Consider the following 62,207-nt stretch of genomic DNA (forward strand, 5'->3'; position numbering starts at 1 on the left):
ACGTGTGCCGTCATGGTGGTGCTCATTGTCATTGTGGTACGATTTGAGGGATCGATTTGGAAGATAAAGAGGAAAGGAAAGATTCTCGTCGCGGAGGAATCACTAACTCGTATTTACCACGAACAAGGGTGCTAGTAAACTACGAAGTAAATCAAACGCAAAAAGATGCGTCTCACACTACGCCACGTCGCGTCGCGCGTTCTTTAGCCTGCTCGTTATACCGATGCGTGTTATATATCGCGCCGATTTTTTTTATCTCGAACGAACGCTTATCATTGTACCCAGAAAAGTGTCTGATACCATCCGCGTGTCATTGGTACCACCTGTGACTGCGTTTTAAGGATTTCACTTTATCTGTCGCGTGAAAGATGCCCGCTTAATGTTAGTACTACTTATGACTCATAAGATCGGGCTCAAGGATGCGAAATTGTGAGATAAATCGCAAAGGATGCTTTCTTAATTGAATCCGGTGTTAAGCTTTGTTTCTCTTGCAGTCTTTGTGTGTACGGCATTTAAACGTATTTATTCTAGTAAACATATTTATTTTAAGCAGCAGTTATCTTTTGTATGAATTTTATGGCTCCGTTGTTCAGCTTCGGAGTAATAATGGGAAAAAATTTTATTTTACATTTTAGAATTATACATATTTTTATGATTTATTATTGTCATTTTTATATTTTTTCGAAAGTGTTCGTTTTTTGTATGAATGTATATATAGGTTGTCTTCAAATTAGTAATATAGTTGAAAAGAGTGGTTCTTAATGAAAAAATTAATCAAAAATAAAGTAAAAGAATTTTACGCTATCAGAATTATTTCAAGTTAAAAATATATTCCTGTTTAACTTAAATCGTTTTGAGTCTTGGGAAAATGTTTGCGCGCGGGGATAGAAGTGAAATTAGAGACATTCCTTACCCGCGAGAGGTCAAAAGAGAAACATGTGAGTGAAAAACAAATCTCACTTGTCTAGAAAGTCACTGTTCAAGAGTTTAAAGAGCTCTATTGTTTCTTTCGAGTTTTCGTTTCGTTAAATTAGAGTATGAAGTTTACGAGAGGGGATATTTCACGTTCCTCGTATTATATTAAATTTTGTTTGTCCGCCGTTATACATATATTTGGTTCGTAGAATTTTTTATCTCTATATTCGTAAATGTCGGACTGACACACGCGAAGTGTATTTGTTATCTTGCATATTTAGCGACAAACAAATACATGTTATACGCGCGAAGCAATAAATAAGCCGAAAGCTAAATATGGAGACGCAGACATTTAGGAATCGCGACAGTCCGCTTTCGCAAAACAAAGCTTTGCTAAAGAAAACGAAGATGTATGTACATTATTCTTGCGAGTATTGTCAGTATTGATCGTGTTTTAACTACATACATACTCCGTTTGGCGTTTTATCTTAACACAAAAAAAGTACAGCAATATTTATGCTTTAATATTAACTTTAGCATTATACATTATTTATATATTCATAAAATGCCTTTTTTTTAAGCTTTACCAAATTAGTAGTAAAAGAGAATACGAATGTTATTTGCAAGAAGATAATCTACACTAGATAATAAAAAATTGCGTTTATTACTGCAATAATATACTTTATCCAACAAAATTCATTGACGTAATTTTTTATCTCATTTATCAGCTTCATAATTAAGTTTTATTGTACATGTATTTCCGCAGTTCTTTTTTATCATATTACCGTGTTGCAAGGTAGAGTAAAAGTGCTTAGTGCGAAGGAAAATTCACAAGGTAAGCGTAAAGGTGTACGCAACAAGAATAAGTCTCTCTATGTGTTGTGCCAATGTATGTAATAACAAATGTGTCGATATATACTTCTGATGGGCGTTGTCGGCGATGAGATATCGCATCATTATCTCATTACATTATAGACGGTCCATATTTGTCGCCATTGACGCACAGACTGGCGGTATGCAAATGATGCAATAGCGTACTTACATCTCGCGCGTTAAAAATAGAAATCGTTATTCAATTATCCTTTGTCCATCAATCCTGTCTCCATATGCGGCGTCCCAGTATTTCTGAGAAATGTAAGCTTGGAATCAATTTAGGCAACTGTATTGAGACACATACTCAGTTTTCGAGCTGTGGTAAAATAAAATAAAAAAAGAATTTTTTGAGGTTTTAAAGTAAAAAACAGAAATGTCATTACCGTTTAATTCGAAGAAGATCTACTTTGATAGCATATCAGTTTGAATCTTAGTGATTAAAATTGCCAAGAGAAATTTAACGAAAGGAGAAATTAATGAGACTTGGCATTTAATGATTGACGGGATTTATTCTCGTTGCGTAAACATTTACGCTTATCTCATGAATTTTTCTTCGTGAAATGGTAATGTATGATAAAAAGAACAATGGGAGTACAACCATGCATTCATATGTAAAACATAGTTATTATGTGAAAAACGAATATTACACATTCGTTTTTCACGTCAATTCTGAGATTGTGTTATAAAAATGCATGTTTCTTTTGTATGTTTCGAGAGTATATTGTTCAGAGTGTCAAGGCTGCACAAACACATCCCGTTGTTCTTATCTATCTTTAAGTTAACACACCTCGTTGCTTACTCACGTATTCAGTTGTAACCGTCTGAAACCACCGAAAATCGGAATTTATTGAGCTTATCATTTAACGTGAAAGAACAAAGGTTGAATTATGGAGAAAAACCGATTACAAATATGCGTTGCAGTATATAAAGCAGAGTTTACTACAATCTGAAGTTCATAATCTTCATTAAGATAAATGCTATTACTTAAACCGAGTTTATTACTCGATGATGTCTTCGACAGAAAAGTCAACTTATATTATTCCTTTATTTTTCCTCAAAATGATTTTTTGTAATAAATCAAAGAAACGTAAAAAGTTTCGTGATGTACATAATATAGATTGCATTTAGATATATTTAAAAATGTCATTATGTTTGTAGGAATAAACAAGCAGGGATAATATTGGTGGATAGTCATAGAAAAATATTTAACGGAACAATGAAGTATCACACGTTTGAAGTATCAAATAGCGCATATAACTATCATCAAAAAGTTAGAAAAGAGATTATAATAAATCTATCATACAAATTCATTTAAGAAAAATATGGATCGTAAAATAAGGGACAAGATCAGACATATCGTATGAAAATCTACAATCAAGTGTACATCAATCGTGTGACTGATTACTATAGACGTTATCAACAAACGTAGAGTAGGCTACGTGCAGAATGATTAAAATGATACAGTTTATGATAGTCGCCATTCGTGTTCTCGTTAGATTGCAAACATTAAGTAGCAAGAAAAATGACGTATATCAATATGGATTTAAATCTGTGAGGTTTTCACACTTCAAGCTCCTTGACGATAACGCTACCACTTCATTTAATTAATTATTTAACGTTTGTTACAAAAGAATTTGTTGATGTTATTAACATATAATTTGGCTGCGTTATTAATCCAACTTATCACTACATGAATAATTGATGCCAGGAAATCCGAAAAGTGCTCATCTAAAACGACAAACCGTATTTTTTTTCTAAGTTGAACGAAGAGAAAGCTAAAGTTAAAAATTGAATCGGGCTCAAAGTTGACATTTTCGGTAGTTTCAGTTCCGGAGGAAGCACTTTGTCTGCATTCCTCGTGTACGCAGAATTCAATACGCGCGTCCTTTAACAGTGCATCCGGTGCAACTGATATTAATGCGGTGTGAGAAGTGTGATGACCTCATTAATCGAGAATCAAGGTAAACACAATCTTTTGTCTCGCGTAAAAGGCCTTCGAAGATATCTAAGCTGTGAAAGAGATAAATAGAAGAGAGGAGAGTGCGAGAGAAGAAGATAATTATTTATAGCATAAAAAAATAATTTTCAAGATACAGAAAATAATATACAAACTTTATATGTATGCAAAAGAGGATATTGCTTTTGCGATATTCCCGGATATTCCGCTGTATACATAGGACAATAATTTCAAAGGGCGCAAGTTTAATTTTTAGATAAATGCAGTATATCTTAAACGCTTTAAGGCTCAGAATATGCGTATTATCAGAAACGCAGCTTTTGCCTTTACCGTGTCTTCTGATAATAAGAAGTCACTGAAATAATATTTGCTGCGGAATATCGCGTGGGAACTGCGCGTTGCACGTTGAAGCGAACGAAGAGCTAGGCAGAGATTATCCGGCCGTGAAACTCAATTTGCCAACCGGCGCGGGCGGCGGGACTTATGCCGAGTAGTGTTCGCGGACTCTTTCCGCGTTACGGAAGCGCGACGTACATACGTGCCGTGTGTGGGGCTTCGCGCGATCGATCGATCGAACGTCATGCGGCCGGGTCGCGGAGGAAATCACGGGAGAATTCTGAACGCGTTGTCGATCTGGCCGGAGTGCTGCGTGTCGATAAGCCATGAACCGCCCCCGTGGCACATGGCGCATCGCGATGAGTAACGCCATGGGCTTTCGTGTAAACGCGTCGGCGGCGGCGGCGGCGACGGTGGTTTAGTGATTTGTCGCGCATTGTTCGAGGGCATTGTTCGAACATTCGCCGCTCCCGGGCGTAGTTTTCACGTGAATTCATTAATTATCCTCGATCGCGAGGCGATCGCGAATCCGCACAGAATCCTCCGGCGCGCGATCGAACCTTACGCAATCAGTAACGAGTGCTATTTTAATACATGGATAATTGGTCCTCGATGGTGATTGTCATTTCGTCGACGTTGCATTCGAGTAAAGTCCGCTCGCGCGGTACATCGAGTCAATATGAAGATCTTCCGCAGGATCTTTCGAGGTAAAAAGAAGAAGCACATTGTGAACAAGAAGAGACGAGCCACGTCGAAGGCGAGGAATACGAGCAGGACGCGCGACGCGCACTTGCTGAAAGACGATTTCCTCTTCGGCGCCGGTACGCGCCGCTCGAAACTGCATCGACGTAAACACAAGGCAAGTATGTGCGAAGAATCGAGGACCGAGAGTATCGGTGTCAGGCGCTCAAGTCAGCGCATAAGTCAGCACGTTAGTTACGCCGGCGGTATGTAAACGACGTTTATCCGGTCTTAAGACATTGCGAGCTGCTGAGAGAGGGATATGCATTTCCTCGACGAGATAAAAGCATTTCCTCGGACTGGATTCAAGCACCGCTCTCTCGAAACACTATAGGGCGCGTGTTGTATCCCCTCGCGAACAGGCGTTGAAACTGGCCCGGCGGTTTTAAAATTCCTCCGTGTAAAATCTATTACACGTCTTTGCGGTAAACCGAAACGTCCGAGAAACGGTCGCGGTTTTGCGCGACAACGTCGACGCATCTATGTCGCAATGTATGTGGCGTGCGTAGCGTTGCGTGAACCGGGGATTGTCCAGCTATTTATCCGGCGTTCCCTATTCTCTTCCGTTATTTCCGCCGTTCGCGCTGCCGTTATTGAGAGTAACGTGCCTTCTCCATTGATACGCAGTATACTCACCCGCTTGCGATACATTTATTAATCATATTCTTAATACGCAGTTCAAAGTTGACCCTCTCCAAGGGTCAACCATTATACATTCTGTTTAGCGGCGCGCGTTTTCAACTAAATACGATAATCCGTTAGCTTCGCAACACGAAGAGAATATTTATCGCGAAAACGAGATGTGGCGAGGATGAGACAGCTACATACGTTTAATGTTAAATGTGCGGCGAAAATACGAGTCGCGCTGTGTTTGCGCGTGTCAGAGTGGACTCGCGGCTATATAATTTCACGGGAAGTGACCGCATAAACTGACACACACGAGTACTTAGACATGCGTATTCGCATGTTGGATTGCACGGTGCAATTATCATTCGCTGGTTTTATTCGCCCTTTTTTTTATAGAACGTAGTCCAAAACATGTTGCAGGTATATATTTGCATAAAGAGGGCAGGAAATCCAAAAAAGAGCACACATGTTTAATTACGGTGATCTGCTCTGTTCGTTTCCGTTATGGGATTCATTGCGTAAGTCCGAGTTTAAATGAGCGCCTTACTTGCTTTAACGTGTCTTTTTAATCAGGGACCTTTGTTTCTACATATTTTTAAATATGAAAAATTGACAAAAGGGAGTATCGCAAAAAAATGTTAAAAACAACAAGAGAGCTACCGCGTTTTAACGAACGCGGCGTAAATAGACCTGAATAGAATCGCACTCCGTGTTGGATTTTGGTTTAATTATGTAGGTATAATTTCATAAAAGCAGTTGAAAAAGAAGGTGAAAGAATGAAAGTGTAATGTCGTAGGCAGAATGTTTCTAACAAGTTTCGACGAGTGTCGACAGGTGTGAAATATGCATTCTATATCTCGCGACTTTCCAACGACGCCGCAATAATTATTGCGCTTTTACTTTACCTTGTTAACACTTTCAACGCCGCTTCTTTTCACTATCAAAAATTTGTATATTTGATGTCGAAAAGAAATTCTTGGCAGTGTTCATTAAAGTGAGTAAGAAACGTTTGATTGAAGATCGAAAAATCTGTCTCAAATCCTGTAATTAAATCTGTAATTAAATCTATAAATAATTATGTATCAGGAAAAAGGTATCTGCATATATTTGTTTTGAGTGCGGTATGCCTGTTGGCAGTTATGCCTATGAGAAAATCTCAAATAATTTTCTAGTCTCACGTACGCTTTCGGAAGTTTCAAAATCAGGGTTGGGTAGTGTCTAGTTAAAAAGATAAAAGTTAAGTTAAAAAGTTAAAAAGTTAAATATTTTTAACTTAACTTAACTAGACTCTTAACTTTTAACTTAACTTAGTTACATTTTATCGGTAACTATTAACTTTTAATTTAACGTTTTTAATACGTCTCTGTGATTAATTCATAACATCTTAAATATAAGATCCGACTGTAAATACCGGTCTTAAGCCCGGTGTCCACGATGCAAGAACTGTGTCCAAGTTTCGATTTAAGCCAATCAACTTGGAGCTCTTACAGAAAAGTAGCAGTTTCATTGGCTTATTAAACCGAAATATGGACAGTTCTAGTATCGTGGACACCGGACTTAACAGTATAGGGCCTTGATTCTCGAACTCAACTGTGAATTTGTTTACATATAAAACGAGCCATATTCCGTGTAGTTTGATTGGTTGTATGCTTCTAGAAGAATTGACCACGTACAAAGCTCAGAATGGCCCATTTCGTATACGCTAGTCGCAGCACTATTATTTCCGTGAACGCACTAAACGCAGTATAGTCGATCTGGCTCCCATCTCTTTACAGTTTACACCAAACGCTGATCGTGAAATTCACGCAATTTACGCGTGGTCGCAGTCATTACGAGTTACGAGCGATCGCGAGTCTCTGAGATTTTGTGTAAAAACACTAAAAACTAAAAACGCACGTACTGCAATGAATGATGATGAATCTAATTCGTCTACGTCAAACGGAAAAGATTTCGATATTTCCGATTCGGGTGATTTGCCGCAATCCACAGTCGATCGCGAAAGCATGCTATGTACGTGGTCTCACCTTCGCCGCGATCTTTTTGAGTTCGACATCCAAGATAAAAAACCGGAAAATTACCGGACAGCTCATTTCAGTGCTTGTTATGTATACCCAAGAAAAAATACATATCGGCATCAGTGTCTCCAAACTCGAATTTGAGAACGCACATCAAAGTAAATTATTAATTATAATAATATGTAACATATGTTTTTTCACTTTTTTCTTTCTTCAAATAAAGTGTATAATAAATAAAGTGACGTTTGTCATTTCCGTTATTTGTAAGACTGTGAAACCCAGAAATTACGAAATTAAAAAATTTAACTTTTAACTTTTTAATTACTTTTTATTATTAACTTAACTTTTAATTTAATTAATTTTATTATGGATTAACTTGTATCTTAACTAAGTTAAATTTTGAAGGCTGTTAACTTTAACTTAACTTAGTTAAAAAAAAATTAACTTACCCAACCCTGTTCAAAATAGATCGAAATAAAAATATATCAAGAATAAGGTATGAGAGGGATTCCATTGACGTGTCATCCCTACTTATCTTGTAGCACAATGGCCGCGGCCGTGTTGGCTAGCATACGCTGCCAATCGCATTAAATGCACAGGTAAACGAACGGACAAGTGAAAATGCGGGGAGGTCAACGTGACAGCTATACAACGTGTCCTAGAATCTCCGATCTCGAGGAAAACTCGACATCGTTTAGAAAGAACCAACTCAATGCTAAGCTGCAGCTTTGATTTAAATGCTACTTTATGGTTAGCCCGATTTTATTCTCGAGAAATGCTATATGGTTATTTCATTAGTTGGATGGAATCCTAAGACTGCCTAAGATCGAGTTTACAAACTATTTACAACGATCTTAAATACGAAATCCGACTGTGAATATCGTTCTACGAATATCATTATAATTTTATTATTTCTTCTAGAAAACAAGATGAAGAACATATAACATAATACTAATATATGGGAGGGAATACACTTCTTTCGATTTTTTTTTTCAGAAAATATATAAATTACTATCTCGTTATTACAATTCGGTCTTTTCTGTTAAAAGTGTGGTAACTAGATTGATTTAATTTTGTCACACATTTTGCAGTTTGTCATCGTTAAGATTTTTCCACAATAATTGTTCCAATAAGTTTCGATATTTTTTTTTACATCATTTACAGAGAGAGTAGGATTTATGTAATTCGTGTTTAGATTACTCAGCAAGTAGAACTCTAATCTAATATGTGCGAACATAGCAGACGCAAGGCGCGAAATTGCGCGTTTAATTACAAGTCAAGATGCAATCAGCGGTTTATTATCTCCCCCCCCCTTCTGTGTTTCTTCACATTATTAGAATATAATAATCCAGTAGAGGCCGAACACCCGGTATAAGACGAGAGATCTTCAAATACGCACCACGCCCTCGTGTCGCCTTATCTTCCGTCCGGCTGCTAAGGTTGAAGCCGGCTACCTGCCGCCTGCCTGCGGCAGGTACCTAGATCTACCTGAATCGCGCATTCCACAGGAAATGTCCTCAAGATTGGCCGGGGGCCGAAGTTGGCGATAGGTTTTTGCCCGCAAAGGGAGTTGACGAAAGATTTTCTTTCTTGCTCTTGTGAATGACGTTGCTCCTTGGCAAATCGAGCGTGCCCGGTCGTCTCGCCGCGACTTTCATCGCTCCTTCGCATTTCACGCGCTCTCGCGTGTATGCGTTGTTCGCTCGCGAGCGGAATGCCGCAATAGATTAATGCTGCTAGATAGTCACCGATTTTCGAATTACGTCGCGCGTTACGTTACGTCGGCATTTTTACGTCTCTTGCATCAGCGTACAGCGGAATTGACGGTGATTGGACGACACGACGCGACGTCGGCATAATATCTAGATTTATTAACGTTAAAATCGTGCGCCCACGCGACGTCGTCGGTCGATCCCCGTCAACGTTGACGCTTTACGCAAACGATTATTCTAAAGCGATCGGTATAACGATTCTGGGATCCGGTTTTCCTTCTGCGGCACGACGCGCGGCAGAATTTTTCTGGATGCTTGAATCATGCGCTGGTCGTGTATACGTATCCACGAACGTTTTACATTCCTAAACATTTGCTCGGCGCGACTGCAAGGTTGCTTGCCTGCACGCTTACGTTACGTGTACTTCATATATTTAATCCCATAATTCAAGGTCTACACTCGCAAGTTACCACTTTAAAGATCTTCATTGTCCAGATAACTGAGTTATCTTTTGTGTTGCGATTTTATACAGAATAATCCACTTAACGTTATCATCGCGATCATTTTTCGATACGACTTCGGAGAAGAGAGTTTCTTTGTCAAATTTTGCGCGCGTTATATGTATAAAAATTCTTAGTTTCGTGTAATCTTCTTTTGTGCGCTTCTGCTTTCGGTGGAAATGCATTGTGAGATGATGGATATTTCATGAGAAAAATCTGCTGTTTCATCGGAAATTCTTTCGGAACGGCTTGAATCGCGGCGCAAAAAAGACGCACAAACAAGAGTGGTAACGTCTTCGCATTCCTCGTTTCACGCGGCGCGATTCATATTCTCGTCGACACGGTCGAAAAGTAGTACGGGCAGCCCCCTCGTCGGATTTTCCCTTTCAAATCCGTTATCCGTGTTCGTCCGGATTCAGCGCGATGGTTAATCAGATTCATACGTAATGAGGCACGCAGTGTGGGAAGCGAGCGCGATTTTTCTCATCGGTATATAAAGCGCGCGAGGGTAATCTACACCGATCGCGACGGAACGATACCCGCCGCGATTTGTTTCACCGCGTGATCTCGCTCTGAGAGCGTTGTTGTACGAGTTTACGAAAGTTTATGAATCATCGGGCAGCAGCCGTCGTTTCCGATCGCGCCGAATGGGAGCTGCATTAGAACGACTTTCTTTCTGGCAAACGCGCGCCGGAAACCCGCGGCTTTCCGCTTCGGCGGAGAGAACGAGAGTGAATTCAAGATATAACATTTAATAGCGAAGTATATTGCAAGTTTACGCATATACGCATACACATTCACACGCTCGCATACGTGCACACATATGCAAATGTGCTCCACAAATCTGACCTGTAGAAGGATAGAAGAAAATGTTACGAGCGGCGTATTACGAAGAATTTATCGGCGCGAGTCTTTAAAAATTCTGATGTTTCGAGATTACGACAGTTTTATCAGACCTTGAACAGTAGTTTCTTGCGTGGATGATATATCGTAGGAAAGTAAATAGCGACACACAGTCCCGATCTCTCACGCGGTATGGAAATAACGTTATTAATCTTGTAAATCTATCGGTCCCAGTGTGCTTAGCATCTTGCACTTGCCGGTCTTTGAACCGGCCATATGGCGTCAGAACACACATTTCTTCCATCATACGTTTTTCTGACCGTTCAAGGTCAACTTTCATTCCGTTTATGGAATCATAAGGTCCGCTCTTTTCAGCTGCACCTCTTTAGGCTTTCTATATTTAATGAAGCGGCTAAGTATTCAGATACCGCTAGCCAAAGAGGAGAAACAAGAGGAAAAAGAAAAGAGATAGCAGTAAGATATAGAAAGTCCAAAGTAATTTCTTGCGAATTACTGCTCCAGTTTAATGCAAAAATATTCATTAGAGAATTCCTTGAAAAAATAATTCGATGATCTAATACGAAATAACGTTCGAAAGTGAAGTACCAGTAATGAGATCTCTATATCGTTAATGAATTCGAAATGCATTTTTATTATAACGAGATTTTAATTGGCGATTCTTTGAAGTAAGATTTTCTCGAACATATCAATAGCGTTCTAATTCCTCGAGGGCTAAATATTTTTATACGTTTGATCCATCGGTCTGCTATCGGGCAAAAGATTCAGATGGAACGGGTCTGTGTCGTCTGTGGGTCTTTTCAGCTGCATTTCCCATTCCACCTCCGCGCCGTTCTCCCTTCCGTCAAATCCCGAATGTATATACGTGTCCGTTTTAATTGAAACGCGGAAAGCGCAATTAAATACGGCCGAAACGTGACGGCGCGCGGCGGGTTTCATGTCTCGTATCGCGGCTCGTCTGGAACTCGGCGGCGATTTTGCCCGGATGATCCCGCCCGGTTTCGCGATGGCTCGAGGACAAAGAATAGAGAAACGGAAAGCGGATACCTAGGCCGCGACAAGCAGAATTCCAGCTGGTGTAAGGTGTGTCATATTCCAGTTAATGTCTCATAGCCGGGGCCCCGCGTGCGTACACGCTCGTACACACGCGCCCACACGCTCACCCACGGGCGCACAACGCTCGTATCCACACAATACCCACAAACACACGCGTACGCGCATACCCACACACACACACACACACACACACACACACACACACACACAAAAGGGTAAGATGTTGAAGCCGACCTCTACCTGTAGTCTTGCCAACTAAGCGAACCGACCAGGCAAAACCGGTGTCGGCACGCTCTCGAACCCAATCCTCCTCTCTTCGCCCTTCTCTCCTCTCTCTTTCCACCCTCCTCTTCCATCTCCCCCTTTTTCCCACTCTCTTTCTCTCTCCATCTCTCGCACCACTCTTGTGTGTTAAACACCGCCGTCTCTCCTCCGTCACCGCTCCGTCCTTCTGCGTCCCTGCAGTCCTCGGCCGATTCTACCTCGGCCAGTCGACCTGGCGATAGAGAAACCGAACGCGTTCGTCGCCAGGACTCTCTTTCTCTTTCTTTTCCTTTTTCGCACCTGGCAAAAGGACCCCCGTGTCCATCGGTTCTAGTTCCCGAAAATCCGATCTCTCAGTCGAGATCTCAGACAGTAGCGAGAGGTAAAGGACGATCTTGGGAGGGTTCGCAGAGGCGGCTACCGCCGCGTTGGATCGTCGTGTACGCACGCGAAGGCCGTGTGCACGCGCGTGCGGCACACGAGAACGTGCATCTGCATCCGTGGAACGTGATGCAGTGGTGAAGCGTGTATACGTGCGTGCGTGCAATTGCGCGGTGTGGACAGTGTGCCAGATATGTATATATCGGTATCGCGGACGTGAAATCAATGAAGGATCACCGGAGCACGTTACTCGTCGTGATCGATTCAGCATGCATTTTCGTCACGGTCGGCCTGTCGCGTACTTGATTCACAGGAGGAGAACGGTACGCGATCCGCGCTCTAAACGCGAAACGCTGGATGAGGTGCGAAACCGATTTGCGATCTCGAGAGAGCTAGAATCGTGGGTCTCGAGAGGAGCCGAGAGTGTCTTGCAACTCCGGATTCGAGTTTCGCATCTTCGTGTGATTTTCGACGAATTCGGACGGCGAATTTGAGTCGCGCCTTTCCAAGGCTGGCGACATATCGGGCGCGTCTCGACGGTGATGCGATCGCGTCGATCGCGACGGGATAAAAGGTGGATCGCGATCGAGCAGATCGGCGAGCCTAGGCGAGGACGAGCCGAGAGATCGTCGCGGTTCGGCATCGGCGATTTAAATCGCGGTCCGGTTTAGGCGGTTTCGTTTCGGGCAACCGTGGGGCGCGGGTATAGCCGTTCGGCCGGGAACCTGTTTTTGTGTCGACGGCCTTCAGCGAGTTTTTGGAAATGCGCTTCCGGTCGGCAGTGGCGACGGCGGCGGTGACGGCGGCGGCGCGGGGCGCGGTGTATTTCTGTGCCGCGTGAGGGAGAAGCGAAAGAGAGAAGTTCCTCGAGACGAGGGATTCCTCGGGAAAGGGCCGTCGTCGTCATAATTATATATACGCCGTTCGAAGCCGCTCTCGTTACCGAAATCGAATTTCCTTGCGTTATTTTGACGTATCAACAATCAGGATGGATGTTCGTCGATACGATTTTATTTAGTTATTTACATCGAAACGTCGATTTTTCTCTCTGTCTCTCTCTTTTACACGAAATTATTTCTGCCGTTTCGTAATATCGGCAAGAATTCGCAGCACAAAGAAGAAGAATTCCATAATTATACGAAATTCGCAGAACTATTTTCGGCACGACGCCGACGCACCGTGTGTCTCTCCATAATTACGCCAAGTAGAGGAGTACATTCTTCAGCCAAACAATCGTTTTCGATCGATAAGATTCTTCTTCGAAAAAGAAATCTCCGTGAATAAAGAAAGGAACGTTATTCCGAATCGTGGGAATAGAGGCGAAATAATTGACTTGAGGAGCGTCTTGCGATTGGAATGTGCATTCAATGCGGTTGATGGTTTCCTTCCTTCGATTGAGGACAAGAATGATCAATGAAATAAAGGACGGAAAGCATTCTGAATCTTAAAGAGCTAGAAAAAGCAACAAGTCACTGTCAAAATGTCACGTGAAGTAAATTTTTATTAAAATTATATAGAAAGAAACGTGAGGAAAATACGTAGCTCAGAATATTCCTGTATAATCAAAATATTCGGAAAATACTTTGATTTGTCCAAACGTTCTTTGTTGCTTATGGGATTCCACAATTTTCTTTTTCTTTATTTCAGAGTCACTCTTTAAGCGGGAAAATTGTTAATAGAGAACACATAATTTTTCCGAGATAAATTTACACGCCGCGTGTATTTGTACGTTTCGTCGATTAAGACCGAAGCGAATCTGTGAGAGAAAATCGCAATTCCAGTTCGCGGAAGGGCTAGAAATATCAGTGGGAGCGGCAGGAAATTTAGCTTCGAATTTAGCTCCGAATTCGCTGGAAGTAAATCTCACTTGGGGCAGCAACGGAGTCTCCGGGATTCGATTCTCTCGAGATCGGGGCGTACGTACGAGGGGCCGCGTGGTCTCTCCCGAACGAAATCGAGCGCTTCACGCTACGTCGCGTCCGAAGCCCGGCGTGCGAGGGAAGAAAAAGAGGCGTGCACGAACGAGAAACGAACGAGGCTACTGCTGCTGCCGTGTCGTGAAGCCGTGGCTGCGTGACCGAGCAAGGCGAACGGGAGCGAGTGTCGAGTCTCGCGCGCGGAGAACGGCGCGAACGAGGAAGGGAAAATCGCGACGAGCGACGAGAGAAAAACGGGTCAGTCGCGAATCTCGGACCACGAGGTTCTCCGCCGTCCGCGAGATTCGTCCCGATCGTGATTCGCGAGCGAGGGCCTCTCCGATCCGTAATTCGCCAAATGCGTGTCTTCTCGACGGGAGACGCGAGTGCAAGTGCGCGACTTCGCGTCGAGGATAAGCCGCGCGTTTCTTCGATTTCTTCGATCGGAATCGAGGTGATCTCAAATGAAGCCTGAGAAAGAGAGAGGCGTGCATGGCATTCGGAGAAATCGCCCAAGTATTTGCATATCCATAAGTTGCGGAGTCAGTTCTAAAAATTAACGTCTGCTGGAATACCTCGGCTCGAAGCGATACGCATTAAGGGCGTTTTCTCTCGCGAGCCAAGACTTGGTCTATTTAGTCCACGTATTTTAAAACGCCTTTGCTGGTTTGCTTTGCGAGTTTTGCGGATTGTGTATAATAAAGCGGGATTCTTCTCCTCTACGCGCTACACACTTGACACTCGTGCGTCATCGTGGGGTCTTGTCAATATTGCGAAACGGTGCAAATAATCGCGTTGAGAAGAAGAGGCGGAGGGAAAGTCGATGTTTCTTAAGAGACGAAGCTCGAACAATAACGAAATCTAGAAGACGGCGAACATCTATTTTGATTGTTGGTCATTAGTGATTGCACAACGTCGAACGCAGCGCGCAAATTGATCTCTACAGATTCCGGAGCAACGATCCTTCGAGATTACTTTCTACAAAGATATATAGAGAGACGTCAAGAGGCATCGCTATTCACATCGAATATTCGAGCGTCAAACGTGGTCTCTCCTTTCCAACGGAAAACCATCGATGACGAAAGGACCGTAACGTTGATGATCGCCGCACAATTACATTTTTCTGTTTAACGTGCAGAAAAACGCGCAGCGGCCGCCTTTGCGCAAGAGTCGTGCCAGCCGCAGTCGATCGGCGATCGCGTCGTGCGCAACGATGCGATCGCGACGGAGTTGTCCGCGACGCGAATACCATTCCACATCGATCCCACGTGGTTCCACGTGAAAGCGCGAAACGTCCGAGGGAGGAGATGCTTGAGGGATCGCGAATGATCGGCGGAAGTGCGCGAGGGAGCGGCCCGTGAGAGAATCGTCCTGGTGGTTCGCGAGGAGGATAGGGAACGTCTTTTACGCAAGAGGATGGACAGGGGCGATAACAACGTCGTCGGGGTCGTCGGCGGCGGAAGTGGCGGAAGTGGCAGCGGAGGAGGAGGCGGCGGCGGCGGCGGTGGTGGCGGCGGCAGCGTGGGCTGTCACGTGGGAAATTCCGGATCCCCGCCGAATTCGACCTCGTCGACCCACGGCACGATGCAGAACTCCTCCGGCGGGTTCGACGGCCAGGTAGCGCATCCCCCGAGATCTTTAAACCCGATACGGAAGGGCTGTGTAAACACTTGCGCGGTCGTCCTCGAATTATTCTTGGCGAAATCGAATGAGATTCTGCCCCGCGATCCCCGAAGTCGCTCGATTTTATCGCGATGTCCATCTCGTCGCGCGACATGTGTGCCGAGAGCAAATTAACGTTTGGGCTCGAAATTTTGGAGCGATCGGGCGTCGCGGATCGATCTTCTCTGAGGATTCGATTTGCATCGGTAACCATTTGTATCTTTACATGCAAATTTATGAACGAGGGAGAATCGAGGTATGCCTGAAAGTCGTGAGTGATCGACGCAGTGCATCGCGATTTGATTTTATTGGTGTCACGATATTGCGATGCATAACGGGAATGTTTATTAAGATCTGTTCTCTCTCTCTCTCTTTTTCTTTCTCTCTTTTTCCCATTATTACTTCCATTCAAGCCTATCCTGCACGAGATACCGTGTCTGATCGAATACGGGATTAGAAATATCTTCGCTATATACGTGTCGCGATAAGTCCACGAGGGCGATAACTCTGCCATTTGATACGTAGTATTGGATTATCCCGTCGATCGCTTTCCCGCGCAGGAGAAGATCTCCCTGTAACACGTGCTTCGTCGAGTGATTCATATGTCTGTCCCAGGGCTAAATTTATCGCGGCGAATTGCGGGACTCGGGCCGTAGTTTTAACGGCGCGAAACGCGCCGGTCACGCACGACTCATTGTTACCGCCTCGCCGAAATAATTAATCTAATTATCGTGCCTCGCAGCTCGATGCCCGATGATGGTTATCGTTTAATTTAGCCGGCCGCGTAATTTCGACGAAAACACGCCGCGGAGCTAGGAATATACACGCGGGCCCCCGCGGTATGCGTATAATTGCACCATTGTATTCGCTTCCACGTGCGTGGAAAATGAATTATGGCCTTCAATTAGGCGATCCTGTCGTCTTCTAACCGCTGGTTAAACGTTATCTCATTGTGTGCACAGAAAGAAAATGTTAATTTATTTAATATATTATAATTATGGAATACCGTTAAATTTTGTAACTTTTATCTTTATTTCGACGCAATTAAGAGAGGCTCGGTGAATGTAATTTTGTAAAATTTAGCGATTTTTCAGACTTTTCGTTAATATTCTTGCTTGTGGCGCAGAAATAAAAAGATTTTACGCTATGATATATCTTCACGTACAGTTATCGGGACACGATGATTTAAGGTGCCGCGTGACACGACAGTGTCTTGGTATTTGCACGATATTATCTTATTTAAATATGCGATTCATAACTGTGCTTATCTCTATTTGGCATTGTTAAAAGATGATGTAAGACCGTGAAAGCATGCCTTTCGGCATAATATTGTTGTGATCATTTAATGATAGTATGTCAACTGACCATAGCGATCATATCACTAGACGTATCTGCAAAGAAGATGTTTATATGACAGCGTTAGCGAGGAACACGTTGTCGGTAGTGTAATATATGTATAATACTGACCGCTTCAAGTTTATATCTCCCCAGTTTTATCGCGCATACGTAAATAAAACATCAGTAAAATACAAAGAGTATATAAGAATTAGTCAGAGAAATATTCGATCAGTTTTGAATGAATTAAAGCAATTAGATACTAGTCGCTTATTTGAAATTATTATAAAAGAATATATATATATATAATGATAGCTTTTAACACGTTTAATATTCTACATCTACATAATAAAATAAAAGTAAGACATTGTTTAGGGGAGATTGGGGGGGGGGGAGATAGGAAAGATAGGGAAGATTATATTCTAAGATCACCAAACAACTTTTTTTATTATTGGCAATTTTTTAATATTATGTTTTTTTTTTTTAATTTTAGACTGGTGACAGAGGATGGGAAATTCACCACGTTAAGGTGACCAGAGTTCCCGGTTATGGCTTTGGGATAGCTGTGTCAGGAGGTCGCGATAATCCTCATTTCAATAATGGCGATACAGCAATCGCGATCTCCGATGTGCTCAAACCCGGTCCAGCTGAAGGAAAATTACAGTAAGTTCACTGATAATTTACCACAGTAAATGGCAGTCAATTCTTATTAATACATTTTAAATTTTTGTATGTATGGAAATGTTTCTCTTTTAGTCCATAAAGTTTATTATATAGTCTCTTATTTTTAATATCTTATAACATCCATATTTATTGATATTTACTTATTGCCACATTAATAATTAATTTATATAAAAACTTTTTAATTGTAATTGCCTATAAAATGAAAATAGATTTACTGCAAAGTGGCTCAAGAATACATCCTTAGTCTTTGGGCCACTTTTTAAGTAAAATTTCATATTCGCCGGTTTTAATTTTAATTTGGTATAATCCCCACGCTTAACAAGATCATTATTTGAGGGTGTATATATCGTTTATAGAGTGAACGACCGTATCATCTCCGCCAATGGAATATCGTTAGAAGGCGCCGATTACGGGGCAGCCGTGCGGATTCTGCGGGAATCCGGTTCTACCGTTTTATTGGTTGTTAAACGAAGAGCTTCCTCGAATTCACCCGGTTGTTTAGGGAGCGGAGTACCCCAGAGTCATCGGCTCACACTCACGCGAAATAATAAAAAGGATGGTACGTAATTAGACGGTGTGTAACAATCGCGCGATGACTCCAGGATCTCAGAACAATATTGTATACGTCTGGCAATCGAATCTTTGTCAACTTTCCAATCAAAGCAATTAATATAATCTAATTTTATTTAATTTTCCGAGCTAATGTTCGACCCAATTTCTCACTTAATTTTCAAGCTTTTCATTGAGCTCTTTATTGTAATCTTTATCTTCGTTTGTCTTCGCAATGTGTGTGAGGCAAGACGTAGTAATTTGCCGTCTCGATTTCTAGACTTCGGCATAGTACTGGGATGCCGATTATACGTAAAGGAGGTTACGCGAGAGAATATCGGAGTGAAAACCGGGGACGTGTTAACCCGAATAGGCAGCGTCGCCGCCGACAATATGAGTCTGAAGGAAGCTAGAAAGCTGATGGACCAGTGCAAAGACAGACTCTCGATCGTAATTACGCGGGATAGCTCGTGTTGCCATGTACAGCAGCAAGGTAAAGGGGATAGCGGTGAATACCTGTCGGGCGCGAGTTACAGTAGTCAGAACTTATACGTTCCGCCACCCACGAGGCAGCCCTTGGAGGACAAGAGTAACCTCGTGCCGAGAGGTCGCTCGCGGGGTCCGCTGATGGACGTGTCTCTGAGCCAGCTAGATCTGCCAGCTACGCCTACCGTAGATCCACCCAGACCACCTCCGCCGAGACCGGAAGGTATATGCGTTGTGATACAAACATATCTCAATCATTTCCTATTCGAATATGGTTCTAAATAAAGTTTTAATAAATACAGATTTATATTATTATTTTTTTATCAATCTCAAATTTATTTATTTTTTAGCGAAAATTTTTAGACATCTGATGTCAATATTTTTTTAAACTATTTTAATAATGAAATACATATCTTGAATTGTGATTTTCTCTGAGATATATATAGTCTGCTTGAAATTGCATAAATAAAATGCTTCCGAAATTGACGTCATATTAATATAATGAGGATTATAATTTTTTTAAATTTTATTTTATCAAGTGTATTCGGCGAAGTTTTACTAACATGCTATTTTTCTTCTTATAGATTATTATAGTACACGTAGACAATTGTACGATGAAGACTCGGTTTCGCCTCGGACGAAACAACTCATGTAAGTAGATAAAGTTTTATTCAGTCTCTTGTACGGCCAATCAACACAAACGTTCATTTTGTTATTACGTACATATAGGCCAGATCCTCGATTTATCACATTCCAAAAGGAAGGATCCGTCGGCGTGCGATTAAGCGGCGGCAATGAAACCGGAGTCTTTGTCACTGCAGTTCAAGCGGGAAGTCCTGCGTCGCTTCAGGGTCTTCAGCCGGGGGATAAAATTCTAAAGGTCAGTTACATAATATATACATATCACCACTTATTTTACATTTAAACAAAATAGATCCATATTTTCAAGATCCTAAAGATCTCTAAAGATGACGAAATGAATAAAAAGAAAGTCAATACTAACAACTACCAACAATAGATCTAACAATATTCTTTTATCTCGAAAGAATTTTTTGTTGGGATAGTAATTCTAATCTTAAATTTTATTGAAACAAAGTGTAGAGAATATACATTTGGATAACATTTTGCTCTAAAGACTCTACAAAGACCTTTTAAAGATCTTTAAAAAAGATTAAGATTTTCGAATAAATTCTATATGTGAGTAATAAAAATTTGCAAAAGAAAAATTTTTGCGTCAGATAAATGATATGGATATGAAGGAGGTAACGAGGGAAGAAGCCGTACTGTTTCTTCTTAGCTTGCAAGAACAAATCGATCTTATCGTGCAACATCGACGTCAGGAATACGACCAAATCGTTGCGTCCGGAAGAGGCGACTCTTTTCACATAAAGTAAGTGACATATAAGTGTATAACAAGTTCGATAATCTTGTTATGTTAATAAAGATGAAAATTATCTCAAGATAAATGTATACAAAGTGAATATTAAATTATTCTGGAATAGGATCACCGACTTTTGTGGGAAATAATTATCAATTTATTCTTTTATGATTTTTTTTATATAATGTAAAAAACGAGGTTTAAAATGCACAAGTAAATAAAACAAAGACGTATTATTGATCGTCAATAATTAAATTATGTAATTTTATTTTTATATTTATCATTCTATTTTATATTCTTAACTATATAATGAATATGATGATAACAATATAAAAATAGAAAAAATTTTTAATTGCAATCAAAACAATATTATTAATATAATTCCAGTTCGAGTTCTAAATTTAATTTTATTAGTCGATCGAAGATGATTACAGCTGATGGTATATTTTTGTGAAATCCGTAGAACTCACTTTCACTATGAGCAACCGCAAAAAGGAGAGATGAGTTTTCGCAGCGGCGACGTTTTTCACGTGGTAGACACCCTTCACAATGGCGTCGTAGGATCTTGGCAGGTTTTCCGAATTGGGCGAAACAATCAAGAAGTACAGAAAGGAATCATACCTAATAAGGCTCGAGCTGAGGAGCTAGCAACCGCTCAATTCAACGCGACGAAGAAAGAGATGAGCGCCAGCGAGAGCAGAGGTAGCTTCTTCAGGAGAAGAAGAAACAGTCACAGACGCTCGAAATCGTTAGGGAGGGTACGAATGCAACAAATTCTTTTTCTATTTATATGTATACATTTTATAGTCTAATATATGTTTCTTGTATTATATATTTTGTTTGTTAGTTCGTTTTTTGATGTCATAAGCATTAGACCGAAAAGATTAAATTGCCTTGTACGTATATTAATATTTGATTTAGATTAATTTTCATGCTCCTATATTTTTTAGGATCATTGGGACGATGTAGTGTTTTCCGATAGCGTCAGCAAATTTCCCGCTTACGAACGCGTGATTTTAAGACATCCCGGATTTGTCAGACCCGTCGTTCTTTTTGGGCCCGTGGCCGATCTTGCCAGGGAAAAACTTCTAAAGGATTTCCCTGATAAGTTTACTTCTCCACGTAAGTAAAGGATATATTCTGTATTAGTTTTTTTATTGAACAAATTTTCACGTGAATATGATACTTTCGAAGTAGTTTGCTGAAGATCGAATATTTTGTAGAAATGGAAAGTCAAATGGAGGATGGTAGTGGAAAGAATACCAAAACATCCGGCATTATTCGCCTAAGTGCCATCAGAGAAGTGATGGACCGGGGCAAGCATGCGTTGCTCGACATTACTCCGAATGCTGTGGATCGCTTAAATTACGCCCAATTTTATCCGATTGTCATTTTCCTGAAGGCCGAGACGAAGCAAATCATCAAAGAGATGAGAGCCGGCATACCAAAGTAAGAAAGACAGCGAGATGAGATCTCTGTTTCGTCATTCGTCAAATTCTATATGCCACGTATGATTACAGATCAGCTCACAAAAGCAGTAAAAAGCTTTTGGAGCAGTGTCAAAAACTCGACAAGATCTGGGGACACGTATTTAGCGCGGTAATCACTCTCAATGCACCGGAAGCTTGGTACCGGAAACTGAGAGAACTTATCGATCGCCAGCAGCAAGGTTCACTATGGATGAGTCAAACTAAGGTAAAGCAACTCGATTCAAGGTACAAATTGTGTTGCAGAATGCGTGTGATGTTTTCGTTTTACTTCAAGTAAAATGTCAGAACAAAGAACTGCCAGAGAGAGATACAGCTATATGTTGGGGTGGTTTTTGACTTCTCTTTTTCTCTTCTCGTTCTCTGTTTTCACTTTTCTCATGGATATCGGATATCACGATCTTTCTTCGTTGCTCATATAGATACTCCACGGCGATCTTTGTCATAATTTGGGTCTGTTTATTATAGCCAATATATAGCCGATACACGGTGTGGGACCTATCGCATCCGTCTATACACGCTCATACTCCACTTCCTGCTCTCCCACCTCCTCCGCTTCCTAATGATAACGTGTATTATGACGAGAATAAGAATCACGATGTGTCTCTGTTGCATCATCAGTCATCAATATTATCTTTTATGGAAAAATTCCCGCCACTTCCGCAGCCACCTTCGAACTCGGGCGTCATCCGTGAGCAATTTTTCGGCTATATATAAATCCTGCTTGCTTTAACCCTTTAACTGTGACATTCAGAATATTTTGTTAATATATATGTGGAATATTGTAATATCTTAGCACTCAACGCGCTTTTTGTCTTCAAGGTAAATCAGTGTCGCAATATTTTATATAGATATGCGATATATGTCAATTAATCACTAAAGAAGCAATTAAATTAATTAGATTATGCAAACACATGTCGATGGCAGTAACAATTAAGTCAATAGGTGAGTATATTCGTTTGGAACAGTTAAAGGGTTAATCCTGCATGCTTTTTGTATGCATTTCTCCATTCTGCATGACTGTATCTATTATAATGATCTATTTTCTTTTTTTTTAATTATCAACTTATTGAAACTCTCAATATTAGTCGTTGAGAGAAGTCGCTCGAGAAAATAAAGTATTTTCGCAGTTTTAATTATAAAGCAGTTGAAAAAGCAAAAATTTAATAATTTAATTTAAAGATGAGCCCAAAGTTATTTTGTTAATTAATTTTCTATTTAACAACATAACTTTAAAAAGTTATTTATAAAATTGCCATTATTTTTCCTTTTTTCTCTTCATCGTGATTAACATTTATAAATACTTTATTTTTTTATGCAAGTTTGTTGAAAAAGATACAATCTTTTCTACATATGTTTTGCATGCCTGAGAATGCGCGCTTTATCATGCTATTATTTTTCTACTTTACTACTGTTTTACGTTCCAACTGTTGCTTCTAAGAAAGCATACTACAAATTTAATTTCAATGCGATACTCATACAAAATACTCATACAAATATAATAATTCATTCACTGTACTTTATTGACCGTAATATATCTGAACAACTTCAGTGTGTCATCTGATTATTAATACACGTACCGTTTGCCTAACGTGATGTCCTGTGGTCTGCGATCGTAGCCGGAAGAAGCCCTCTCGGATGACTTCCTATTCCCGATGACTTCTCGCCTCTCCTACGCTTCCTCTCCGGAGAGCGATCTGGAGCTGAGCCCAGCGCCCGTTATCCCCGGCACTTTGGGCCCACCGTCGCGGCTAAAAAGTAGTTCCGATCCGAGCATTGCTACTCAAGATGATACCACTGCGCCGCCACCGTACTCGACAAATTATCAGGTAATCTGTAAGATTCTCGGTAAATTTCTAAACGAGATCCAAGCTACAAGCTTTTCGGAAAATTAAAATTTAGCGAGTCAATGTATAATTAATTTTGTACGAGTAAACGATTTTGATCGTCCACAATTAATGAATATGTTCGTTCCTAGCAATCATTCGAGCAGCAGAAGAGAAGGTCCCAAGGCGGAATGGGGGACAGCAAGTACGGCTTCTCTTTGTCCGGTCAAAGGAGCAATCAGTCCGGTTCGCCGGAATATCTGGGCAGCTCCTTCGAGCCTAGATCTCCTCATCATAGTCCACCGGATCTTCCACCCCGAGTTGATCGAAATGCGAAGCCGATTATTAATCATACGCCACGGGGAACGATAGGGCGATCCGCTCAGGAACGTCTAGGAGTGAATAAAACCGACTCAATTCTAGATATGGGGAATTACATCAATGCAACCCCCCACAAAGCAAATGCCACATCATCCCTCGAACGAGCACAGCCAAAAGCGGTAAGCGATATTTCTTTCTTGAGATGGCGTAATTCAAAGGCACGCTGTTTGACCATAAGATATATTTATGCTTTCTTACATAGGGAAGTTACGACAGCATGTCTTCATACGATTCGTACAACAATACTAATGGGAACGCGAACTATGGAATGGCGAATTTGAACGCGTCGACAGGTCGTTTGGGTCCGAATGTACCTGATGATCTCAAAAGCAGTAATATACCGAGCGCAACGAGAGCGCACGATCCGTATAGATTTACTAGATCTACAGCTCAACCCATTTCCACGCATGACGCTCAAACGCGAACCGATTATGCCAAATACAGGTGTGTATTTAATACACTTAACAAATTAAAATATATTTCCTGTTTACATCTTTTTCTTTTTGAACTACTTAATACATGTATATCTTTCTTTATAAAATAAGGATATTTTAATGAATTTTTTTTCCTTGTAATCATCTTTTATTGATATAATTTATTTCAAATCTTTTTTTTTTCCATCAAACTTTTGTGTGTGATCAGTGTGTCTAAATGAGAGCTAAACGAGATTATCACTTCTTTCTGTTACACAGCCGATCTACTGACTACAAGTCGATACCAATTTCACAAAATAAACCAGCAGGCACCTATAAACCGATACCGCCTCCGAAGCCGAAGAATTACAGACCACCACAAACGTCACTTGGACAAACGGAGAACAACGGAAATGATGCGAGTAATTCGTACCAACACTCGAAGAGTTATTCCATCGCTACGTCGCATGTGCATAATGGGGTAATTATTTTATAAATTGTAATAATTCTGCAAAGATGATTATTTTTTCTTTATATTATTATTCTTATCATTATTATCAATGTCTGCGATGATTCATAATTTAATGAGGATCAAAACGCGATAATATCGATCAGTCGCGATATCTTTGTGAAATCTTACGCGAATTTTTATCTTCATTTAGGTAGAAAGCAACAGCAACGTTCAGCGCAACAGCGGTCAATATTACTACAACATCCCGCCGCCCGGCCGTCACAATGAGGGCAATATCGTGAATTCGCATCACAATCTAAGTCATCTCACGTCGCCGACGCACAGCCACAGCCTCAGTCACACACATTCTCATTCGAGCCCGCCAGTGACTACCACGCATTCCCATAGCAATAGCACCGGCCAAATCAGTCTCGGTCTAACGCATAACCGGAACAGCACGAATCACAATGGATATATGCACAGTAATAACCACGCTCCCGCAAGCTCGCTCTATCCCTCCGCTAATCCTGGACACAATAGGGAACCCAGCGGTCTGGACCTGGCTGGTAGTCGAGAGCAAAGAGGAAGCGCTTTCGAGCTCTACCGAAAGCCGGTTCATCATTACAATATGAGGTGAGTAGAGGCGAAGAATTCGTCTAGAAGAGAGAACCGAAGGATCCAGCGGTGACCTAACTCGTATTTTAAGAACGTGAGACGATTAATCTTGTCCCTTGCACACGGGCATTGATATTTTTAAAAGCACAAAATGGATCTTGGAACATGGAGAAACTAAACGAAATTCTCCTGTTAATTAAAAATACAATATGTTAATTATAAATCGTTCTTTTTTACTTTTGTAATATCTTGAGTGTACGTCGAATGTCCCTTTTCTCAATCCCAACGAAAGTAGCTCAGTAGGAATGTTGTTGTATGTTGCAGTTAACGTGTATCCTGATGCAAGACTTAATATATTAGGATGAATTAACGAATCTATCGGAGTTGCGCAGAGGAATGAATCGTGCAATGTCGTAGACGTAGATAAAAAAAAAAAACAATTACGTTAGCTAATATCACAAAAGATACTGTGCCTTTTTCAAATCGATAAAAAAATGTAACCTTCGATTTGTGTAGAAATCCTGGAGATACCAATGGACGAAGCGTTTTTTAACCCTATATGAAGAAGTACTTAAATATTTTATACACAAACAAACAATTTTGTATCACGAAATAGACCATTTTTTTATTGTATGACAAAAAAAATAATGTTGAAGATTATCTTTTTCGATATGTACGTAAGAAATCTTACCATATCTTTATGTATCATCTTTCGTGATACATAAATTACGTGTACGTTTGATAAAAATAATGTTAGTTAAGAACGATTCTTAAAGACAGATAAGTTGTAAGTGCAATGTAACGTAACAATACTCAGTCGACTATACACCTGATAAAATTTGTACAGTTATTAATTATATTTTCGCGCTTTTGCTGCAAATATGAATAACACCATGATGAGTAGGAGAGCAATTTTATAAAGTTGTTGCGAAAAACGTTAACATAAATATCATAGCGAGTATTCAACAGTTTACAATACTTACCGCTTATTTTTTAAGCAGATAATAGAAAACGCTTTTAATTTGTGCGATAATTATATCTACATCATTGACGTATGTGATAATGATTAATAAAATTTTTATTGTTATTATACAAGTGCATGGGGTGTGCCTGACTTCAAATTTTTTTAGGAAATGTTTATTATACAAGAAATTAATAATTATAATATACTTGATAATATCTGGTTTTATTATGTTACATGTAATAATAACACAATTATTATCATTAATATTATTATTTTTATAAAAATATAGTCAATATAAATGAAATATTTAAGAAACTACAATTCTTACTATACCCCATAAATAATCAGAAATTCTAAAGAAAGGAAATTTTAAGAGAAATATTCTTTTTTTTTTAGTCAGGCACGCCCATGATTATTTATTATGAACTGTATTATGCGTCATTAGTAGTAAACCAAATGGTCTTTTTAGAATTAGGGTGAGCATCATAAAGAGCTTATATTAATAATTAGCGTTGTTAGATCACAAACAATCTGTGTCATCGTGTACCAACACACCCTTATATCACAAATTAAAGCGTAAACAAATTATATTGTTGTTAACAAAGTACGACAGAGAGTAACGTTACATATACTAGATATACGTTAAACGAAATTAGTATAAGTTTAATTGCTATTGACGCGATCATTATGCATGAGTGTTAAATTTAAACGTATGCGATTCACCTCGCGCTACCGTAGCGAGGTTGTAGGATTTATTAATAAGGACCAATGTGATGTCCGTATGACAGTTATGAGAAACTCGAGCAAATAATAGACATTTGAACACAAATCTTGCTTTTTTATCAAAGAATGAACGAAATGTACGATTGAGGCAAAACATGTATGATAATTCTTACATGATTAATGAACGTTTGAAACTTAATAATTTATTTTAATTTGTACCTTTTACATCTCATTATGTATATTTTCCTCAATAACGAACACACATAAATTTTTGCTATTACTATATTTTTAACCCTTCCCAACAGGGAACAGGCTTTTCTTGAATATGTGAAAGTAAGAGATGAAAAATAGAAATGAATTGTTTTCTATGGAATATAATATTAAAGAGCAGATATATTTTATATGTTGATCTTAATGCGCCTGCATTTATTTCAATAATTACTTTTTATAAATCACATAATGTAGTAGCTCGAAAAAAATTGCCGCAACCCAGGATGAAAGAACGATGTCAAAAAGTGAAAAAATAAAGGGATAAAAGAAATAAATGAAAAGAAGCACATCAGCTGCAGTTGCTTAAAAGATTCTGTAATTTGCTGTTTATATTACATATGTGACCATAAAGTGTTTTTCTTGACATAAGATAAAAATTAAGAAAACTAGGTAACGAATGTGAGCTTTAACAAAATATTATGCCAAAATATTCTATTACGTCTAACGAAAAACGTCTGTTTAAAAAATATCACGTTGAATCTGCTTAATGTCTTTAATGTACATGTATAATTGACACTATAATTATGGCTAGTCTGGTAGATATAACAACGAAGATCCCGATATACATCTATTAACGAGCATAATTCGTGGGCAGGATCTCGCATATAATTTAGAGTCTATAAAGTAGGGGGAAGAGATGAAGAAGCGCTATTATTACATGGAAAAATGCATGACCTAAATATTGAATAACATGTAATTGGTACGGCTGCGAAATATTTGTAATTCCATATGTTTTCCTAATGATTCGATGTTTCGATACATCAACGCAGCGATATAATTTTATGAGTACGTCACAAGAACGCAATATGTTAGTAGACGAACGTATATTGATTCCGTTGTTTGATTAGTAATTTTAATGCACTTTGCGAATATGGACTTAAAAGATAGGGATATATTTCATTCAATTATATATGGATTCGTTATAATTCGCGACCTGCGGGAATTACGATAGTTCCAATTACGTATTCTTTCTTACTTTCTTTTACATATTAGCGATTCCGTTTAAATAACATTCTTATTGCGACGACGGAGAGCAAAATTCTCAAGCAAAAATACAACTACATTCTACAACGATTATTATTGTCGGTTTCCCAGAGCATTTGAACGGCACGAATCGGCGATATGGCGATTTCACTTCAATCCCAGCAGCCACTCAGCTACGCCGAGATAATAGACGGTTTGTGCAATTCCGAATAACGGCGCTATGACTATCATTCGGCAAGCGCCGCCTTTGAAGAACGCCGTAGGTCCCTCGTTTTTAAATGTCTTCCTACAAGCCGGAAATAATTATTATAAAGCCTTTGTATTATCCTTACTCTGATTTGAGATCTAAGCGCGCATGAATTCATAGATTTATATGTAATTTCGTGTATAAACTTATTGCTATAGTAATGACTGAACGATGACTGAATAAGCGAATATTCAAGAGATGACTCACAGTATACAGTCTAACACTCCGTTGTACGTTGGATCACCAGGTGCTTTTTTGATAACTTGCAGTCTAGTTTTGATTACGTCGAATGGATTCACCATTAATGCGGCCGTCGAGCCGGCGGCGCATCCGGCAAGGAATGAACACCAGAATACAGCTAATATGAAGCGATATTGTTACCGTTAATATAATCTTCGTTTAGGATCGTGTATAACAGCGCAATTATATACTGGTACTTACAGGAACCGTCTTCTCGCTTTGGCCCGAGATCATTCAGTCTGGCGAACAGCGGGAAGTAAATGACGGAAAACGTGACGTCTCTGAGTGCCGTGGCGCCGGTTCCTTGGTACAGCCCCAGTATACCTCGCTTCCTAAGTAGATCTACCGTTAATGACCAAGCGGATACCTTTGGCACTGCTTTACCCGCTGCAACAGTAATGCGTTATGCAATTTATTGTTATAGACACGGACAGGCGTAATAATTCTAAAACGGATACAGTTGTACACATTTCCACGTTTTAGAAACTGTTCCAATATGCGTTACATTTCTATATCGTATAAACATGTGTAAAACTTCAAATTTTACAAAATATGTAGTCGTCCATGGCAATTAATCAACATCATAAAAGATACAACAAATAAGAAGCGTCTGTTGTTCGAAATTGCGAAATTATTAACAATGTAACAGTAATGAGAAACTTAGAGATATGTGAACAGCGCGCGATACCCGCGAATAATCTCGCTGCAAAATTCGACGAGACGCAAAAGGAATATCTTGAGAAGTTTATTGATTGCTTTTATCACCTTCCTTAGCTGCCATGGCGACTCTGCCAGCGTCTTGCATTTGTATTTTAAGCAGTTCCATCGGAGTGGTAACGACTATTTGGCATGCTCCCGCCAAGCCGCCGGCGAGCATTTCACGTTCTATTGGCAATTGTTGTCTGGACAACAGATTAAAAGAGTCCTGGGATCACGGCACATATTGCAAAAAATCTTAATACATGAAGACTGGCACACGACTGATCTTCGAAAAAAAATATTTTACGTTCTCGAAAAATCGCTTTTCGCGATTGACTAGTATGTTTAGCAACAGGTAAATTTTACCGAGCTCAACTTTTCCAATTAAAAGTAAGGCCAATCCATTGTCTTAAAACCGATTTTCGATTATCATTTAATGGCTATGCGATTCAATTGTGTATTAATTAAATATTCAAGGATTAATTTTAAAAAATCAGTTTCTCGAATTTATCAAAGTTTTTTGAGGATATAAAACGTGATTGTCTAAAATTCCAATTGATTTTCTTTCGGAAATAATTGTCAGGGTGCCAGTCTTGGTGTAAGGGAGATCATTCAACGCTAGTGGCATGATAAACAATATATCAAACATCTTAATAGACCACAGAGCATCAAAATACATTGGCAAAAACGTAAACGAAGCAAACTGTTAACTTTATGATTTGCAATTTATTTGTAATTCCAATAGCATGACGTGACACTAATGAGAGCTCTTTATGAATAGACGAAATTATTCGGTATATCAAAAAGCAACTTTTAATGAAGCAAATGAGACGAGTTACAATTTATAATTGTAAGCTAAAATAAAAACTTGACAGTTACATTGCGTTATAGTGCTATCTGACATTTAACAAATTCTCAGCAACTCTATCAGACTATTTCTGACTAAAGTTTGTATAATTTCTGGTATGTCATTACTCTTGGATTTTGGATTGTTCTGAAGAAAGTATTTCGTAAGGAAGAAAGGGGGAAAGCAAAAATTACCCTGCTCTCGTCGATTGCTTGCGACTTGGTTAGCTATTATGGTTGCTCGCACCGTTTGCCAGGTCATTTAACTCGGAAATTACATTCAAACAGGTAGCTTCAGTTGTCTAGAATTACAGAATAATATACTTCAATATATTTTATGACAATATAAGATTCTGGCATAATAGCACGAGCCCAACTTTGTTTTTTGCCTTTCTCGAAAAGTAAAGAATGAGCCATGTTCGTAATCTTAAAATTTAATAACGCTTTAACCAATTTAGAATAGAACTAAAGAGTTACAATATCTATAAAAAGAATAAATGGGAACTGAAAATAGTCTGTCAATTTTTACTAAGAAAATTAATTCCAGAAGTATATATGTATATCGTATAGAATATGCAATAATTCTGCAAATTTATTCAGCAAAAATCGGACACTATAAATTCTAAATTAATATGTTCTTGAACATTAAATCATTCTCATTAAATAATTTGTTGTTTTCAAGTATCGCTGGACCCACAGTTATAATAAAACGATTTTTTTCTAGTTACTAATAATTTGTTGACATTAAATAGATATACACTTTGTGTGTAATTTACTTGGAAGGTAGTGTCGATGTTAAGTGCAAGCAGTTATTGAAGAAATTAATAACAGTGGTTAGCAACAAGAATAAATATACTCTAAGGTATTCTAAATGCTATGATGCTCTAATGACAAAATGCTATGATGCTCTATGATGCTCTGCTGATCAAACGATACAGCACTACATTACTAATTTTTGAGGCTTTCCAATTATGCTTTTTTTTTTAAGAAATAAACTGTTATATTTTCCGAAGTAAACTAAACAATATAAATAAGTATTATATTAACTAATGTCTTTGATGGTAGCAATATTTTTCGGCATTTGATAACATTTAAAACAATTTATTGCAATGATGAAAACCTGATTGACGAAATAGATGCAAATTTGGTATATTAAAGAAGAATTGTAATATATTACAGAAAATATATGTGTAATTTTATTTAAATAAAGAAACCAAAGAGATCTAACATTTTCGAATTTTTATTCTAATAATTTTCATACCTATGTGTATCGTCTACTATGCATGCAACTTGGTCTAATCGATACTCTTTGGCTTCTCATTTTGTTATTGACGTCATTTAAACTTCATGGCTTCATAGATACACTCGCTCGTATCCTCCATTAATTAAATTAAAAAGACGAAATATTCAATTAAAAAAGTTAATGTTGATTATAATGTTTGTAACAGTTTACCAACGCTTGCGTCATTTCAATTTAATAGATGATGATTTAATAATCATTTCCCTTCATTATATAAAATTTGCCAAGGAATTAAATTAATTTAATAAAAAACCTAATTGGAAAGCCCGAGTTTTCAACAAATTTTACATATATAATTTAATAGAAATTTTATTATCCAAAATATATTTCATGCTGATCCACTTGCCATAAACTTTGAATAAACCCCTTTAAAATACATAAGTATTAAATACAGTGAAAAAATAATTGCTACAGAAAATTAGAATTTTAAATGGAAAGGAAAAGATGACGCGTATAAGAAAAGAAGTTATAAATTATCTAAAAAATAAAAAGATGTTAAGTATTATATAGGATGCTAAAGATTTAAGTCCATTTAAAATTAAATCTATAGAATATGAGAAAATAAATTGTTAATGAGTACTAGGCACTCACTATGAATACCTAATGACTATCTTTAAAAATATATTGGCATAATCCGACTAAACAACTCCCATGCTACTTCTCACGGGTTAACTTGCTCTGGCAATGTTACACACAGAAAGGAGCACATATACCACAAACTCTTATACGTCCGATAACATGAAAAATATATTATATAATATATTATTTGCAACATACCCAGGTCCGAGGGAAAGATAATGCCTAAATGTATCATTGGCAGTAAGTTTGATCGCTTTCTCGGGTGTGATCAATAATATATTTACAGCGGATCCCTTATACATTCCAAAATAACCCTCTGCCTTGTACGTCTTTTTAAAACAATCAAACCTGGAAAAAATTGAATACATTCGTTTATGATAAATCTCTTTGTGTTTTGTGTTCTTTTGAATTTTATCTCTTGTTTTCTTCAAAAAAACCTGGACATCTATTTACTTTATATTTAAAAAAGAAAATAAAAGAAAGTGTAAGTAAAATAAAAACGATTATTATGTGAAATAATATAACAATTGCTTTGTATATAATTTGATTATCAATAGACTAAGAATAATAATAATATACAAATTAATATTTCGAAGCTGCTTTTTAGTATAATAATTAGGGTATTATTTTTTTATTTGCGATGTATAATATCCATGTATGTATAATAGCTACTATAATTTCTGAAATAAAATACTTGCATTGACTTATACATGCGTTCGCCACTCGGACCGACAACTTGATTCTGTAATCTTGTTTTAACCAAATCGAGCGGAAACACCACGGACACTCCAATAATTCCGGCAATGCCACCGTTTATGATTTTTGGTATAAGTCTGAAAAACAGATACAAGGTTATATTACACACTTATATTTATATTCTTCTACATTGAACTATTATATCTATAAAGAAAAAACATCTGTTATTTTATTCCTTAATAACTTTATCTTTTCATTTATAATTAAAATAAAATTGTAACGCTTCTAAATCAGCATGTTCCGGTTTCAGATGTTTTCAAATTCGTCGTTTTACAAGATGTTATTATTTTGCAAGTAAGATTTTACAGAAGAAAGACGTACTTGAATTGCTCCGCAGGTTTCGGAGCTGGAGGTTTCGGACTGTCCTGTGCCATTGTTAATGTTAATTAGGGTCCCGTACCTGTCGAAGAAATTGATAGAATTAATAAAAAAAAAACTATATCGGTGATCAATGTCAAATTGCCGGTACGAAAAAAGATGTAAAATCTTTTCTTCGCACGCATCATAATAGCAATTGTTTTAATTCCACAAATATGAGCGTTGCGCAAAATTTTCCATTCAAATTCGTAGTGGAAAAACCTCGCAGTGTTGCGGAGGTATATTTGTCTGCAAAATTGATGGTGATTTGCCAGTGTGGCGTCAGTTAAGCCACAGGCATTAACTGTGACACTGCGAGGACGCTCTAAACAGTAGTCAAAATATTGTGCCAAAACTCGAAGGCCGTTTCATCACATAAAAGCGCTTTATTTCGCGGCGCGCCTGCCGGACAAATTGCACTTTCCGGGCAAAGATTAGTGTTCATCATATATATTTGTTGTCATCAGTTTTTGACGATAAGACATAACGCAATCGATAGATTACGCGAAGAGGTATAGGAATTTAAAAGATCTCACGAAAGAGCACAAAATCTGAAATTATATCTTCCTCCTGCGCTATCTTTATTTCGTGATAATGAAAACTAAGTATTCTTTTCTCTTGGCACCTGGCTCTCGGTTTCCATGCGTAATTTCTATTTTCGTCCTTTGTTTATTTTCGATATTGTAGGACTCCCACGGACGATAATCGACATTCTCGCTAAACGGGAATAGTTTTTATTTACAGTCGCTTGACACAGTGACTCACGCCTTTTCCGGAGCTCGTTTCCCGTTTAATTAATTAGTATTTTGATACCCTAGTCGCGGGGGATATATCGCCTTGGAAACCTAAACTGTCTAAAGGTCACGATGCGTCCGTTGATTCGATCGCGTGCGTTACCATCGAGCTCACTCGTTTCGTTACACAGAACGCGGGCATTGACATCCTACAATAGCGTAATCAATGCGACGTCAGGCGAACAGAGAACGTGCTATCGGCCCGTATCGAAGACGTATATACACGTGCACCACGTATATATACGCGAACGGAAACCAATCGGCGATCTGCCGATTGTGAACCGCGCAAATTGATTTCGTTTTATCTACCTCTCCGGATCTCTTACATAACGCTTCGGCGGTAGACCGAGTCGATATTACCCTAGAGCGAGTTTGTAATTCGTTCCGAGCGTCCGAATCCTGTTCCGTCGAACAGAGAGAAAGGGAATTTAACTTGGAGGCAATTTCTCCATATCTCTCGCGGAGGCGCAGGCAGGTTTCTATTATACGAAAAACAAGATGCCGAATAAAAGGCTGAAGCACTTTGCGGAAAGTTGAGCACGGGAGAATAATTGTCGTTGTCCAAACCGTCTACGTCTTGCGTTTAATTAAACGTGGATAAAACACTTCTTACTGCATTTACGCCAAAGGCACACTCTTTGCGTCGTTTTAAATAAGTCGAGAAATGTGTGTTTCTCTTTTTATGTGATCTCGTTCGATGAGATTCAATAAGAGACATATTTTTCCAAACACGAAAGAGTAAGGGGATCTCGGAAGTTATCGAGATTGTTATATTGTTATCTTATCCGCTCCAGTAGCTTGTTGCAATACAGATAAAAGCGGGAGCATTTTTGAGTCACTGTCCATTTAACATAACGGTAAATGATATAATAAAGAAAGTGAAGATCGTGGTAAAATAATTTTAAAGATAAAATTGATACGACGCGGCATTAAAACTATTAAGTCGAAAGCTTTATAGCAGAGTAATCATATTATTATCTTTTGGAATAATTACAATTGCTAATTATATCATTGTAATTGCATATGATAAATAAATATATGTATACCTACAATTATGACTGTATAATTATAATTTAATAAATAATATGAATTAATTTATTGCTGGAAACTGATATCGCGTAAAATGAAAAATTAATATTAATCTAAAACAAATTCGCGTACAAATGACTGATAATCTGTATAAATGTCGATAGTATTCGTTTAATTTCGAATCGATTTTCATTTCCCATCCCAGACACATCGCAGGTGAAATCCTACTGTGTCAAGTTACGTTTGCAGACAGATTCGGGAAATCGGATTTTCTCGCGTATTGAAACAATGTACAGAGGAATTCCTCTATGTCAGAGGATTGCATTCCTAGAGGAGATGTCCTCGATTCCATTCTATGTATTTCTTTCTTTATTTCTTATAAATTTCAGAGCAACTGATTTTTAGAGCAAGTAATGATCTTTTCAGTTTCCAAATTTTGTTGCAAGCAAATCTTATAAAATTTTATTGTTTTCCACCAAATATCAAGTAAAGTAAAAAATATAATAAATTAACATTTTTTTATATATATTATAAGTGACACATATTTTGTCTATTACAATTATTATTATATTGCATCAATCGATTACGCTCGGTATATATATAATACATGATAAAATATATTTACATATATTTCAAACACGTAATAAATATATTATACATGCTGTAAATAAAATTAAAAAATTATCCAAATTTAAAAATCACAGTCGCAAAGACAATTATAACGGAAACTAATAAATTTCGCCGTCAACGATCGTTTACCCTGCCCTGAGAAAAAATTCTCGCGCGACCAAAGATCATCAACGTTTAATCGGCCTGTCAGGCGTGTCAGGGCTCAGGGCATCGTGTGCGCGAGGTCCTCGCAGGTTATGTCAAAAGCCAGGCCGCGCGAGCGACGATCAGCTGATCGGCCGACCGTGCCGTCGACGTTCGTCGTGGCGCGTGAAAAGACGAGCATTGTTCGACAAAATCCCCCGCGAACGAATTGAAAATAACCCGTCGCGCGTCCCGTTGCGACGGTAACGCGTTCGACCGCCAGCGTCATATCAATTCTATTATTACATGTTCAGCCTCCGGAGCGCGTTCGGAGCGAAGATCGAACGCGCTACGCGGTCGTTCGACTCGAGCAAAAGCGTTTCGAGTCTCGGACACTCCTCGACCCCTCTTTATATTTTCTCACGATGCGCCTTCTTCCGTGAAAGAAAAAAAAAGAGAAATTCAACTCCCATAATCGCGAAATCGACGGCGAGCAAAGTCGCGACTCGCCGCAGGGATGTGGGAAAATCGACGGGTCCAACACTTACCGGTCAGACGAATAATCCGATGTGCACAAAGTGGTCGTCCCGCGCGATTGACGTGCCCGCTCCCGTCGCTCCCGATATTCCGGACGATCGAGCCGATCGTGAGATGCGAGACCCGGAACGGCTCCGATATTAGCCGCGGACCACCGGGAGACTCGTTTCCTTCGCGTCGGCCGACGGCGATTTCGCGAGCAGCATCAGCGACGCTCCGTCGACGGCGCTTTTGACAGACGCTCCGTGGGCTCCGAGCATCAAGGCGTTCTCGGTTCTCGCTCCAAACATCTCGCCGAGGCGCTCATGCGCGCGCGCACGCGGATCCCGCGGGCAGGGTCTGTAAACGCGAAGACTCGAAAGTCCCTCACCTCGATTTATCCAGCTGTTATCTTCCCTAGACCTCTCTGAGACCATCTCGGACTGGTGCTCGGCTGCTCGACCGACCGCCGACCGACCAAGCGGAGAGAGAAGCCTACTGAGAATAAACTGCCCGGCGTTTTTAAATAAAACATACTTCTATAACACTCTAAACTGGTCGCTTTGCCGATATTTTTGATGCCGAGGATAGGGAATGCCATTAAAATGTATCGTACATACATGCTCCGCATGTATGAAACACGTGGTCAGGCAACCCTTGAACTCAGGCATGTGGTATACAGAGTCACGTGGTAAACAGAGAAACACGTGGCGCGCTCACAGACAGTGCGCATACACATTCATACACGATACATGCAATGGCGGCTCGGTTTCATTTCCGAAACTTTATTTCTATCGCATGCGAGGTAATCATAGGGAGCGGTCTAATTGCAGAAGTCTGCGAGAAACATACGTTTATTAGCGCCTCTTCATATATACGCAAAACGTGTATATATATATCTTGAAATTACGTATATAGTCGGTGTGATATGAATATTTCTAACAAGTACTTATATGTACTTATATACCTATACTTTCTCTTGTCGAATATACACTGCCGCCCAATTTTAAATATATTATTTAATAACAATTAAATAACTTGCAAGTACAGAACGTAGGAATATACTTATTATTTGTACAGGGAGGAACAACGCGATAGCCTTTTGACTTTTCGCATGTGTTGTTAGCGGAATTTACAATTTGATTATTTTTGTATCATAATTACGGCTCGATTATTTCTATAAAAAAAATTTATGAAATATATCCTACTTAATCTCTGTTTGAGAAACTTTTGTTTTATAAAAATGTAACGAATATTTCTTAAATCTAAATCTGTTCAGTTAGAAAAATACAACAACTTGAATTTTATTTCAGTAATATAGTTATGATTTAATTAGAACAGCTAATATAAATTTGAAAATATTAATTGCATGCATATATTGCATTCCCATAAATAACAGATGCATAACTTATTAAATTAATTTACAACAATGGAAATATTAATCGACTCTATACTGGCCATTATAATCGCCAAGACGACCATCGTATTGTCTTGGCGATTATAATGGCCAGTAGAGTCGATTAATATTTCCATTGTTGTTTTTATTATTTGACTGGCGAAATAAAAGTAATTTATTCTGTTTAAATTAATTTAATTAAGACCAATTAGACAATTATACGTATATTCTCGAATAATCGAAGAAGGAACCTTTATTAAATACACATAACATATCTCTGAACTTATTAAGGTTGAAAAATGATCTACTTCACATGAAAAATGATTTCAACATTTATTTAATTTATTATGCAAAATTTTGTACACGATATAAAATATTTTAAACAATGAAGTGAGGAAACGCTATATGTAAGCGATAATTTTTTACTTTTTGTCCAAAACGATTTACATACATACTCATATTTACTTCACTACGTTTTACTCGGTTTTACTCCTTCATGAGAATCACCTTGACAAAGGCTCAGCAATTTAGCTACTATAAAGATTCTCATTCATATGCAATTATGCCTCAGCGACGAAAAATTACATGCGCTCTTCAGGATATTTTTTCGCGGCGGAAACCGCATAAACAGGCAATAACTTTATATTTCAAATTATTCTGCGGACTAAATGGATGTAACTTATACATTCTTCATGCGTTTGTGATGCGCTAGTCATTCTTTGAAATAACCGCAACTGCGCATATGCCAGCTTTAGATAATTCAGACATAGATGCGATAAAGGAGAACGCCATAAAACAATAAAGCAATTACAACGAGGATGGCGGAAAAAAATTTAGATAATACGTTTTGAAAGATAAAAGGTAGTAAAATAATTTTTTTTAACTTTTAATAAATTTTACTTTAATAATTTAACTTTTAATAAGTTTCCTAGAAAAAGTCTCTTTATTTAATTTGCACTTTGAAATGTATTACAATTAGAAGTTATATATTATTATAATCAAAGATATAATTTAAATTTCTCGGAATTACGTTAGACCAAGAAAATAACTATAATTCAACTGAAAAGTTTCAAGTGTAAATCGAAACGTAGTCCAATTGTTACGCACAATGCAATTATTTATGATAAAATAACACAGGATATATAAAACATTCATGTGTGGGTGAAAGCTTATTTTAAATTACAATTTGCCCTGATGTTTTTCAAGAACATTTGCCGCCCCCTCGCGCAACCTGATTATCTTAACGACGCGACCTTTGATCCTTTCAAGCATCGCCCTACGTGTTTTTGTATGAATTAATTATGCATATATACGAGCGCGAGCTAATTATTCTCTTTAGAGGCATTGAAAATAAGATTTCTCCATACTAATTCTCAATACTAGTTCTCAAGGTGCGTCTGGATGTGTAATCGCGTGGACTTTCCCCGTAAACTTCACATAGCTTTATATTGCAATAGTAATCTTACGCAATCATAATCGTGTCACAGCATCACACGTGACGCTGTTACTCGATAATGCAACCGATAATCATATATGTCGCAATACTCAACAGCATGCCGGAATGTTTACGGAAAAGATTGTATTTTGAAGTGCATCGATAAAGAACGTGCTATAATTACTATTACTAATTACAACGGCGCCGCGGCGCCGGCGTAGCTAGAATTTTTGAAACAAAATTCTTATTTATAGAAATCGTATATATGTCCAAAACAATTTATATCTCTTTCCTTCAAAATGTTTTTCCTTTTTACAGTTTCCAAAGTTGCGTACTTATTCTTTTCCTAACATAATTTATACATGTTTTCTCTTTAATTGTGATGCCATTACCGTAAGGCTCGGAGTACATGACAATGGCTTTGTCTTGCTATCGCCATTACCTAGCAGTTAACATATTTCGTTTCATGTAGTTAAACGGATCTTTCAAATATTTCACATATTTTGTCAACTTTCATTTTTTTCCTGTCAAACCTTCCGTCATCCGTCGAACATTTATAATAATGAAACCATGTCGCACATTTAAAAAAATGTTACGTGTCACTAAATTTGCTACAGTAGCTATAATCTTTTTTTTCCGTGATACTTTTCAAATGTCCCATGGTTTCGCATGATTTTATAGTCCAGTACTTTTGTAGAGTAGCCAATAATTCTGTATAAAGAACTAAAGCCTCTTTTCATCTAGGTACCGTTACGCGAGACAGGAAGTCTCTCGACTTGCCTGTTTTCCAGTTGCTGTTAATTGTTCCTCTTTAACGCTTTTCTTCAAAGAGTCTTTACATACTACGCGACGTTACAGATGTTTGTCGTAATAGAAAAGTAAAAAAAAATAAAAAAATATATAAGTCGAAGTAAATTCACTAAAGCGCAAAGTTCTTCGGCATCATGCAAATAAATTCTCAACTTTCTTAATTAATGCAAATATAAAATCTGTCATTTATTTCATATGCATTGGACATCAATGGATGGGAATTTATTGCTTTCTTCCGCGACAAAACACACACACGATAAAATTTTAAATCCAATTTTAATTCCAAGCCCATCACGTTTGTTGGCGATTTTAAAATTAATGTTACGAGTCTCACACATTTTACATATATATTCACTTATTGCCGTAAAGACCGTCAAAAAAATTCAATATTCTATAATTTATGAAGGAATCTGAATTAAAAAACAAATATTTTTTTATTGCCATTTTTCAATTTTTTTGCTGACGTATACGTTTTTGTTCTCCGGTCGATAGTTTTTGGATTCAATGAATACCGTCTTTTCATTCGATGTCTTACATCTATTTCAGCGTTTTTTCTGTCCATATTTCTGTCATATTTATAATCACAAGAAAAAGAAACAGTTTTTACGTTCTGATGTTATTTCTATATATTATTCTATAATATGCAACAGTACGCAACAAATAAAGTTATAACTCTTCGACTATAGGTAGTAGGTACGTAAGTAGGTATGTAAGTAGGCTATATGTATAAGTATATCTGTCGGAATCAATTTGGACATAAACATGAGATCTTAAGATTAGAAATGTTTGTACAAGGTCGACGCAGGTCAAAAAATTCCATCTCAATAATTCACTTCAATCTACTGAGTGGCGCACTCAAGTTACCTGCGCACCCTTGACGCATGTTGAAAATAAGTTTGCTATTTTTTCTTAAATTAAAGTAAAATTTTAAGAATATATTCTTCAATAGTCGAATTTTCAGATAAAATAAAAAAATCAATTTTTTTTTCGAGACTCATTATTCATGGTATATTGCTCCTTAAATTGACGCTTCTTTTTTTTCTATCATATTTTTCAATATCTTGTGTATATTATTTCTACAAATTTAAATTACATATAAATGATGCAGCTTATAAATATATCGTCTTTAAAAGTTGACGATTAAGAGAGGCGTTTATTAATTATGTAGAATATAATTACGTGTTTGTAATGCAACTTATAAACATATTGTCTTTAAAACTTATCAGTTTAAAGAAGTTTGTTGGTCGAATTCCAGTCCACGATACGAGTTCCTGGACTCGATTATTAAATTCTACAGGACCTCTTGAAAAGCGAGCGTGACTAGAATTGAATGGAACTTATTCTGCGATATTAAATTCCTCACATTAATTTGAAGATGTAATTAAGAAACATAGTTGAGTATATATCATTACACTAAAGATTTTCTCTTGTAGATTTTTATTGTTATGTGAAAATATGACTTTATTTTATTTTTTTTGCTACTTTACGCTACAAATTTATTCCTTCGATAAATTATCGCTATTTATTAAGTTACATCCAACGTTGGCAGGCAAATCCATCCACGAAATAGAAAATCTCTTCAATATTATACGTAAAAAGCTGTAAACGAGTATGAGAAATTTCTGGAGCACTTGAGCGACACACGCACGTGACAATATTTCAACACCAATTCCGATTCGTAATTAATCGCAGGTTGAAATCGAAGAAATTAAACTGCAAACTTGGAGGGCCTCCGCGCGTCGTCCACACGCGCGTCCGTTCCTGATGTGTACGGAAGAACCGGTCGCTCAGGTCGCTGGTTACGGAATTTCAGAGTCCCGGGATGACAATGGACAGAGGCAGAAACGATCGAACCGTCATGTTGGAGCGTGCGCGAGGGGTCGTCGGGCCGCTGAGAAGGAAGAAAGGCCTGAAAGGCTCGTCTCCTGTTCGCCGTCCGCATTTGCCCGGCGGCAGTCGGACGGATTTGTCGTCCACGGACTCCGGACTCCGAATCAGGCAAGTCATCGAGGCAGACTGTTGCGTTTAAAACCCTCCGTGCGAGAACGTACCACGTGTGTGCGTCACACGTATATAGACACATATACATATATATGTACGTATACGACGTGTCGAGACGTCGGGGCGCTATCGCAAACGTTTCTCGCCTCGCGAAACCGGTCACTGATAGTTTTACGTAATCGCTCGGCGCGTTTGAATGGAGCGTTAGACGGACGTACGGCGTGGACCGGAGGCGTGGAACGTCCGTGTTTCTTTCACGTTTTATGTCATGAAATAATGTGTGCCGCGTGGCCGTCGTCGTTATCGCCGATTGATCGCCGCGTCTCCGCCGAGCTCGGAGTAGGAGAGACAGGCGTGATCGGCACGTGCGGAAAGCGAACTGATTATATTGGCGAAATCGGATCAGTTCGTTCATCGATACTTTCCGCTACGCCGGCGAATCTTGAAGACGAAAGAATGCGCACCGTGAGAAGGGCGAAGAGAGGAGAATGGACTCACACGTCGATTGACGTCAATGACGAAATCAATAGCCGAGCGAGACAAGTCGCCTTGATTGCCGCTTATCTGCGTAAATCCGATAAAATTTATTTCGTGTCGTCAACGTGCAAGGTCGGTTAAGTCGTAAGACAACTATAAGGATCATAAATGCAAAATTGCATTTTAAAACGTCTCCGTGATAAGTGAATCATGCGTGCGTTAGCTTCTGAACAATATTCATCTTTTTTTAATATAGGTATGTGAATTTGATTAGAGGGACACGGTGCAATTGTGTGGAAGTGAAAAAGCAAGTGTCCGAATTTAAGATATTTTGATATTTAAATGTTTTCACAATTTTTTCCCTCTTTTGTGTTGTATGTTGCAAAATATTGTACGTCGAAATAACATTGGGTTTAAATGCTTTTGTTACGTGACGTAATTAAAAGTATTGCAAAAATTTAAAAATTAAAAGAATGCTATCTCTAAGACTCATTACAAAATAATTGATTGCTGTTTACTGAATTGATCTTTGTTTTATTGCACATTTAAATAAGAGAAAATATATTGTCCTTTTTATATTAAAGTTTTAAAGTTTTTAAGTTTAAATTCTTATTTTATAAAGCAGCAAATAATTTCTAAAACTTTTTAATTAAATAATAATAAGTGAATATATACCGTTTGTGTGAGTAACACAAGTAATAGAAATGTGTCTTATACGGATGGGCTGGATCTCAGCGTCTAATAATAATATTTTTGCATACCTATATCTATTTTTCCAGCTGTGCAAACGCCGAGTGTCGAGCTTGAAACGCAGTCTCAAGTTGAAGCCGAAATAATACACAGAATTAAATTAATAATTATAATTTAATAATGTAATGCTAAATAAGCATGTTTTGGAAACAAAAATTGCAAAGAATTTATTGCGAACAATTACTTCAGCCAGGATTCGAACCTAGAACTCTGTAACATCTAGAACGAATGTCTTTTTACCAATTCGACCATTGAGGCACATATTTATCGCAATAAACATTAAATGATAAGTAGAGCCGTCATTTTAGACGACGTGCATAGGTAATAGTAAGTTAATAAGTGAACTTGACCGTTTTATGTTTCCAGACCGACATTAACTCGCCGCGCAGTTTGCTGAGCTGGAAAAAATGTATACGTAAAAATATTATTAGGCACAAAAATCTATAGCTCATTTGTATAAGGCACATTTCTATTACTTTTTAACTAAAGTTTCTTAGTCTTCAAATCTACCTGATTCATAATATTCAATCACCGTTTGACAGCCGGATGGTTGTCGTTTGAAATCGGGACTGTCTTTTAAGTGCAACATTGTCTCAATTGTCCTCTACTTACAAATTGTATTACTTCTATGTTTTTTACCGCGAACGTGATATTATTTTGATTTAATTGTTACCGCATTGTTGAAGATGGCTCAAAGCAGAACCGAAACGTCCAATTTATAATTGTGTATTCTATTAGTTATTAAGGATTTATATAACGTTAATTACGTACCATCAATCGTGTTGAACTCGCAAAATTCTTTTCTACTTGTCACTTGTTACTTTTCAATTTATTTAAATATATTTTATTTCCTTCTAAAATTAAATACAACATTAATTATTTTGATTTGATTTCAGACGAAATGGCAGAAGTAAATACCTTAGGATGGATCGACTATCTGGTTATAGCGGTGATGCTGTGCATAAGTGCTGGAATTGGTATTTATTATAGATTTAGTGGAGGACGACAAAAAACTATGGAGGTAATTATTATTATTTCTCTTGTTAAAAGAAATTCCTTAAAACAAGGTAATTTTTTTCTTCAACGACTTTCTGTAATGGGCAACGTGTGTTTCACAGGAGTACTTCATTGCAAGTCGTTCAATGAGCATCGTACCAGTTGCAATCGCTTTGGTGGTCTCCTTCATGTCCGCCGTTACGCTGCTCGGTGTGTCAGCTGAGAATTATACATACGGGACGCAATTTGTTGTGATAAACTTATCGTATTTGATAGGTACACCGATTGTATGCTACGGATTTCTTCCAGTATTCTTCAAGCTGCAGGCGACAAGCGCCTACGAGGTGAGTTCTCGGCGAAATTTAATTTCGCTCCGAGAAGGCGTTTTCGATAGCACATATATATTTGAAGGTGTATTACTTCTTTTAGTATTTAGAAAAGCGTTTCGGAGTGAGAGCTAGGATGATGGCTAGTTTTGTTTATTGGATTCAACTGCTATTGTACTCAGGAGTGGTGCTTTATGCCCCTTCTCTAGCCTTGGAAGCGACCACAGGAATCTCTAAGACTGCCAGCATCATTATTATTGGCCTCGTGTGCGCCTTCTATTCGAGTATAGGAGGCATTAAGGCCGTGCTGATAACCGATGTATTTCAAGGTTTACTTATGTTCGCCTCGGTGTTTTTGATTATTGGCACAGCCGCGGGCGATGTTGGAGGATTGGGACAGATCTGGGAAATCGCGAAGCAGGGGCAACGGCTCGAGTTTGATAGGTATCATTAATGTTTCTATTGCAACTGCATAAACTCGACGAATCATAAACACGTAACGCACTAATTGATTACTTTATTTTTGTTGCAGCATTGATCCGGATCCAACAGTAAGACATACCTGGTGGTCTCTTACGTTCGGCGGTTTATGTACCTTTTTATCACTTTATGGAGTGAATCAAGTACAAATACAGCGTACGCTGACTCTGAAGTAGGTTCCATAATATAGTAATCTTAGTAGTACCGGATAAGATTAATAATTATATCAAATAAGCATTGTTAAAGCATTGCTATTGTTTTACTTATTGTGCGTAAAACAAAAGTCAATCAAATAATTTTAATCTTTTTCACGTTATTAAGTATTCTTTTCTTACATCATGTTTACTGATTAAATTGCGTTTGAAAAATTGGAGAGAGAGAGAGAGAGAGAGCTGCATTATATATAAGTAAATTTCATTTTAGAAATATGCGATCTTCGCAAACGGCCATGTGGCTGTCCTGGCCGATTCTGACACTTCTTTCGATCACAACTTGCTTCTCGGGATTGGCGATATACAGCAGATACTACAATTGCGATCCATTTCTCCAGAAAAGAATTTCTTCGCCTGATATGCTTATGCCACTATACGTTATGGACACAATGTCCCAAGTACCTGGCTTAGCAGGTCTCTTCGTTGCGGGTAATACTCTCATCGCAAATTAACTGGTCCTGGTTTAATACTTTATAGAAATTATATATTACAGATTATGAAAATAAAAATATCGGAGAGCACAAATGCTCAAAATTTGATTTTACGCATAACTTCAGGATATTTTTAAAACGAAAGCGCGCATCAGAGAGTGGATATTGCAATACTAATCTTAGACTGTCATCTGTGTGTTTCCAGGTATTTTTAGCGCAGGCCTCAGCACAATCTCTGCGGCGCTGAATTCTCTAGCGGCAGTAACGTTGGAGGATTATATAAAACCCGTACATAGAAAGTGCAGCGGGCATGAATTCACCCCTACAAAGTCAGCCTCGGTCGCTAAAGTGCTCGCTTTCACGTACGGTATGATCTCCATTGCGCTGGCATTTTTAGCGCAATTTTTGGGCGGGCTACTTCAGGTAATGCAATTATTATCCCTAAACGTAAAATTGAGGACGATAAGATAAATTTCTCTTTTATCGTAGGCTTCCTTAACTATCTTCGGAGTAGTCGGCGGTCCGTTGTTAGGCATTTTCACGCTCGGCATGGGCACGGAATCGGCGACGGAAGGCGGTGCGATAGCCGGTGTTCTCACGGCATTCTCATTTTTATTCTGGATCGTATTCGGTGGGCCGCGTCCGATCCCACCTAAATTGCCGACGACTATCGAGGGCTGTAATAATAATGCTGCAAACATAACGATGTCTGTTCTGCAGAACGTTACGAGCTTCTCCAAGTAAGTGATTCGTCGAATATCAGCTATTTGCACACATATCATCTAAACCTAATGGATCGTATCTCCTTTTCAGAAGCACCGGCGATAGTTCGTACTTCTATTTATATCGCATTTCGTACATGTGGTACTCTCCTCTCGGATTCTTAATAACGGTCGTGATTGGACTGCTCGTCAGCCATCTGTCTCGTTTGTTCATCAAAAATCAAAACGACAATTTAGACACTAATCTATTCTTTCCTATAATAGCGCGGCATATTATACGGAAAAGGCGACGTAACGACATAGAGAATGAAGGAGATCCTGCGTTAGATAGAAAGTATTCTTTCAGCGACATAATCCACGGGAAAGACAGTGCCACCGATAAGATATGTACAAAACTTTAATAGTTTAATTGTTATCTGAAATTAATAGGTGGACATTCCGTACTTATAATCGGAGGAAATTTACGTTCGAGCCAAAATCGTAAGGAGAAAAATAAAACTATTTCTCATTCCTCGGGACCTAAATGAAAATAGTGACAATTTTGAGAAAACCGCGGGCTTAGCAAATTTTATCAATGACTTACAATTAGCGTAAGAATAGAACTCGTATTTGTAAGAATAACTTTTTGCACAGGTACATAATTTTTTTATTAATATTTTTTTAGATAGTTTTGTTTTAATACGTAAAGTTAGGCAATTGTGAATCACAACACAATGTCTTCCACGCTGCGTTTGGCACTGCCAATTTATACTGCACTGAGAAAAAAATTTTCTGCATTTTAATAAATATTAGTTTGTATACAACTGTGACTCTATTTATTAAAATGCAGAAAGCTTTTTTTCAGTGTGTGTATAAATAAAAATCTCTTACAAACACAACGATGTTTGTAAGAGCTATGCGTATTTTGTGTAAAAAATTTTGCAGTGGAACATATCTCTATATATATACGTAATCAGTTTCTGTTACGTACATAATTCTCGTAGATGTACATACTTGAAGGGAATCTACCTCTTAGAAAATCTTGACAATATTTAACAATGTAAGATGACAGGGAAAATGTAAGGTTTAAGGCATGACGCTTGTAACGTCTGTATAGCGATCCTGTAATAACTGTCCGATGATAAAGAATCGAAATAAGTTATGTAGCCTATATGGTTACTTCTTGTTGACAAATATTTGCGCAAGATACAGTTGTCCGATTATTTAGGAAGACTTACTATTTTCTATATAGAATGATTTAATCGCGACAGCGGTATCTGCAGATTTTGTTGGTGTCGTTTGATAGTTAAGAGAGAGCTTGATTATGATTGTGTGAGAAAAAGGATATATACACATCGTTCATAAACGACGTGTATATTCTTAAAATTTTGATTTAAAAATGTACATCTGAATAACAATACTGTGCCGTATTTAACATTAAATATTAATATTTAATGTAAAATTTGATAGAAGTGTTTAGTAATGATGTTGTTAATATTTAAGGAGCCAACAAATCATGTTTAATAGCATGTATCGAGAGTTCAGTATTTGTTTAAAGTTTAAATAAATATTTTTTTGTGTTAAAAATATGATGGTTTTGAAATTATTGTATACTCTGTCAATTTAGACGACAAACATGTAATTTTATATTAAAATTGACTGAATCGCGTGAACGATTTGAGAAATTACTTTACATAACATGTAATTCTATGTGAAAAAATCTATTTAAGTATGGTAATTATTGCTAGCAATTAGAAAGAATCGTCTAAATAGCCAATTATAAAATTCTACTTACTACTTACTACAATTATATTTACATAATAATTTCAACGATTAATAGCAAACTCCTTCAGATTTATAAGTTTATTTTTACATTATTCTATACGTAAAGGTCCCCGCACAATGAAAAATATAAGAAACAAGAAACAGATATTAGCGATTAGGACTAAGGAATCAGGAATAAAGCTGAATGCACAATAAAAAACACAGACAATAGATTTTTTTAACTATTCCTATTGGAAGCCGTGTATCAATGCTATACCAGCTTCATTCCTGATTTCTTATTCCTAATCGCTAATACCTGTTCCTTACATTTTTGATTGTGCGGGAGCCTTTAGAAGCAAATCTCGTCAAGTAGTCGGTTGTGCCAATACAATCTAATAACATAACTTCGTCATTAGATGGCTAAAACAATACTCGATAATTCCAGGATGTGGAAGCGCAAAAACTTTCCTGATTCTCGCCTGGTTTTCAAATCGCGGCTTTTCTGCACAGTTTTATCTACGTGTACCAACTATTGGCTTCCTCAAAATTCCTGCGGTATGGAGCGCTCAAAAAGAAAAAACAAAAGGAAAAAAAAGGTCTCGGAGTTTATGCAAAAACATGTCACCACCATTGCACAACGGATGGAGGGGAAAAAGCCAAGGTGGCAGCGGAAAGATTCTGGTTCGTTCGGATTGACACGCCAGATTGAACCAACGCCGGCCAGTTGAAACCAGTTTCAATTTATGCGACTCCGCCGGGCCGCCGATCGGGACTCTCTATGGGCCCTTTTTAATTATTTTTCCACTGTAATGCGTCGCGGGAGGCGGGGGAGAGAAGGGGAGGCTATAAAACAACCCGGTGTCTAAGTTTTCTTCCTGATCCGAGTGACCGTTTGTTAATGACCAATTAAGTCATCAGCGTAACAGAAACGGGTTGGCCTCATCTTCGTCAGAGGTGTCAAATGTCTCGATGACCTTCCTTTGCGCGGGAATCGATTTCCTTGACGTGTGCTCCCGACGTTGACTCTTGGCCACATTTAATTTACCACTCTTTGCTTTGTTTTGTTAATTTATAAACGAGCAAAGACGAGAGACCCAGCACGCGGAATTAGCGGCATTTCAGCTTTGTATCAAACGCTCTCGTCTATCGTTTTAGAAAAATTAGTAGTTTGAGAAACTAAAAAAGATATTTTTTTCAACCTACATTTTTCGGTTATTATCTTATTGAGAATTTGCGCGGAACGAAAACAATTCTAATTTATGTTTCTTTAATTTAGATTTTAATTATCAATTATCCTGTCCGACAATCTGCATGAAATAAAAACAATATTATAATTTAATATTAATTATACCTTAATTTAATATAAAGTAATATTAATTAAGCAATTATAATGTTGTACAAATTTTATGTGACAACATATCGCCATGTGGAATTTATCATTATGGTTTTTTTCTGCAATTGGCAACATTTTTTAATGTAATATCCACATTACGTGTCACGTAGCATTGCTTAAAAATCGTATGGACGTATCATTTAGATATTATTTCTTCAATTTTATTTCTTATTCATACATATACGCATATATATATTATTTTATAGAGTAATGGGAGTTTGTAACTCTCTTCATTCCCGCGCTCTCGTTGTATTGTTTTTGACAACACATTTAGATTATCTTTGACTTTCGATGTCAACATATGTATCTGTACGTGTAACGTCTTGAATTTTAGCCTCGTAGGAGTAAAGTCTCTATTTCGAGTGTTCAATCGTGTCCCAGAGTGATATATGTGATAATAATATAGTTCGTTTGTTTTCAGTGTAACGATGTATACGCGTTTCTATGTGTAATCTGTCAATTTTAGAATCAAAAAAACGTCGTACGCATAAATAATCTGGTCAATGTAACATGACTTGTCACGACATTTTCGACCGCGATCTGACATTTTATGAATAGTTTAACGATCTTATGAGAGGCATCTGTACGATTTTCTACGACTAAAGTTTGATGAGGGGTGAGTAGTAGTCATTGAAATTTGGCGAAAATCGTCTTGGTAGCGACAAATTTTTGTGTGACGGATTTTTTAATAAGTTTACAATTGACACAATTTTTTAAAGAAATTTTAAGGAATTTTTAAGGATGGTTATTAAGAAGAGTTTTGCTTCTTAATTTAGTTTCTGCGATCGAAATCTCATCTTGTCCATTAATGCCAAGAGTTTAATACAGTTTAATATTTCAATACGATTACAAACGCACGTGTGTAAACAATTTGACAGTTATAACGCGACTTATACACCGCGCAATTAGCGACATATTTTGCAGTTCGCGTCACTCACATCCGAGAAATCGTGATTAGCGCGGATAGAAATGATAGAAATCAGATAAAAACTATTCATCAGCTATCGCCCTTCGTCGATTTTATTCGGAATTATCTGGTTAGATCTGAACACGACTGCGTCCACAGGGTGTCCTAGAAATTCTTCGTTCTCCCGAGACGCAGGTATTAGGAAACAATATCGCGAAGCTGTTGATATAACAAATTCTCAATATAAATAAAATCGATATCTTCGTGGAAGGTCGATAAAAATGTGATTTTTTAACATTTGCTCAATGAAGAAAAATGCGCAAACAATTTGCAATGCGTTGGTATCAAAATTTTGACATAAATTTGAGTTATTTCCTTTTTCTCTTATACAAGGTTAATAAATATTTGTATCATATGTGTCAGCGAGCGTACGTCATTTTCGTTCAAAGAAATTGCCCGCCGTTTGTTATAAAGTCGAGATTATGATTTTAATTAAATGCATGATTTATGCATTTTCAATTTCAATTGACGCACATCGGTGCATAATCTTGCAACTGTTAGAAATTCCCGTCTACCTAGTTTGTTTATCATCCTGTAAACCATAACCGGTTAAATGTGGACTTAGCTGGATTCGCGCGGCGGCGTGGTTTTCGCGCGTGCTGCGACTTCTTATAAGTTGGACATGCGACATTGGCTTCTTGTCTTAGCTCGTATCGGCTAATCGACCATCGACCCTAAAATGTTACGCAAATCGTCATTCAAAATTATATATACATCGTCCTGCGTAATTAAGCAGAAAGAAGAACTCCAATAAAAAGTATTAAGACTAACCATTCTCGGAGAAGCGAAAGAGGGAAGAAAACAATAGAAAATTATTATGTTTCGAATAAACTTAGAAATATTACAACAACTTTTTGAACATTTATGTGAACCATTTCGAAAGTAAAGTCATCGAATAAGTGTAATTTAAATTGAACGATAAAGTTAAATGAATGCATGCTTTTGCGCCGATATTAATAACTCTAACGTTTATTATAACGAATATTAAATTATTCTATATACTATAAACTAATCGGAACAGATTGATGTCTATCAGAAAGATGCAAGAGAATTAAAATAATAAAATATATTACAAAAGTAAATACGTTAACACAGTCGATTCTTCTGTCAAAAACTGTTTTTATATTCAAACGTTTTAAAAGAAATTATCCCTTTCTATATATTGATGCAACAAACAAGATGAGAATACAAAATTAATAACATACTAAAATAATATAATAATAAAAAAATATCAAAATAGAAAATACATTAAATTTTTTTTAGTAAAATATATTATTTTATATTTCTCTTCTCTCTCTCTCTCTCTCTCTCTCTCTCTACCCCCCTTTAATTATTTTTTCAGTATTCTTCCACATTCATAAATTGAGAGTTATTAATTATGTCTGGTAACGTAATTTATTTTATTAGTGATTTTGAATATGATAGAAAATAATACGTATAGAACACCATAATGAGGACATGTGTTCTCTTCTTTTGTATCTCCTGCATTGTTCTCGTCACACAAAATAAATCACGTGGAATAAACTTATAGAATCAGATATTCGACGAACAAACGTCGACCTTATTTAAACACATATTTTTTAGCAGATATTCGCTGACTTGGTCATGTATCTCGCTACGCTACACCAGTTTTGTATGTATCAGTTCAAATAATTTTCAATGTGAATCCCCAATCTCAACTATTATCTACTGTAATAATACGTTAACCTTGGAACATATAAATCTTGGAAAAGAAAAAAATTGAACACGATATTGTTTTCGTTGAGCCAGCTTAATAATTAAGCCAATTTTTGTTTTTATATGTTTTTTTTATGTTTCTCGTTTACATGCAAATTGATATGATCTTTCCTTTTACAAAGATACGGCGTATTTGTGCAGCACAGTACAGAACACAAGCGTTTCATCAATTTGCCTTCAATCTCGTTTAATCATTCGTAAAAATAAAAATCAAGAGACACGGTAGTGTCTCGCGCCAAGTACACGCGGAGCGATTAAGTTTTACGCCATGTTGCATTTTTATTTTTAGATGCATTATTATTTTTAAGGCGAAAATTGTTATCCTCAAAATTGTTATGTCTAAACTGGCAGAATGCAAATCGAGGAATCAAAGGAAGCGCGTAATTTGTATAAATATGCGGAATTGCAAAGCCGCAGATAAATCATGGGAGCGATGTAAGGATCAATTACATGATTCATTGATTTGTTATCGATGCGGTGCGGTGATGACTAGATGATTGTTACTGTTTCGGCGAGTTTCACGCTGAAACCCGCGTCGCACGTAGTAGTAGGGAGATGATGATGGGACTGTCCGTATAAAGGCGCACACGTGACAATTAAAACGAACAGTCTCGATTCCGTTCTCCGTTTAATCCGTCGTTCCTGCGTGCCATTATATATCGCGAAAATCGCGGACTAGGTGGGGCGCGAAAGAAGAAATCGGATCGGAAATCCGGAAGAATTTTGCAAATACTTGGCGATTCTTCGTCTGCGAGTCTCTTCCCAGGCGAAACGAGCAAACTCGCGTGTAAGAGCGCGAGGTTTCGATCGAGGGAAGCTCATCAGCCGATCATATATGCGTTACATTAGGAAAACGAGCAAAATCATTCAGCTGCAATTTCGCACGTTCCTATTACCAGAAATTGGCACGCGCGACTAAGCGCGATCAGGCGCTCGAATTTTCCATCTTGCGCGTATAGATTTCGGGTGATCCGTTCCACGTCTTGAAAGAAGCGATATCGAGGGGTAAGATCTACAAAGCCTTTTTTTTTAACGTTTCTTAATTAAAACCGAAAAAATTTTGTTTCTGCGAGTATATAAACTTTCAAATTGACGATTGCTCGCTTTCTCCATTAACATTCTTGATGCAATCGTGTAACGGTGGAAAGTGCGGCGTTTACAGAAATTTATTTTATTTTTGTTTCTCGTAGCCTCTGCACAGATAATGTGCGAATTCAGCTTATATACTTTTATCGGTGATTTAAAAATTAAAGTATCTTCCAAATGGACTCCCCTGCTTTAAAAAAAAATATTTTTCACCAAATACTTTCGCCTTATGTACACCCTACTTGTTATATATTCCTTGTACAATTGTTCTTGACGCACTTTTACTGCATGATAAAATACTAACAAGTAGCTTTCAGTACTTTGTCATTTCACGCATGAAAATACTGTCGGATTAAATTTTAGATACGTGATTATAATATTTCTCGAGTTTCTACGAGAAATAAACACCATGGTTTTGTAAAGATAAAGGAAAGAAAATAATTTGTTAATAATAATCATTGTATAATAATTTATTCGTACGGTCAATCATTTCTAGACAGTTCTGTGCGTTCTCATGAAATCAGATATAAGTACGTAAAATGGACACTACGGTCAGATATTATTAGTTGTTAGATATTATAAAATAATTTTGTAAGTGGATTAAAATGTATTTCCTCTAGCTGCTATTTTATATGTTAAATTTAGATGTATCGATACAATGTATATCGATAAAATAGTTATTTAGTGGCGTAACAACGGATATTATTTTTAAATTATCTCATTACTGCAATAGCTGAGCAAATATTTTGATACTGATAACTTAGTTATTATTTAACGAACAGTCTATAAAAGAAGATAAGAAAGATTCGAAGATAAGGAAAAGCCTAATATTATTGAATTTTAAAAGGTTCGTGAAACCATATTTACGATTTTCATTATTAATTAATTTCTATAAACTATTTTCTGACATTTTCTTATATAAATTTTTTAAATATTAAAACTCCAATTATTTTAATCTTAGAACGTGTTTTAATTTTAATCGAAAATAGAGTATATTGTGAGATATATTATATTTTTCAAATTAATTTTTGAAAAATATAATATATTTTTTGTTTTCAACTTTTAGTTATATTTATTACCTAGATTATATTTCGATATTGAAATAACCGGTTCCAACCAGTGAGTTATGAGTCCAACCGGTTCAAACACATATTTGAATAATGATCGAGGAATAGTTAATAACAATGCTGATGATAGTTATTAGCAATTATTTCTACAGCTATGTGCAAATTATTAAACTAGAATTACGTCAATTGCTATACCTCACTTTGATTTTATTACGCAATAATCAATAGGTCAACAAATGATGTGTTTCTCTTGATAAGGATCTATGCTTCGCAAGAAATGTAGATTGGCTTGATTATTTAGTCTTTCATGTTGATTCACGCAATGGATATTTAGTGAGATTGATTTATGCTTGCTTTTGTTAGATATGTATTTATGCTTATGTTTTAAAAATGTGACATAAAGTGGATAAACAGTGTCATTTCTTGCAAAATTTGCAAAATATGAATAATATAAATTGTATCCAACATCTTAGCATTCCATAAATTTTCCACACCTACGACTAACACCATATTGACGCGTTGATTTGAGTTAATTGATATTTCGATCAAAGTGGTATCGATGACGTTTGAATCAAGACGATATATCTTTGACATGATCGATAAGATTTAAGGTGAATGGTGTCAAACGAAAGAACCAATTGAGACTGTCTCGTATATCAATTTATCTGAGCGTTGTTAAAGCATCATTAAAATTATTGTTGAACAATTTTCTGAAACTTGCTGTGTCACTTGACGAATATTTTTATATTAATTTTTGCCGCCAAATGGTTTTTTAAAAAGTTAATTAATATTTTGACATGCTTAAAATTGGACTTGACACGTGCGTAAAAATCACTTTGTTGGTACGCAGTCATGTTGTAAGACCATCGGCTTATACAGCCAGCAATTATGAAGTGAATCATAATTGACTGATAATTCACGCAGCATGTAGATGATTGATAAATTAATAATGATGTAATTAAAATTGTCAGTTGTGATAAGTGCACTTTCCGAATAACTGATAACTTACAGATTTCTGAATAAACATTATGTCTTATATTACTTAATTTTTTAATTCGCATTTTTCTATGGAGAGTTACATTCCAAACTTACTAAAAATTATGTTTTTGAAGTATTTTTTGGTCTATTTGGCTATGTATAAATAATCATTGAATATGTTAAAAATATAATTATCTTATATTAAATAAGAGAAAAAAAGAGGCAAAATAGGAAGAAAAAGTTTCAAAAACGTAATCTTTAACGACTAGAATTGGTCTTGGCAAAGATTTGATAAAACGTCATTTTTTAATTATTTTTCCATATCTTTAACATGAAATTTCCTTCGTATAAGTAAACCTCAAATTAAATTTAAGTAAAACTCACTGGAAATTAAATAAAAATCTCTGTATAGAAATACACAGTGTGTAAAATAAAAAACGATCGTCAGGTACTTTTAGAAAATGCGGCCGCATCTTCTCGTTCTGTTCTTCTTCCTGTCGGCGTCATCGGCGGAGCAGCGGCGCGTAAGAAGCGTCGAGGAGGAATGCCACGCGGAACATCCCACCTTGCTCTATTATTTCTCATGGGCGGATTATACGGTGTTCGCCTTAATGCTGCTGGTGTCGTGCCTGATTGGCACCTTCTATGGCTTCTTCGCCAAGAAGCAAGAGACCAGTCAGGATTTTCTGCTGGGCGGCTCCAGCATGAGCACGTTCCCCATGGCGATGTCATTGACCGCCAGCTTCATCACGGCCATCGAACTCCTGGGGAATCCTGCGGAGATGTACCAACAGGTACAGAAATTTAAAATAATATGAATTTTCAAACTCTATTATAATCGGGGAGAAACGATCGAAAAAGAACCTGAGAATTTGCGAAAGAAAGTTTCTCAAGTTTAGTTATTAATAGAATCTTCTTTAAAGATCATTTCTGAAAATGTTGCTGTTTCCGTTGCAGGGAACTCAATTCTGGATGACTTGCATCTCTTTCATACTCGTGGTGCCGATCACCTCCTGCCTGTACCTGCCGGTGTTCATGAAATTGAAGCTGACATCGAGCTACGAATACCTGAATTTGCGCTTCGACCGGCATTGCCGATTGCTCGCGAGCGTGTTGTATATGTTGCAAATGGTGCTGTACACGTCGGTAGCTGTGTACGCACCTGCATTAGCGTTAAGTCACGGTAAGTGATAACGAATGATCCTTTAACCTGGGACTTGTCCTCCAAAATGACATAATTGAAATTAAGTTGTAAGCACTTTTATAATAAATATCGCTTTTTGCCTTTGCTTCAAATCACAGTTGAAGAGCTATATTTTTAATTTTATTGTCATTAAGTTCATAGCTAAAGCAACAAGGATTTATTTACAAGATAATTTGCAATCCGGTCGCAATAATAAAATAATGCAGATAATTGTGAGCATTACAAAGTTTGGCGCAAGCTCTATTCGATGTAATATAAAGTATATTAAAAATCTTGAAGTTTAACCGCTCCGTTCGAGGCGCTAGTTTGCGAAAAATAACTTTGAAAAGAAAAATGAAAACTTTTACACTCTCAAAACTCGCTCAGAATGATTCCCGTTATTGACCTTCTTATAATCGCATTTCACTGAATTGGTCTGGATAGTTTCTGCCACAACTTAGAAGTATCTGTAATATTTTGACAATTGACCCGTCCGTATCTCACAATTCACAAAATTCAGCAACTTTAAAATTATAAACAATTTTCTTTAATTTGCAGTAACGGGCCTGAATACTTACATAGCCGTCACTCTAGTCTACGTTGTCTGCATTTTCTACGCCTCACAGGTTCGTATTTCTGTAAATTGTAGACATAAATAATCGAACAATATTGCATGTATTTCGTTACGCGCTAATTATCGTAAAAGATATAATTTTCTTTAACACACACGTAATAATATTTGTATCTCTTGCGCAATCTTAATTCATTTGCTGTTATATTCTCAGGGTGGTATGAAAGCCGTGATAATGGCCGATACTTTCCAAGCCGCCGTACTTATTGGTTCGTTGTTCCTCATCTTGGGCTACGGACTGTCCTGGGCTGGTGGAACTGCCCGTGTTTGGCAGGAGAACGCGAATTCCGGCAGGATGGAATTCTTCAATATGGATCCTAGTCCTACGGTACGGCACAGCTTCTGGAGTGTTGCGATCGGTGGTACTTTCTACTGGACCACCATGTTCTGCAGCAACCAAGCGTCCGTCCAAAAGTATCTCAGTGTCGAGAGCATCTCGCAAGTAAGAATGTAAGTTTCTCAGGCCGCAAAGAAGTTTTAGTTAACAAGCTGTAGCAAGCAGTAAGTTTTTAAGCGGCAATTCTCTACGAGCAATATATTTATTGTATTCATCGTTATACTTTATTGGCGCGTGATCGAGATACAGTTCAATAAAAAATTTGAGTTTTTATTATCAAAAAAATTATATGAGTTATTATTATTAAAAATGTATCATTGCTCATTAATTAATTGTTTTTTTTACAGAGCGTTGTGGGTGTCTGCGTTCGGAATGATTGTAATTTATAGTGTGAACTTTCTGACTGGAATGGTGCTGTACAGCGCTTACAAAGACTGCGATCCTTTGACAGCCGGATATATAAGCGGCCAGGATCAAATACTTCCGCTGTATGTGATGAATTTCTTGGGAAGTCTTCGTGGAATGCCCGGATTCTTCGTGGCTGGTATCTTCGCCGCGTCTCTCGGGTTCGTAGAGAACGTCTGAAGAAAAAATTATGTAACATATCTAATAAAAAAGAAATTTATAACTTATTTAACATCTTGAACTGGTATTTTACAGAACTGTGGCGAGTGCTCTGAACTCGTTGGCAGCGATAACCTGCGAGGACATTTTTCGTGGACTTCTCCAGATAGACTTGCCGGCGAGCAAAGGCGCCATTTACGCCAGATGGATCAGCATATTTTTCGGAGCCCTCAGTTTCGCGCTGGTCTTCGTCGTCGAGCGTCTCGGTAGCGTTCTGCAGGTAGCTTACATATTTCACTTGCGTCCTTTGCGAATTCGCGGAATATGAGACTTGAAAAAAAATAATAAACATTTTTTACGTATACCTTCCTACGCTATTATTATCTTGCGACGCAATGTCATTGTATAGTCCAGCTTTTTGTAAAACAGTTTAGCTGTCTCATTTTTTCTTTCCTATCGCGCTGTAAGTTAACATTCTGGTCTATCGAAAGGCATTATCAAGGAAATCATTGTTTCTAGGTTGCGCTGTCTTTTAATGGCATGGTTGGCGGTGTGACTTTAGGCCTATTCTCCTTGGGCATGTTTGTGCCGTGGGCTAATGCCAAAGGAGCAATAGTAGGTGCTATCACGAGTTTGGTAGTCGTGCTGTGGATCGGATTAGGCGCCCAAGTTGCGACTGTAAACGGACAGATTCATTTGGATAGCAAACCCACGTCGATTGCAGGTTGCCCCTGCATAAATGAGACCACAATCGTGATCGATCAAATCGAGCACAACTCCGATGAAGTCTGGTCTATATACAAGGTGAGATTTGTCTTCGCAAAAGCATGGTTCGCAATTACGTAACGTAACTGTGCCTCCTATAGCGTTTTAATTCGTTACAAAGTTGCGGTATTTCGTGCAATTAAACGCCTATTAGTAAACTATAAAACGTTTAAGTTTTTAATTTATTTTCTTTTATAATTAATTAATTTAATTTATATAGATTTGTTAGACCCCGCGCAATTATATAGTCATAAACTCGTTTATTTTAAGTTTTGATTTTTCTCGCCATGTATTTGCTTTTATTTTTCGTACAATGATTTGTTTTGCGATTGTAGTTTCTGTGAAAAGAGGAATTTATTCAAGATCTCGTATAAAACAAGTACATTGACAAATGAAGATAAGTCTTACGCGATATATGATTTGCAGACCAGTTACCTGTGGTACAGCGCGATCGGTTGCATGTTGACCATGCTGGTGGGCCTGGCGGTGAGCTTCGCGACGGGCGCGCAAAATCCCGCCGACGTCGATCAGGATTTCCTGAGTCCGCCGATCGCGGCCATGTTCCGCATGCAGACGAAGCCTCGCGCCTCCACAAATGTCCAGGGCATCGCGAACTTCGGCCTCGAGCTGGAGGATGAAAAGCCGCGGCAAGCGGACGTTTGCAAGAGCCCGAAGTGATCCTCTCGCAAGAGGGATCATCGATGAAGATCAAACACGCCTGGGGAACGTAGACGCCGAGAGCGAGAGAGCAATCTAATTCACTAAACATTTCGTCGGATGATTTATCAGATGACCGAAGAGTTGCACGGCGGGATATTCATCCCCTCCGAGGGTTCGCTTTGAGAAAGAGCGTAAAATCCATTTCCCAGACGGCGCAGAAATTTGACAAACACCTGTTAGATTTAGAAAAAGTTCTGATCATTTAAACGTCGTTCTGGACTTAAATGGAATAAATTGTTCCATCGTAATTCTACGGTACTTTCTTGCCAGTATTAGTTTCGAGGGACAACGAGATTAACTAATTGTTCGAGACACACTCTGCGTTCCTACTCGTGGGCATGTTGAGAATGAAACCCAGAGTTCTGCGATCCGTACATCGTATACCACGAGGATTAATTTAATTAATCGCAATGAATAATCAATACAAAGGTATAGTTTGAAAGAATTACAGAGAGTCTTATTTCCTCTAACATTCGTACGTTTTTTCTTCCTGCGCAAAGTTATCCGAGAGTATGTGACTGACAAAATATAGTAGACGTTGCAGCAGCGCTACGGAATTTATTCCCAAAGATATATTACCATGACGGAACAGGACAGATGAGGGAGAATTATGAGTTTTTTTGTTATCGAGTTTGCATGAAAACGATGCCGTATAATTTATAAAAGAAACATCGCGCACGTCTGCATTGTTTAAGCGCATTTCTTTATAACATTCTGAATAATGCGATTTGACTTGCCTAGCTAGACTTTCCCATGTTAACGCGATAGCAAAAAATTTAGATTATATCGTCTGCGTATAATTTATATACAATTTATATACATGCATTATAACCGCGTCATTAAATAACCTTAATTTATTATTAAATATTACCAGTAAATCAGAAGAAGATTACTTAAGTCTTTCTTTTTTTTTTTTATTTGACGCACGACCGATTTTACTTCCAGAATTATACTTTCAGAATTCTTATATCTTATGGAGACAGGTATCTCACAGCACGCACTAAAGATGTTTGACTGTATCATTGTACTTTTATCTCTTTGCTTTCGCATAATTTATTAACGGGACAGTGCGTTCTGCGAATATTGTAGTATAGCAGATTGAAATAGATATTAAAATATTATTATTATACTTATTTCTGTAAATATATTTTTGTGGAACAAATAAATATTTAATGATATTGAACAATAATTATAAGTTTAAAGAAGGACCGATTTTAATGATTATATTAATAAAAAAATCGATTAATCGCCAATTGCATAAAGCTAAATACTTTCTTATGAGTAAAAACAATTTTAACAATAAAAATCTTTCTTTAAACAAATATATAGAGCTCACACGATTAATAAATAAAAAAAAGGAGCTCAGAGCTGTAACAGCTAGGATGTCCTTTTCTTAAAGTCTCTTTCAGCTAGTAATTAATTTCAAAACGTTAAGTTATTGAAACTAGTCAGTAATTTTTTCGTATTAATCTGAGCAATCTTTGAAAATAAAAACAACTGCAGTTTTTTGCCCAAAGCTCTTCATAACTATATGGCCCAATCAGTCAAACTCTTATTCTACCTGATGCAATTGCGGTAGCGAAATAAAAAGTCTCCCTCAGGTAATTTTAAAAGAAAAGATATATAAAATGCGGTATCCACTACCGACTGAGCGCACAAGCATCGGTATTCCCGTTAAATATCTAAGTACGCTCACCGCGTACGTTAACACCGTTTGTGTTATTGTCAGGAGGGAGGAGAGAAGGAGAACGAGACAGTGAAAGTGGATCAATACGAGTACACGGTGAGCGTGCGGCCTGCATGGCAGCGTGCGGCTGTTTCTCCTGCGAGGCCGCCCGTTCGCGCTCGCAAGGCACGATCACCGCCACGCGGTTGACGGATCAGATCCCGTCGTCTTTGACAGTCGTGCACGTCGTCGACTTTATCTCGCGAATTCCATCCGCGGGATCGGCAGAGGGTGATGCGCGGGGCTGCAATCGGGTCGACGGTGTTCCATCGAGGGTGTTCGACTTGGCGCGTTAGGCGGTTTCGTCTTGGCGGCTTTCGGGATTTGATTTCTCGGGACGATTAAGGAGATTGATAGTCTCTCTCGCCGGGAGAGACTGTCACCTCGTCCTCCGATCTTCGATTACTCCCTCCGCTGTCCGTTTATCACTGACAATCGTATATAGGGTGTTGCATAGGGTCGCGTGTGTTCGATTATGCAGGCGCGGTAGTGACGGACGGGCGACAGATCGATCTTTCGCTGCATGGGAGTCGGGAAGATTGGAAACTTGGCCGGTTTGTGGTTGACGGGGAAAACGAAGAGGGAATTAGAAAGCGGCTCTCGCGGGTCACCGTGTACATGTTACGTCGCCGAGATGTACCTGTCTCATCTTGTGAGTAAGAACAAAAGTCACCGGCATTTTATCGCGATATCTATTACATAAAATCCGCTCTTGCTCCTTGATTCATAAGTTACACGTTGATTACGTTATTTATTTTGCGTAACACGTTTTACTCGTACCGCTGTATCTATATAT

At 37.9% G+C, this 62,207-nt stretch overlaps 4 protein-coding genes across 9 annotated transcripts; 3 read left to right on the top strand and 1 right to left on the bottom strand.

Moving 5' to 3' along the window:
- Nucleotides 1-4,201: 4,201 nt before the first annotated feature.
- Nucleotides 4,202-26,330, top strand: LOC112467488 (tight junction protein ZO-1). Of its 3 annotated transcripts, none has more exons than XM_025036133.1 (18): nucleotides 12,059-12,239; nucleotides 15,057-15,771; nucleotides 17,645-17,814; nucleotides 18,192-18,394; nucleotides 18,665-19,093; nucleotides 19,455-19,521; nucleotides 19,600-19,750; nucleotides 20,109-20,260; nucleotides 20,712-21,006; nucleotides 21,199-21,370; nucleotides 21,472-21,697; nucleotides 21,769-21,943; nucleotides 23,355-23,564; nucleotides 23,714-24,061; nucleotides 24,145-24,386; nucleotides 24,635-24,836; nucleotides 25,018-25,439; nucleotides 25,746-26,330. In XM_025036133.1, exons 2-18 carry the CDS (start codon nucleotides 15,571-15,573, stop codon nucleotides 25,747-25,749), a joined length of 3,669 nt encoding a protein of 1,222 aa, XP_024891901.1. In that variant the 5' UTR covers nucleotides 12,059-12,239; nucleotides 15,057-15,570; the 3' UTR covers nucleotides 25,750-26,330. The 3 variants fall into 3 exon arrangements, with proteins under 3 accessions (XP_024891903.1, XP_024891901.1, XP_024891902.1); XM_025036134.1 differs by having other exon boundaries at nucleotides 15,101-15,771; XM_025036135.1 differs by lacking the exons at nucleotides 12,059-12,239; nucleotides 15,057-15,771 and adding an exon at nucleotides 4,202-4,940.
- Nucleotides 26,331-27,672: 1,342 nt separating this feature from the next.
- LOC112467492 (mitochondrial glutamate carrier 1-like) lies at nucleotides 27,673-36,789 on the bottom strand. The gene is made up of 8 exons (XM_025036139.1): nucleotides 36,511-36,789; nucleotides 33,351-33,429; nucleotides 32,972-33,106; nucleotides 32,472-32,621; nucleotides 29,615-29,751; nucleotides 29,051-29,236; nucleotides 28,817-28,967; nucleotides 27,673-28,648 (listed from the first exon to the last, which is right to left on the bottom strand). The coding sequence occupies exons 2-8, from the start codon at nucleotides 33,401-33,403 to the stop codon at nucleotides 28,510-28,512; spliced, it is 951 nt and encodes a 316-aa protein (XP_024891907.1). The 5' UTR covers nucleotides 33,404-33,429; nucleotides 36,511-36,789; the 3' UTR covers nucleotides 27,673-28,509.
- A 4,465-nt stretch (nucleotides 36,790-41,254) lies between these two features.
- On the top strand, nucleotides 41,255-48,077 carry LOC112467487 (putative sodium-dependent multivitamin transporter). 3 transcript variants are annotated; one of them, XM_025036131.1, is made up of 9 exons: nucleotides 41,255-42,117; nucleotides 44,244-44,368; nucleotides 44,466-44,687; nucleotides 44,773-45,113; nucleotides 45,202-45,321; nucleotides 45,573-45,790; nucleotides 45,998-46,215; nucleotides 46,282-46,532; nucleotides 46,606-46,915. In XM_025036131.1, the coding sequence occupies exons 2-9, from the start codon at nucleotides 44,249-44,251 to the stop codon at nucleotides 46,913-46,915; spliced, it is 1,800 nt and encodes a 599-aa protein (XP_024891899.1). In that variant the 5' UTR covers nucleotides 41,255-42,117; nucleotides 44,244-44,248. The 3 variants fall into 3 exon arrangements, with proteins under 3 accessions (XP_024891899.1, XP_024891898.1, XP_024891900.1); XM_025036130.1 differs by lacking the exon at nucleotides 41,255-42,117 and adding an exon at nucleotides 42,358-42,853 and having other exon boundaries at nucleotides 46,606-48,077; XM_025036132.1 differs by lacking the exon at nucleotides 41,255-42,117 and adding an exon at nucleotides 42,649-42,729.
- A 4,896-nt stretch (nucleotides 48,078-52,973) lies between these two features.
- Nucleotides 52,974-60,857, top strand: LOC112467486 (sodium-coupled monocarboxylate transporter 1). Of its 2 annotated transcripts, XM_025036128.1 has the most exons (9): nucleotides 52,974-53,359; nucleotides 55,934-56,279; nucleotides 56,443-56,668; nucleotides 57,227-57,294; nucleotides 57,454-57,749; nucleotides 57,984-58,202; nucleotides 58,297-58,480; nucleotides 58,720-59,004; nucleotides 59,392-59,643. In XM_025036128.1, exons 2-9 carry the CDS (start codon nucleotides 55,947-55,949, stop codon nucleotides 59,641-59,643), a joined length of 1,863 nt encoding a protein of 620 aa, XP_024891896.1. In that variant the 5' UTR covers nucleotides 52,974-53,359; nucleotides 55,934-55,946. The 2 variants fall into 2 exon arrangements, with proteins under 2 accessions (XP_024891896.1, XP_024891897.1); XM_025036129.1 differs by lacking the exon at nucleotides 52,974-53,359 and having other exon boundaries at nucleotides 55,947-56,279; nucleotides 59,392-60,857.
- Nucleotides 60,858-62,207: the final 1,350 nt, after the last annotated feature.

The sequence above is a fragment of the Temnothorax curvispinosus genome, unplaced genomic scaffold (genome assembly GCF_003070985.1).
Source record: "Temnothorax curvispinosus isolate PA1 unplaced genomic scaffold, ASM307098v1 QBEX01017430.1, whole genome shotgun sequence".
Lineage (NCBI taxonomy): Eukaryota > Metazoa > Arthropoda > Insecta > Hymenoptera > Formicidae > Temnothorax > Temnothorax curvispinosus.

Excerpts from the sequence above, each read along its gene's own strand:
- LOC112467486 (XM_025036128.1), top strand. The coding sequence starts at position 55,947 with ATGCGGCCGCATCTTCTCGTTCTGTTCTTCTTCCTGTCGGCGTCATCG. Across the intron at positions 58,203-58,296 it reads ATCTTCGCCGCGTCTCTCGG|AACTGTGGCGAGTGCTCTGA; the intron begins GTTCGTAGAGAA and ends GGTATTTTACAG. Across the intron at positions 59,005-59,391 it reads AAGTCTGGTCTATATACAAG|ACCAGTTACCTGTGGTACAG; the intron begins GTGAGATTTGTC and ends TATGATTTGCAG.
- LOC112467488 (XM_025036133.1), top strand. The coding sequence starts at position 15,571 with ATGGACAGGGGCGATAACAACGTCGTCGGGGTCGTCGGCGGCGGAAGT. Across the intron at positions 20,261-20,711 it reads GGCGACTCTTTTCACATAAA|AACTCACTTTCACTATGAGC; the intron begins GTAAGTGACATA and ends TGAAATCCGTAG. Across the intron at positions 23,565-23,713 it reads CGTACTCGACAAATTATCAG|CAATCATTCGAGCAGCAGAA; the intron begins GTAATCTGTAAG and ends GTTCGTTCCTAG.
- LOC112467487 (XM_025036130.1), top strand. The coding sequence starts at position 42,808 with ATGCGTGCGTTAGCTTCTGAACAATATTCATCTTTTTTTAATATAG. Across the intron at positions 44,369-44,465 it reads GACGACAAAAAACTATGGAG|GAGTACTTCATTGCAAGTCG; the intron begins GTAATTATTATT and ends TGTGTTTCACAG. Across the intron at positions 45,791-45,997 it reads AGCAGGTCTCTTCGTTGCGG|GTATTTTTAGCGCAGGCCTC; the intron begins GTAATACTCTCA and ends GTGTGTTTCCAG.
- LOC112467492 (XM_025036139.1), bottom strand. The coding sequence starts at position 33,403 with ATGGCACAGGACAGTCCGAAACCTCCAGCTCCGAAACCTGCGGAGCAA. Across the intron at positions 33,107-33,350 it reads AAACCTGCGGAGCAATTCAA|ACTTATACCAAAAATCATAA; the intron begins GTACGTCTTTCT and ends TCTGTTTTTCAG. Across the intron at positions 32,622-32,971 it reads GAACGCATGTATAAGTCAAT|GTTTGATTGTTTTAAAAAGA; the intron begins GCAAGTATTTTA and ends AATTTTTTCCAG.